The following is a 58853-nucleotide window of genomic DNA, read 5'->3' on the forward strand; positions in this document are numbered from 1 at the left end:
TTTCAGCTCAGGGGGTATTGAAGCAATAGTCTACCCAGCAGTCAGTTTAAACTGATTTACAAATGGAAGATCCCTGGGAAATTGTAGAAGTCTTAACATGCTCTTATATAGCACAATATTTGGCTTTTGAGATCCAGCCAAGAATGTCTCTGGCTTTAGAACAGCTAAATGTGTGTTGGAGAGCCATCACTAAGCCCTGAACCAGACCAACATATTTGAAATGAAAAGGGGTAAATAAGGTACAAACTAAATACAAACCTACAAGTTGTGACCTTTCAAAGGTGTGAACACGCATTGGAAGCCCAATCACGTAAGTTAGTTCACGCGTCGGCATACACTGCCACATGCGCGCATCTTCTACAAGCGGCTGTGCTCTCGCGAACTTTACTGTACAGTACGGTATAGTGTTCAGCAGTACAGTACCTTTATTTCAACCCCAGGATATCCAGAAGCATGTGTAGAAGCAGTGGTGATGTAGTTGGTGCTGCTAAGAGGAACCAGCTGTTATCCTGTGAAAGTGAAAGTCGCTCAGTCATGTCCAACTCTTTGTGACCCTATGGACTATATAGTCCATGGAATTCTCCAGGCCAGAATACTGGAGTGGGTAGCCTGTCCCTTTTCCAGGGGATCTTCCCAACACAGGGATTGAACCCAGGTCTCCCGCATTGCAGGCAGATTCTTTACCAGCTGAGCCACCAGGGAAGCCCAAGAATACTGCAGTGGGTACCCTATCCCTTCTCCAGTGGATCTTCCCAAGCCAGGAATTAAACCGGGGTCTCCTGCATTGCAGGCGGATTCTTTACCAACTGAACTATCAGGGACACCCGTTATACTCTATTACTGTACTTTTCAAGGTCCCGTACTGCAAGATTAAAAGTGTTTTCTTTATTTTTTGTGTTTGCTTTGTGTTTATTTGTTTTTTATAATACTTTTTGTGTGAAAATTATTATAAACGTATTACAGTGCTGGATAGCCAACTGTGTTAGTTGAGTACCTAGGTCAGCTTTGTCGGACTTACAAACAAATTGGATATATGAACGCACTTTTGAAATGGTACTTGTTTGTATGTAGGGGACTTACTGTAGTTTCAAACCACACGATACTCAAGTGGCTATGGACAAAATGCCCAGCTGTACTGTGTACCCCCAGACACCCTCTTTAATCTAAATTGGGGTCCAGTGTGAGAGCAAAGAGTGTGTGCCTACTAACAAAGCCCAAAGGTTATTCGTCTTAACTTGGCATCCTGTCGCATTCCTTATTTTCTCATTCAGAGTTAACCTTATTTTGGCATTGATTTTGGTGTCTAATTTCATTTTTCAAGAAAAATTTAAAGACTGTCATTTCCACACACTGGTGACAACTTCTTTTATTAAAGTTCCTCGTGACCGAACAATAGCGCTTCATTCATCTGAATTGAAAGACGAGGTTGTCAGAAAATCTGTAAGCTATTTCTACACAAATCCCGCAAGTGCTGTGAATAGAACCTCTGTGCAGCTCCCTCCACACATCTGGCATTGGCACAAAACTTGGCTCAGTGGGTTTCTTAAAACGAATCCTGAGCTGCCATCTGTGCCCGGTGGGTTTTGTGTTGACTCTGAAAATACCATATATTTACCTTGTATTTCATCTTTTCATGCAACACCCTCATTGCTTCAGTTTCCACATTCCTGAAATATTAGAAGTTTTGGGGGTGTTCAAGGTCCACTTTGAGACATTAAATTGGCTGCTTGCTTTTTTAAGTCCTGTACAAAACAATAAGAGCGCTTTCAGCATTCTTACTTTCCTAAGCCAAGAGAAAGCAGGAGGAGAAAAGGAAAACTTAATATTGGGCTGCAAAAGTCTCACGTTTTTCTCTTTTTGTTAATGGAGTTCTTGGGTAACTATGAAGAGAGTCTTTGAATTCTTGTTGAGTCTCAATGTCAATGGAAATCTTAGTCCCAGGAGAATTGCTAGGGATTTAAAACAGAAAATGGTTCCCATGACATGTGTAGCTGGCTTGAGCCTGAGAAGCCAGCTTATTAGGGAAGTTACTCTTTGAATTGGAGCATGAAAGGCTGCTCTCCTGGCTATAGACAGGCTCTTGACTCAGGGAAGGTAGAGCCAGTGCCTATGGTGATTCTCAGATTTTGCATTTGATATTTTTTTTTGCAATTAAATAAGAAGTCAGGAGCCTCTTGATTGTTCGAGTTTGCTTTTGGTACAGCTGCTCCAAGGAGAAGCGGGATCTTCGCCATCTGTGAATCGGCAGCGACTCCCAGCTTTACGTCGTAGCATATGTTAGCAGTTGTTTTCTGTTGCTCGGTGCACTTGATATGTTCCTTGAAACCCCACCTAAAACTCAATTCTCCTGTGCTTCCATGTATGTAAGCCCACCAGCTTGCTATTTGGTCACCATCGTGTGTCTCCATTTAATTTTCAGTTCAGTTCAGCTCAGTCGCTCAGTCGTGTCTGATCTTTGTGACCCCATGAACCGCAGCACACCAGGCCTCCCTGTCCATCACCAACTCCCAGAGTTTACCCAAATTCATGTCCATCGAGTCGGTGATGCCATCCAACCATCTCATCCTCTGTCCTCCCCTTCTCCTTCCACCTCCGATCTTTCCCAGCATCAGGGTCTTTTCGAATGAGTCAGCTCTTTACATCAGGTGGCCAAAGAATTGGAGTTTCAGCTTCAACATCAGTCCTTCCAATTAACACCCAGGACTGATTTCCTTTAGGATGGACTGGTTGGATCACCTTGCTGTCCAAGGGACTCTCAAGAGTCTTCTGCAACACCACAGTTCAAAAGCATCAGTTCTTCGGTACTCGGCTTTCTTCACAGTCCAACTCTCACATCCATACATGTCTACTGGAAAAACCATAGCCTGGACTAGATGGACCTTTGTTGGCAAAGTAATATCTCTACTTTTTAATATGCTGTCTAGGTTGGTCATAACTTTCCTTCCAAGGAGTGAACGTCTTTTAATTTCATGGGTGCAATCACCATCTGCAGTGATTTTGGAGCCCCCAAAAATAAAGTCAGCCACTGTTTCCACTGTTTCCCCATCTATTTGCCATGAAGTGATGGGACCAGATGCCATGATCTTAGTTTTCTCAATGTTGAGCTTTAAGCCAACTTTTTCACTCTCCTCTCTCACTTTCATCAAGAGGCTTTTTAGTTCTTCTTCACTTTCTGCCATAAGGGTGGTGTCATCTGCATATCTGAGGTTATTGATATTTCTCCCCACAATCTTGATTCCAGCTTGTGTTTCTTCCAGCCCAGCATTTCTCATGATGTACTCTGCATATAAGTTAAATAAGCAGGGTGACAACATACAGCCTTGACGTACTCCTTTCCCAGTTTGGAACCAGTCCATTGTTCCATGTCCGGTTCTAACTATTGCTTCCTGACCTGCATACAGATTTCTCAAGAGGCAGGTCAGGTGGTCTGGTATGCCCATCTCCTTCAGAATTTTCCACAGTTTGTTGTGATCCACACAGTCAAAGGCTTTGGCATAGTTAATAAAGCAGAAATAGATGTTTTTCTGGAACTCTCTTGCTTTTTTGATGATCCAGCGGATGTTGGCAATTTGATCTCTGGTTCCTCTGTCTTTTCTAAAACCAGCTTGAACATCTGGAAGTTCACGGTTCATGTATTGCTGAAGCCTGTCTTGGAGAATTTTGAGCATTGCTTTGCTAGAGTGTGAGATGAGTCCATTTAATTTAGCACCTACAGTATGCCTGTTCCTCTCCATATTCTCAACAACCTTTAAGGCTTCTTTTTATGTTATTGAAGTATAGTTGATTTATAATATTGTGTTAATTTCTGCTGTACAGCAAAGTGACTCAGTTAGACATACATATACACTCTTTTTTCATATTCTTTTCTATTATGGTTTATCACAGGATATTCAATATCAGACCTGTGGTGTATGTATATATATGTGTGTGTGTGTGTATATATATATATATATATAAATGGTGTATATTCCATATGGTATATATGTTCCTTAGTGATGCCCCAGGTGTGCCTGGAGCAGGAGAAGGCTTATGTACAATGAAAAGGCTCGGCCATGTGTGTATAAAAGTCACAAAGATGACGAGTGAGGCTCATAGATTCCTATATACTATGGTATATACATACATATACCACCATATATATCGTTGTTTGTCAATTTTATATATAACAGTTTGCATCTGCTAACCCCAATTTCCCCGTTCACCCTTCCCCCGCCTCTCCTCCGACTGGGAAGCCACAAGTCTCATCTCTATGCCTGTGATATAACAGTTTGCATCTGCTGACCCCAAATTCCCTGTCCATCCTTCCCCCCTGCCTCTGCTCCATCTGGGCAGCCACAAGTCTTGTCTCTACATCTGTGAGTCTGTTCCTGTTTCATAGATAAGTTCATTTGTGTCATATTTTAGATTCCACATGTAACTAATATCATATGGTGTTTATTTTTCTCTATCTGACTTACTTCGTTTAGTGTGATAATCTCTAGGTCCATCTATGTTGCTGCAAATTGGCATTATTTTATTTTTTATGACTGAGTAGTATTCCATTGTGTATATATGTACCATATCTTTTTTATTCATCTGTCGATAAATATCTACATTGTTTCAATGTCTTGGCTGTTGTGAACAGGGTATTGTGGACATAACGACGTGTGTATCTTTTTGAACTATATTTTTGTCCGAGTATATGCCCAAGAGTGGGATTGCTGGATCATATGGCAACTCTAGTTTTTTGAGGAACCTTCTTACTGTTTTCCATAGTTACTGCACCAACTTACATTCCTTCAGGGATAAGTTCTGATGTCCATGTTTTACAGATGAGCAAATGGAGATTCGGAGAGATCAAAAGTAACTCAGCCACAGTCACAAAGCTTGTCGGTGGGAGAACTGGGATTTGCCCTCCAAGTCTACCTGAGCACAGACCCTGGCCCAGCCATTCCCATGCTCTGACCCTTAGTGATGCCCCAGGCCCACCTGGAACAGGAGCCGGCCTGTGGACAATGAAGAGCCTCAGCCACGTGTGTATCAAAGTCACACAAAGGATACATAGGCTTATAGACTCAGTCAGTCTTCCAGATCATCTAGTTCAAACTTCTACCCCGATTAGCAATTCCCTCCACAGCAGTCCAGGTAAACAGTTTCTCAGCCTGTACTTGAGTTGTTTCTAAATGAAAAAGAAAAAAAAAGATGGTAAATGGCCATGGCGATAATCACATTTGCGTATAAATATTCATCCGGTGTTTGTGTTTCTGCAGCAACGTTCTATTTGGGAACAGTTGTGCAAACAGCCACGATCGGGCTGGATCAGTGTATTCCCACCAGCAGAGCCAGGCCCCCAGGAGAGACCTGGCAGTAAGATATAATCAGGAATCACAGCTCTTGTTGCTGTTTATGTGCCTTCCTGGGACTGACAGTCTCGAAAGTGGACCCCCAAAGGGCAGAACAGCGTCCTCTTGAAACTGCACAAACAGCATGAAAAACAGTACACAAATGCCAAAAACAGAGCAATGCCCTCACAGTCCCACCAGCCGAACTAATCATCTGGGTTCAGTCTCCTTGCTTCCTGCTCATCCTCGCCATATGTAAACATGATTTTTCGGGCTATAATGAGGTATACGTGCAATTTGCTATTCCGCTTTGCATGCTTAACATTATATCATAAGCATTTTCTGTTGCTACACAGTCTGCCTGATTCTAATTTGTAGTGACTGCATGATAATCCATCAAATTGACACAACGTAATTTACTTAACTACTCACTCTTCGGTTGTTGCTAGGTTTTCTTTATTATGAATTGCTCCACAATGATCATTTTCATTTTTATTGACTTTTTATTGACTTTTATTGAGTTTTCCTTCTTTTGGATTCTTTCCCTGGAGTCAAAAATCACTTAGGCTCTTTAAAAAATAAAGTCAATGCAAATGGATTCTGAGTTGACTCTTGTGACATATGACAGGTGAAAATCCTTAGTAGAATTCACATCAGGTGTGGTTGTTTGTCCACATATTACTTAGTATTAAGATGTCTAATCACTTTGTGTCATAAATGAATAAAATTCTGCTCATGATGAGCTTACTCTCTGCTGCTGCTGCTAAGTCGCTTCAGTTGTGTCCGACTCTGTGTGACCCCATAGACGGCAGCCCACCAGGCTCCCCTGTCCATGGGATTTTCCAGGCAAGAACACTGGAGTGGGTTGCCATTGCCTTCTCCGGCTTACTCTCTAAAGGAAATTAAAAGGGGAGTTTTTTTTTTTAAAGAGTAAAACAATTTTCAACTCTCCCCACCTCCAAAGAAAGGTTTTTAAAAATTCTGTTGTTTTTTTTTACTTCTGTCGCATATAGCTTTCAAGCACAGTTTTTTAAGCAGGAGGATGGGGTTATTGGATCTGTTATTCAGGCAGATCACTTTGTCCCCAGCATGAGAGGAGGCCCAGACAGGGTAAAGGAATAGCAGGGGTCCAGTTAGGAAGCCCCAGCAATAGTCCTGGGAGGGCAGAGTGAGGCTTTGAAGTGGGTATGACAGGTGTGATGGGGTGTTCAGGAGGCCAAGGCAGGAGACACTTAGAATGGTCAGGGCTTGAAGGTCAATCAGGTATGCAGGGTGGACAGGTGAACCAGTTGCCAGATTTTTGGAGGTTTTCATAAGGGTGCTCCTGCCTCGGCTTAGGTATAAGAAAGACATACACTTGCCACCTTGAAGTCCTTTAAGATATCCCCAAATCTGAGTTCACTGGCCAAAAATGCTGCCACAGGAGAGTCACTCATTTGAGCTGATACCCTCCTCATCAGCCTTCAGTTACGAGGCGACCTGCTCTTGGGTGAAATGACATATTATGACATTATCCACAATGCGAGTCTGGGAAAGGGGTGCTGGGCTAAGTGCGTGCGAGAGTGGAGTCCTGGTCCTCCCTATATGGTCACGGGCAGTCGCTGGCTCCTGCCAAGCCTCAGTTTATCTTTCTGTAAAATGGGGATAACAGTCACTGGGCTGCCTGTTTCACAAGTTGTTTTTGAACATCATGAGTGATCGCATGTGTGAACTCTCTCTGTAAGCTCTGATATCCAACACAGATGTTGGAGGGTGGGAGGGTGGGAAGGGGAGGCGGGAAGCTGACTGTCACCAGCTGATGCTGAAGGGTAGAAGCAGAGCCTTCATGAATGAGAGACAGGACAGGGAGATGCTGACGGGCGTGCCTGGAGGGTTGTCTGAAGAGTGTCTGTTGAGGCTGCCACAACCAAATACCACAGTCAGGGTGGCTTGGATAACACACATTTATTTCTCATCGTTCTGGAGGCTGGAAAGTCCAAAAGCAAGTTGCTGGCAGATTCCATTCCTGGAGACCCTCTTCCTGCCTTGCAGATGACCTTCTTGGCGTCCTCACAAGGTGGGGGGTGAGCTCTGCTGTCCCTTCCTCTTCTTACAGAGCCACTAATCCCACTGTGGGGCCCCACCCTCGTGACCTCATCCAGACCTAATTATTGGGTTATCCAAAAAGTTCATTCGGGTTTTTGTCATATGTCATGGGAAAACCCAAATGAACTTTTAACCAACCCAGCTGCTTTTGAATTGTGGTGCTGGAGAAGACTCTTGAGAGTCCCTTGGACTGCAAGGAGATCCAACCAGTCAATCCTAAGGGAAATCAGTCCTGAATATTCATTGGAAGGACTCATACTGAAGCTGAAGCTCCAATTCTTTGGCCACCTGATGAGAAGAACTGAATCCTTGGAAAAGAGCATGATGCTGGGAAAGATTGAAGGCAGGAGGAGAAGGGGACAACAGAGGATGAGATGGTTGGATGCATCACTGACTCAATGGACATGAGTTTGAGCAGGCTGCAGGAGGTGGTGAAGGACACAGAAGCCTGGGGTGCTGCAGTCCATGGGGTCACAGAATCAGAAACAACTTAGTGACTGAACAGCAACAACATACTTTCCAAAGACCCTGCTTCCAAATACCATCCCATGGGGACCAGAACTTCAACATATGAATTGGGCTAGGGGGAGCACACAATATTCAATTCACAGCAGAGCACTGGAGAAGGGAGCACTAAGAGAAGCAGAGCAAAACGGGAGGCTGATGGGTCTCTGGGCATCCGGAGCAAGGGGATGCCTGAGGACGGCATATGAGGCTGGGAATCCTGGCTCTGCCACTTTCTAAAGCTGGGCAACTTGGACAGGTCACTAACCTTGCCACGCCTCAGCTGCCTCCGCTAAAATGAGGACTCAACCGATCAGCCACCAGATTTTATTGAGCAGCTACTGTGTGCCAGGAACTATTGTAGGTGCCAAGGATTAAAAGGTAAACAGGAGAGGCCTGGGAAAGCATAACCCCCCAAGCGATGGTACCGGTGTCCCGTGGGGTTACTCTGAAGGGTCCTTGGTGTAATCGGCACAGCATGGTGATTTTGCAGAATAAGTGCACTAGAACTGTTAGCTGCTATTATCTCATCTGTTTCGCCATTTTCCCACAGATAGCTCCTGTTAAGACGCTGTATGAATGGTAACAGAACAAACGGATAGGAATCAGGGGCAGTAACCCAGAGGTCCATTCATGCGTCGCATCTGTTTGTATTTGCTGCCATGGATTGGACTTCCAGGGTCACCCCTACGCCGCTCATCTCCCTGGACAGCCAGTATCCAGGCCGTGTGACCATTCTCCGGGCTCCCTTCTCCAGCGAGTCCAGAGGGCATTGCTTATTTAGGAAGTGACATGTTCCCAGTTATTAATACATTCCAAATATTAAAATTTCAGTCGAAGCACTGGGAAAATCATGGCAGGCTCATCATTTAGGGAGGCCAGGTGGCTAATGAATGCTTGGTGCCCAGGAATATCTTAATTCCTCTGCCCCTCTCTCCCAATTAACAAAAGCGCTGATGATCTCAGGGCTGTCTCTGGCCATCTGGGATAAATCAGCCCGCTGGCAGCTGCCCAAATGATGTATTTTAAGGGCACAGGCCATGTGGCTCTCTATTGCAAAGCAATTGGGGTCACTGTGTTTGCATATGGATTAACTTGCTGTGCAGGAATCCTATCCTCTTACTGCGCCTGCTGTGAGCTGACCCGCAAGAGCTGTTCAGCAATGATAAAAAGGAGATAGACCTCACGACCCTTCAGGATGCCCCCATCTTCACTGCTCTCCATTCCTGTTTTTATTACTCTCCACAAAGAGACTTCAATCGGCTTTCCCTATTTTCACAGTCCTCGTTCTTAGAAGGAACTTCCCACAATTCATAGGAAGACGTATCTGGATGAGTATGGCAGGAGAACCATAAAAACCCATATGGATGGGACTTGAAAGTCACCAAGTTACTTATCAAAATCACTAAGGTCTATTTTCCTTAGTGATGCCAAGGCAAAGTGTGTTAAAGTCATTTTAAAGAAACTATTAATTGGATGAGCCGTTCTCTGGGGGGAAACCCAGGGTAAATCACGGTGAATGGGCTCAGGTGGTAATTGGTCTGTTGTGAAGAGTGTCTAGAAGTTCCTGAGTTTTCTGTCTCCATTGCCCTGAGCAATTATGTTCAACACAGAGATGACAGACTTATTCCCTATTCAACCATCATCAGTAAGCATTTACCAGTGACCCACCATGTTCGACACACAACACTGAACACTGGAAGGGTCCAGAGATGTACAAGACGTCCCCAGCAATAAGAGGTCGTACAACTTGGATGCCAATTGCTCCATGCTCCTTGTGATCCATGATCATAGGTCCTGGATTTTTTAGGCTAGTTTTAATTCCTCATTTTCTATATCATTATCCCCATAAATCACTGAAGCAGTCCAATAGTCAGCATCCAAACTACATTTCTTAGACTACCTCTCCTGCCGGGAGAGGTAGTATCTCAGAATACCTCTCAGACTACCTCGGTACCTCAGACTACCTTGCCTAGAGCAAGGTAAAAATTCTATAGAACCACAAGTTCTGATTTTCAGCTAAATATGATGTTCACTGAACACACAAGTGGCTCCTACCGTAAGGTCAGTGACCATTCATAATTCTACAAAGGCACTTAGCAAGGAGCATGAACCTTTCTAGCAAGATTTTCCAAGGTATGGCTGGCCCTTGCACGGCTTCTCCCTTCATTAATTAATTAGCTATGCATCTATGCAATGAACGACAGTGAGTAAGACACAGTCCTGACCTCTGAGAAGCTTACGTGACTGTCTGGTGGGGAAACCAGACAAATAACGAGACAAAGAGGCAACGGGAGAAATGGCCAGAACCTTGGATGTGTTTTGAGGAATGTTGGACTTGACTCTGGGCACTGAGACCGCTGTGGGTCTTGAGTAGGAGGAGCTGTGAGTTGCACTTTAGAAAAGCTGATGTAGCTACAGGGCAAAGAGCTTGAAGGGGGCAAGGATGGAGGGAGGCAGGCAGACATGGAGGACATTCTTACTCTATCCCAGCGCTTACTGCCACATAAAGCTCCACTGAGGGAGATTTCAGTTCTTGAGAGTGGAAAGGTGAGGTTGAGCCAACGAGCCAAGAAATAGGCACCTAAAGAGGTGGAGAGACAGACTACAGCTCCGATTACCTACACACGAGGCTCAGCGTGTCTTCTGTGCATGCCGGTATTAAACGAGGAGAAGGAGGCAGCTTAGGGATGAGTAGTTAAAAATCACTTGAAAATTAACTAATCTATGTGGACCGATGAAAATTCAAAAGACTCAACTAAACTAAAGGGAAGATCACCCTGCTTTGACGATCCTGAAAGGCAGATGATAAACCCACCCCTGGTATTTAGCATTGGAATGCCACTTTTTTTTTCCCCTCTGGAGTGTATCTGCCATCAATGCATTTTTTTTTTAAATTTTGTCAATATAAAAATATTCCCCACAGTAACTCCAGAATGGCTAGACAGCAGGAAGCAGGAGAGGCAAAGCAAACAGAACCCAGGAGCCAGTCCCTGAGCACAGGGAAGCAGGGGCTGGGACAACGCGCCACGAGTTAACTGCCTGTGACAACTGTGACCTCAGTCCCCTCAGTGGGCCTCAGTGTTGTCACTAGAAAGTTCTAGAGAGGTGCAAGCTGCCTGAATACGGAGTAACTGTGTTTTAATGACACCATGGAATTCCTTTTTTTCCCAGTTTTATTGAGAAATAATTTACACACATCAGTGTATGAGTTTAAGGCAAACAGCATGGTGATTTGTCTTCAGTACATTGTGCAACGATTGTCACAACAGGTTCAGCCAACATCCATCTTCTTGTATGGATTCAATAAAAAGAAAAGAAAAAAAGGAAAAGCATTTGCTCCTTGTGATGAGAATTCTTAGGCTATGCTCTATATTTGCTTTTGTTTGCTGTTGTTTAGTCTCTCAATCGTGTCTGTTTTGCAACCCCACGGACTGGAGCCCACCAGTCTCCTCTGTCCATGGCATTTCCCAGGGGAGAATAATGAAGTGAGTTTCCCTTTCCTACTCCCGGGGAATCTCCCAACCCAGGGATCTAACCCCCGTTTCCCGCAAGTCTCCTGCATTGCAGGCATATTCTTTAATGCTGAACTACCAAGGAAGCCCCCATTAATATTGGGTACACCAAAAAGTTCATTCAGGTTTTCCATGGGGTTGCAAAGAGTCAGAAACAACTTATTTATTGGCCACACAAAAATATTTATTGGCCACACCATGAGGCTTGTGGGATTTCAGTTTTCCAAATAGGGATTGAACAAGAACAACAAACACCATCATCTCTTGCTTGAACCACAAAATAGCCTCCTAAAATATCTACCTCTTTTATTCTTGCTCCCCCTCCAATTTAGACATTCTAGCCCACAGAGCGGAGAAGGCAATGGCACCCCACTACAGTACTCTTGCCTGGAAAATCCCACGGACAGAGGAGCCTGGTAGGCTGTAGTCCATGGGGTCGCCAAGAGTCAGACATGACTGAGCGACTTCACTTTCACTTTTCCTGTTCATGCACTGGAGAAGGAAATGGCAACCCACTCCAGTATTCTTGCCTGGAGAATCCCAGGGATGGCGGAGCATGGTGGGCTGCCGTCTATGGGGTCGCACAGAGTCGAACACGACTGAAGCGACTTAGCAGCAGCAGCAGTCCACAGAGATCAGCATGATGTTTCCATTACCTTTTACTTTTTATTTCTATGACTCTCTATACAGAAAAACATAGACTTATAGAAGGTCACCAAGCCAGGCTTCAACAATACTTGAACCGTGAACTTCCAGATGCTCAAGCTGGTTTTAGAAAAGGTGGAGGAACCAGAGATCAAATTGCCAACATCCGCTGGATCATCGAAAAAGCAAGAGAGTTCCAGAAAAACATCTATTTCTGCTTTATTGACTATGCCAAAGCCTTTGACTGTGTGGATCACAACAAACTGTGGAAAATTCTGAAAGAGATGGGCATACCAGACCACCTGACCTGCCTCTTGAGAAATCTGTATGCAGGTCAGGAAGCAACAGTTAGAACTGGACATGGAACAACAGACTGGTTCCAAATCAGGAAAGGAGTACATCAGGGCTGTATATTGTCACCCTGCTTATTTAATTTATATGCAGACTACATCATGAGAAATGCTGGACTGGATGAAGCACAAGCTGGAATCAAGAATGCCGGGAGAAGTATCAATAACCTCAGATATGCAGATGACATCACCCTTATGGCAGAAAGTGAAGAAGAACTAAAGAGCCTCTTGATGAAAGTGAAAGAGGAGAGTGAAAAAGTTGGCTTAAAGCTCAACATTGAGAAAACGAAGATCATGGCATCTGGTCCCATCACTTCATGGCAAATAGATGGGGAAACAGTGACAGACTTTATTTTTGGGGGCTCCAAAATCACTGCAGATGGTGACTGCAGCCATGAAATTAAAAGACACTTACTGCTTGGAAGGAAAGTTATGACCAATCTAAACAGCATATTAAAAAGCAGAGATATTACTTTGCCAACAAAGGTCCATCTAGTCAAGGCTATGGTTTTTCCAGTAGTCGTGTATGGGTGTGAGAGTTGGACTATAAAGAAAGCTGAGTGCCGAAGAATTGATGGTTTTGAACTGTGGTATTGGAGAAGACTTTTGAGAGTTCCTTGGACTGCAAGGAGATCCAACCAGTCCATCCTAAAGATCAGTCCTGAGTGTTCATTGGAAGGATTGATGTTGAAGCTGAAACTCCAATATTTTGGCCACCTGATGCGAAGAACTAACTGATTTGGAAAGACCTTGATGCTGGGAAAGATTGGGGGCAGAGGAGAAGGGGACGACAGAGGATCAGATGGTTGGATGGCATCACCGACGCAATGGATATGGATTTGGGTGAACTCCGGGAGCTGGTGATGGACAGGGAGGCCTGGCGTGCTGCGGTTCATGGGGTCGCAAAGAGTCGGACACGACTGAACTGAACTGAACTGATAGAAGATCACAGATTGAGAAGTTTTTCAGACTTGCCTTTCATCTTAAAGATGAGAAAAAAAGAGCACCAAAGAAGTGAAAAACCTTATTGGAGGTCACACAGCAAGCATATGGCAAGTCTAGGAAAGAAAAGAGGCTTTTGAATTTCAAGCGGAGCCCTATCCAACAGTCAGGTAAACTATTTTGCTACAGGTAGCCAAAGACCTAGGCTACCGGGAAAAGTGTCTGAAAACATACAAAATAACAGTAACAGAAAATATTCAGGTAAAAAAATGTATCATCCATTTGCGTGGGTTGTAATAAAAATGATGCTTTTAAAATGCAAACCTAATTACGCCATTCTGCTGTTTCAAACCCCTTGGGACCTCCCAATACAGAGGGGAAAAAAATCAAAACCATAACACGGTCTTGTCTGAGATGACTGCCTCTCCCTGTAGCCTCACCTTCTACCATTCTTTCCCTCACTCTCCAAAGTCCAGCCTCTCTCCTTATAAATGGCAAACTGTTCACCACCACAAGGCCTGCTAACTGTCTCTGCACACTTCCCACACCCTGCACCTGTCCCCACCTGGGGAATCGCTGCTCTTCCTTCAGGCTTCACCTTAAACACACCTTCCTCGAGGACCGCCCCCCACCCAGTGTGGAGCGGAGGTTACTTATCTCAGGGTACCTATGCTTTTTCCTTTCATTGTTTTATTTTTATTGGAGTATAGATTTATTTTCTATATCTATTTCTATATTTATGTATCCATATTGACTATCATGAATTCAGACTGATGTTTCTAATTACAATTCATTACTATGTGGTTTATTTTAGCCTTCCCTTTTTTTAATTTGTCTATAGACTTCCTCTATGTAGTCAAAATGCTGTTTTACAAAGGTTAGTTTTGTGGGGGTTTTTTTCTTTTTGCTGTTCTGATTGGATGAGTTCCATTATACTATCTTCCAGCTCACTTTTGTAATTCTGTATGAATTTTAAGGGCTTCCCAAGTAGCTCGGTGGTAAAGAAACAGCCTGCCAAGCAGGAGACTCAGGGTTTGATCCCTGGGTCAGGAAGAACCCCTGGAGAAGGAAATGGCAACCCACTCCAGTACTCTTGCCTGGAAAATCCCATGGATGGAGGAGCCTGGCGGGCTACAATCCCTAGGGTTACTAAAGAGCCAGACACGACTTAGCAACTAAACAACAGCAATGAATTTTCAGATTGTTTTATATCTGTGAAACATTTTATAGATATTAAATTGGAATTTTTATAGGGATTGCATTAAATCTGTAGAAGGAGTGCAGTTGATTTAAAATGTTGTGTTACTGTCTGCTGTAGAGCAAAGAGAATCAGTTATATATATATATATATATATATATATATATATATATACACACACACACACTCTTTTTTTAGATTCTTTCCCATACAGGTCATTACAGAGTATTGAAAAGAGTTTCCTGTGCTATACAATAAGTCCTTATTAGTTATCAATTTTATATATAGTAGCGTGTATATGTCAATTTCTATGTCCCAGTTTAACCCCTTACATTTCCCCCCAGTATCCATAAGTTTGTTTTCTATACCTGTGACTGTATCTCTGTTTTGTAAATAAGTTCATTTGCATTCTTTTTTTAGATTCTGTATATAAGTGATATCACATGATATCTTGTCTTTCTCTGACTTCACTAAGTATGACAATCTCTAAGTCCATCCATGTTGCTGCAAATGACATTATTTCATTCTTTTTTGTGGCTGAGTAATATTCCCTTGTATATATGTACCACATCTTTTTTATCCATTCCTCTGTCAATGGATATGTAGGTTACTTCCATGTCCTGGCTATTGTGAATAGTGCTGCAATGAATCCTCTTTACTGTTGATCAGAAATGTGGGGACACCATTATTTTGTGATTACTTGCTTTAAGACTGTCTTTTCCACTCCGCTATAAGCAGGATGACGTCTCACTTGCTCAGTGCCAAGTCCCCAGACCTGGCAGAGTGCCTCACACGAGGGCAGAGTTGGGTCCTGATGCCCAGGGAATGAGCCCAGGGATTAGAGGCAGGAGGCGGGTGGGCAGAAGGGAGCGAGCCTGTGAAACGGGGACCCCAACATCCCCTTCACCCCAGACCTTCTGCTAGGCTGCTGCTTCTACTGTGTCTTCATCACTCTGGACCATCATCGTACAAAGGTATAACCTAGCAACTGCTGGAAACGTGCCACTTTGGGAGAATGTGCTCAGAGAATGCAAGTGGTCTCCCTGCCCAGCCTTCCCCCCATCTTTTGAGCTCCGAGCAGCTACGTTTGGTGTTGCCCCTGGGACATCTGATGCCCCTGGCATCATCTGTTGTGTGAAGGAGGCACAGTTCTGCATGCCCACCCCACTTCCCACCCTCTCCTCAATGTCGCTCTCCTCAGACCATGAGTCCCCTGAGCACCCACATGGTCACTTACTCCCCCAACCCTCTCTCCTTCTCAGGGTTGACCTTCTTGCTTGTTTGGGGGTCCATCCCGTCCTTTCCAACCCCCTTCAGCTTTCAAATGTCTCTCCAGCCTGAGAGGGCTGGGGAGGATGTCCTTGACCCTCTAGCTCCCTTGGTCTAGCCTCCTTACTTTCTTCTCCCCCTTAAATCCAAAGTTCTTAAAAGAATTGTCTCCATTGGCAGCATTCACTCCTGCCTATTCATTGTTATTATTCTATTCACTCATCTTTTGAACTGTCAATCCATGTTCACAGTACAGAATCCAGAACATTCCAAAAGGTACAGAGTGGAGCCCCTTTCTCCCATGGGTGTCCCCAAGTCCTGTGTCTCTCCCCAGAGGCAACCCCTGCCGTCGGCCTCTTGTGTGTCTTCCCAGGGGACATACGCACTCACATATTCTTTTTTATTTATTTGTTTTGGCGGCACTGGGTTTTTGTTGCTGCGTGCGGGCTTTCTCTGGTTGCAATGAGCGGGGGCTACACTCTAGTTGTGATGCTCAAGATCCTCATTGCAGTGGCTTCTCTTGTTGTGGAGTGTAAGCTGTGGTACACCAGCTCAATTGCCCTGCAGCGTGTGGGATCTTCTCAGAGCAGGGATCAAACCCATGGCCCCTGCACTGGCAGGTGAATTCTTAACCACTGGACCACTATGCAAGTCCTGCATACATATATTATTGTTTATTTATTTATTTATTTATTGGCCACACCATGAGGCTTGTGGGATTTCAGTTTCCCAACTAGGGATTGAACCAGGGCCTTGGCAGTGAAAGTGCAGAGTCCTAACCACTGAGTCAGTTCAGTTGCCCCATGGACTGCAGCACGCCAGGCCTCCCTGTCCATCACCAACTCCTGCAGCTTACCCAAACTCATGTCCATCGAGTCGGTGATGCCATCCAACCATCTCATCTTCTGTCGTCCCCTTCTTCTCCTGCCTTCAATCTTTCCCAGCATCAGAGTTTTTCCAGTGAGTCAGTTTTTTGCATCAGGTGGCCAAAATATTGGAGCTTCAGCTTCAGCATCAGTCTTTCCAAGAACATTCAGGACTCATTTCCTTTAAGATGGACTGGTTGGATCTCCTTGCAGTCCAAGGGACTCTCAAGAGTCTTCTCTAACACCACAGTTCAAAAGCATCAGTTCTTCGGCACTCAGCTTTCTTTCTAGTTCAACTCTCACATCCATACATGACCACTGGAAAAACCATAGCCTTGACTAGACGGACCTTTGTTGGCAAAGTAATGTCTCTGCTTTTTAATATGCCACTGAACCACCAGAGAATTTCCCTGTTTGTATTTTTTTATACAAATGTGGCCACTTTGGCCACCTGATGCGAAGAGCTGACTCATTGGAAAAGACCTTGATGGTGGGAAAGATTGAAGGCAGAAGGAGAAGGGGACAACAGAGGATGAGATGGTTGGATGGCATCATCAACTTGATGGACATGAGTTTGAACAAGCTCCAGGAGTTGGAGATGGACAGGAAGCCTGGCGTGCTGCAGTCCATGGGGTCACAAAGAGTCAGACACAACTGAGCGACTGAACAACAAATACAGATGGAGGCATTTAGATACATTTTCTACCCTTTGCCTTTTTCACTTAAAATATCTTGGGTGTGTGTTCTTACATCAGCATATTCAAAGCTGCTTCATCCTCTCAAATTGTTGCCAAGATCCCTCTGTGAGGATGCGCCGTAAATTCTCTGCTGCGGACACTGAAACCGTTTCTAGGCCTTTGTTCTAACAGACACACTGCAAGGAGCATCCTTGCATATAGAGGATTTTTCCAGCCTTGTGAGTCCATCTGTGGGATAAATCCACAGAAATGAAATTACACTTTGCCTTTTGGAATCAAGTTTTCTCCATAAAATTTGCACCAATTCAGCCACCCACAGCAATGTAGGCCTCATTCCCCTCATGCTCTCCAATAGACTGTTCTAACAAGGTTGTTTATTTTCACCAGCCAGGTAGGTGAAAAGGAATAGTTTAAATGTGCATTTCTTTTTATAAGTGCTGTCAAACATTTTTCTTATGTTGAAGAGTCATTTGAATTTCCCCTTGTGTGGAACCTCTGTTCCCATCTTTTGCCCAGTTTTTCCCTCGGTGGTATTTTTAATGATTCCTAGGAGCTCTGTGTTCGAGAAAACGAGTTCCTCATCTGTGGTATGAGTTGCAAATAGCATGTGTTCTGTGCCCAATAAATGGAACAGATGGAACTGCTGTCTTATTGGCTCCTGTGCCCTCCTCACTGAGGAGTCCAAAGGCCTTTCTGTGTATTATTTCCTTCTCCCACGATGTCAGCATCTGATACTGCGGATCCATCCTTCCTGAACTCGCCTTTTCTTCCCACATTACTACTTCATCTTGGGTCCTCTCCCACTTCTCTGGCTGTGACTTCTCTTATTCCTTCCGAAACACCCATTACAAGTGCCCTGGGGCGAGGAGGTCTTGAACTCAGCAGCAGTGCCCCCCGGGGGCTGAGCCTCTGCAGGCTGCAAGGGGGTTTTTCAGCGCCTTCCTCCTCATGGGAGATGCAGCCAGTGGTGTCTTGTCTGAATCCAAGGCAGGCTCTGGATGGTCCCCGGGCTCTTCTTTACCAGCCCCCACATGATGTTTTCATACTGGTGCTGCATAAGACTCTTGAGAGTCCCTCGGACAGCAAGGAGAGCCAACCAATCCATCCTAAAGGAAATCACTCCTGAATATTCCTTGGAAGGACTGATGCTGAAGCTGAAGCATCCAGTAGTTTGGCCACCTGATTCGAAGAGCCAACTCATTAGAAAAGACCCTGATGCTGGGAAAGATTGCAGGCAGGAGGAGAAGAAGGCGACAGAGGATGAGATGTTTGGATGGCATCACCAACTCGATGGACATGAGTTTGAGCAAACTCCAGCCACGGTGAAGGACAGGGAAGCCTGGAGGGCTAGAGTCCATGGGGTTGCAAAGACACGACTGAGCGACTGAACATCAAGTTCAACAAGTCTGAAATTAGCCTGATCATATCAGTTCTCTCACACCTGCTCCTCCCAACATCCTCCTCTTTCTTGGGCTCCCAACCACTCTCCCTGTCCTCCTAGGCCTGAAGCCTCAACCGCCCCAGCCCAGCAGCAGCAGAGATACACGGACTCTGACACGCAAGTCATTTCCACCCCTCAGCCCCTTCCCAGCTCCGCTGTCATCACACCAGTCACCAGGGGTCCCCAGTGGCGCCTCCAGAGCCCACCCTTCCTCCTGCCGCAGTCCTGCCCAGCCCCCTCCCTCCGCTCCCGAGACCTCAGGCCCTCCCCTGCACCACCCCCTTCCTCCTCAGTAGCGGACTCTGCACAAAGCTAGAACCCAACACCGATTCATCAAGCCTGGATTCACATGAGGTCACACGGAGTCCTGGTGGGCTTCCCAGAGGGACCTAGTGTAAAGAACAGGAGACAGATTCGGATTGCATCCCTAAGTTGGGAAGACCCCCGGAGGAGGAAATGGCAACCCACTCCAGTATTCTTGCCTGGAGAATCCCATGGACAGAGGAGCCTGGCGGGCTACAGTCCATGGGGTCGCAAAGAGCTGGACACGACTGAAGGGACTTAGCATGCATGCACACATAGTCCTAGTACCGGCAGACAGCATTTCCAAAAGCGAAAAACTTCCTCCTGTTCTGCTTTTAAAATACATATTAATACTATATCTACATCTCTATATATAGTATAAAATGTATACTATAATATAAAATGTATACTATATATAGTATACTATATGTGTGTGTATACATATATATAAAATATATACTTGGCTCTTTCTTTGGACATAACAGTGTTTTTGATGGATGTATGTGGCCATTGTTGTTTTTGTCTCTTTGTTTAACTTATTTCATTAATCAGCCAGGACGTATTCTTATTCTTTCTCAGCTTGGCTTCCAGTTGCCCTACTGAGCCTCCTGCTAAGGCGCCCAGAGACGCCTGGCACGAGAGCCCAGGGCTGAGACCCCGATCCGCGCGCCTGTCCGGGGTCTGCCCAGCAGGGCCAGCCGGGCGTCAACTCCGCAGACTTTGGCCGGGGTCCCCGTCCACCCCACGACCCCGCTCTCCTCTGTGTCCTGTTCCGCGGCCCCCCCAGCACACACACAAGTTCATTGCAGGAAACGGGCCTCCAGCCAGGCGTCCCGGCAGAGCCTGAGACATCCCGAGAGACCCCGGACGGTGGAGAGTCCTGGCAATCCGGCATGTCTTGGGGTCAGAGGCTCAGCATCCTTGGTCTCCTCCCCCTCCCCCTCCCTGACACACTCAGACTCACGAGGGGCTTGGGGGAGGGGTGCGGAGAGCGCGGGAAGAGGGGGCTGTGGAAAGCCGGGCTCGTTCTCCGCCGCTCCGGGGCGGGAGAGGGAAGGCAGGGCAGAGGTGAGGCGCCAGGAGGGGAGGGGAGCTCTGGGCTGGCCCAGGCGGAGGGCACGGTGCGCGCACGCGTGCCCCGCGTTGAAATGCCCGGCACGTCGGGGCCGCAGGCCAGAGCCCAGGGCGCCCGCCGAGCCTCCCGGTGTCCTGCTCCGGCCGCCGCGGTCATGACGGAGAACTCGGACAAAGTGCCCATCGCCCTGGTGGGCCCCGACGACGTCGAGTTTTGCAGCCCGCCGGTGAGTACCGCTCGGGGGCCCCCAGACCTGCGAGGGGCCGGAACCCCCTCCGCCCCGTCCCGGGTCTGCGATTTTCGTGTCACCGAACTTGGGGGGGGCAAATTTAGGGGCCCAGATGTGGGCTTGGGGTGGCGCCCCACGCGCGTGAGGGTGCAGAGGCGGGGGCATCCCCAGATGCACGCGAAGGGGAAGGTGGACAGGGAGCGAGCAGGGAGCGTCGTGGAGGGGAGGCCGCCGAGACAGCAGACCCGCCGGGCGACGACCTTGAACCGCGAAGAGTTTGCTCAGCGCGCATCCAGGCCTGAGGACCAGGGACCCCGCGGCGAGGGGAGCGCGGAGAAACGGGGCCCCCGGCGGAGCCCGGGGCCGCTCTTCCACATTCCCACCCGCACCCCGATGCCGCGGTCGCTGCGCGCAGACTTGACGGGTCCTCTCCCGGCCGCCCGCAGGCGTACGCCGCCGTGACCGTGAAGCCCTCCAGCACCGCGCGGCTGCTCAAGGTCGGAGCCGTGGTCCTCATTTCGGGGGCGGTACTGCTGCTCCTGGGGGCCATCGGGGCCTTCTACTTCTGGAAGGGGAGCGACAATCACGTAAGTCCCGGGGCGCGCGGGGTGGCCGGGGCCCTTGGATCACTCGCGTGTCCCCTCGTCGGTGGCCCCAGCGGATGCTGTCCCCTCGGGGGCCTCCCGGCACCTCGTCCCTTCTTCCATCCAACTCCACGACGTGGCTTCCTACTGACAGGCAAGTTTGTAGAAAAGCCAGTCTGGGCTTCAAAAGCGGTGTGGCCGGGGGATGCAGTGGACGGTTGCAGGGAAGGCGCATCGCAGCCTGGTGCCTCCACTGAGCCGCTGAGGGACCACGGGTAAGGCACGGCCCCTCTGGCCTCGCCGTACTCACCCTTAGGAAGAAATGAAACTATGGCCTCTCCCAGCTGAGAAAAGCTGTGAATTGAAGAACCTGGGGGCAAAGGTGGCGGAGGAACATTCAGACCTAATAAGGGGATGAACCTGACCTCCCGCTAGCGCCCTCTCTTTTTCTCTCTCCCTCCCTCCCTCCTTTTCTCTCTCTCTCTCTCTCCTCTCTTCTCTCTCCTCTCTTCTCTCTCTCTCTCTCTTTCTTTCTCTCTCTCTCTTTTCTCTCTTCTCTCACTCCTCATCCTGTAACTTGCCCTTCTCTCTTGCTGTAAGGGAATAAAACCATCTAACTTCCTTAAAGATAGCCAATATCTTTAAAAATCATTTCTGGCCTGATCACATGTGATTTAATGGTAAATGTTTTGCTAACTCTCATCCTACTTTCTATGAACGCAACTATTTATGTTAAAGCTCCCTTGGCTCTCAAGGAATATAAAAAGTGCTTCTGACCCAAATGGGCAAGATTCCAGGGTGTTCACTAAATACTCTGAATTTTGTTCACCTATCTAAAGGAGGGGGAGCATTTTATCTTGATGACCATTGCCAGGCCTGGGGTAAGCTGATTTCAACTAATGGAAAAGAATTCCCTCTCCAGGGTGCACACAAAGGGCTGTTTCTTAATCACTCCCCTCAGAGAATCCAAGACTGCCGTTTTCCCCTTTCTCTCCCACCATGAAATTCAAAGCATGAACAAATTCCAGTACTTAGAGAAAATGGTGCTGAAAGCAATTCAACCATTTTACACATCACATCTTCTGCAGTCACTGCATAATTTGTATTTTTAACTCAAATGCCTAATGTAGATAAGCATGCCATTTAGCACCAAGTCTGTTTTAGAGACTATATCAAATTTACAAGCATCGATTTGTAGGATCAGAATTGCACAGTATTTTATGTGTATTTGAAAAGTGCCTTAATGTATTTGTGTATTTTAAATATAGAAGCTGGGCCAGATGCTCATATTCGAAAGCAGCATATCTGAACATGAGAACAATTTCTATATCTCCATCTCCATTAATAGCAGGGTTTAGACTGTCATCCCTTGGGAAATGTAAGTGCTATCTTTTAGATGACAAAACTTCCATGGTATGAGTCCTTTGGGGACAAAAATAGCTTTGCTTTTTTTTTTTTTTGTAAAGATTTGGGTCATGATATATATTTAAGTGGGTGCCATTTGGCACTTAATTATTCAAGGCAAACAGGGTTAACTGACAAGCTTCTAGAAAGAGAGATTGAAAGACCATCCTAAATGAGCAGGGCCTCCTTTTATCATAACTTTTACTTCACTGCAAGATGGTGGGTTGTCTGGTTCGAGAGAGTGGTATTAAATTCTAAAAATACAGAGGAAGAGTGAATCACATTTTATTGCCAACAATAGAAGTTACCGCTCTCTCCCATACAGGTAGGAGAATGAAGAAAATCGTGGTAGGGTTTGTTTTTTCTTTCCAACTCCCAGAATATTCCATGCTGATCCATATTACTTAAGTCTGAAAAACAAATCACAAAATACTAAATAGAGTAAATTTGGTACCATCTATGCATAGCATATGCACAGGTCTCCTTTCCCTGAATTCAAATCTAAATGGCCCAAACAGCATAATCAGAAAAGGTCAGTCTCTGTCAAACAGACAGAGACATCCACAGCCAATGCACTACCCGCTCTTCGGAGATTCCCCGTGCCTCTGTTCCTCTATATTGGTTTATAGAGGAGAAGCAGCAGTAATTCACCTCCTGTGCCTTTCATATGGATAAATCCCCTTAGGACAGGTTTACTGGAAATCAGCTAGAGGACTCTGAAGCATTGAAGTGTTAATAATGAGGGGACAAGCGACTGGGCTCAAATATTGAGGTCATGTTTCATCCACATTATTGTCAATGGAACAAGGCATTGAAATATGGGAAATTCCCACCAATGTGAGATAACTGACAACCCAAGCGCCTGGGATGAGGGGATGAGATCATTGCTTGGGGCCTTTATTCTCAGCCTGATTTTTTGAGATGTTGATCCCAAACATGATGTAATTATCTTATGAACCCAGGCTTTATTAGAAACTCATTAGCAAATCTCCTTGGCTGTAAAAGGCACCATATTGAGCAGGATTTTGGCACATAATAAACTTTCTTTGTGCTTGAATAGAAATAGCCTTAGGTGCTAACAGCTCCATCAGTTTAGAGCAGATATTGTGATTACTGCTTCACCAGCCCAGCCTTCTCCTGAGCTTGGGCTCAGTACACTGGAAATAACTTCCAACTTTTTACCACTCCCCAACCCCAGGCACTTCAGGAGGACACAGACCCCCTTCTGCTGCTCTGGGGCAAGTGAGTGCTGCAGCTCCATTAGAAGGATGCAATACCCAGGCCTGGTTAGGGTGTTTTGTTGAGGGGGAAGGTGGAGAAGGGTGATGATGGAAGAAAGTGAAGTTAGGTGCACAAGCCACTGTTCCAGTGTTATGATCTTGTCTCCTTAAGATTTTCTAAGAATTTGGAAATAGTTCATTTTTTAAATCCAGGATCACTTTAGTAGTAAAAAGCTATATGCAAGGCTTTAAAAAAAAAGAGCCTCTTGTCTCATGAGTGAAGGACTGACACTTGTGCCAGCAGAAACTCACACACGCGTTGTCCGCCACACACCCCTTAACAGCCAAAATTAACTCAGATGAATAGTGGCTGTTCAGAGAGTGCAGGGGCCAAACAGAGCCCGCTTTCTGAGTCTCAGCTGCAGGGAGCCCTGGCTCAGCCAAAGAAAACAGGTTTCCCCAAACGGGCTGACGGTGAGGACCGCCAAGGTGCAAAGTGAAAACAGATTGGTGGGCTCCGCTCCCACGCCCCTAAATCAGAACCCCTGGAAGTGGTCCTCATGATCAGGTGAGCTGGGGAGACAGTGTCCTGCAGGAAGCGGAGTTCATCAGAAGGAGGGGAGGACCTGTGCTCAGAGGTGGTGCATGCCAGGATTTTCTGTTCCACTGACGGAGGGCTGTTGCCTACAAGGGTACCAGCTACTGGGTCTACATCTCTGCTGATGAAACAGCGCTTTGTGGGTCTTGCAATAATGGGTTTTCTACAAGTAATGATCCAATAACAACAGATACTTTCGCCAGGGTTTGTCCATGGGGGCAGTTAGCTGTTTCTCATAATAAGGGAGAAAATCTGACTTGAATTGAATTTGAGCTCTTTGCAGTTCTGACCTACCAACCTGACACTAAGTAGCTGGTGTCCCTCATCAGTTCCCACTCCTTCCACTTTAAAGAGTGTATATCTTATACAACACATTAAGAGATACATTATGTATCATATATGGGCCTCCTTGGTGGCTGAGTCAGTAAATAATCTGCCTGCAATGCAGGAGACCTGGGTTCAATTTCTGGGTTGGGAAGATCCCCTGGAGAAAGACATGGCAACCCACTCCAGTATTCTTGCCTGGAAAATGCCATGGACAGAGGAGCCTGGCGGGCTACAGTTCATGTGGTTGCGAGAGTCAGACACGACTTAGCCACTAAACCACATATCATACATAAGATACAGTGTGTTAGTCACTGAGTCGTGTCCAACTCTTTGTGACCCCATGGGCTGTAGCCCACCAGGTTCCTCTGTCCATGGGATTCTCCAGGCAAGAATACTGGTGTGGGTTGCCATGTCCTTCTCCAGGATATACATAGACATGCTTCTAAGTCAGAAAACGGAAGAGAAGAGAAGAGAAAGACGCCCACTGACTGCCCCACAGCACAGAGAAGTTTCTTGCAGAGCAGCAGCACGCTGGTCAGGAGCAGCATGTAAATCACTTTTTAAACCAGTGTCCTAACCAGGTGTCTAAACTAAGAGGGCCCCGTTGGGGACTTCCCTGGCCGTCCAGTGGCTAAGACTCCATGGTCCCAACACAGGAGGCCCAGGTTTGATCCTGGTCAGGGAACTAAGTCCCACAAGCCTCAACGAACATCGAGGATCCTGAGTGTCACAACTTATTTGGCGCAACCAAATAAATAAATAAATATTTTTTTAAAAAGAGAGAGAACCCTTTGGATCCGGTAATTTAGTGGTACACTGTAAAAAGGGTTTTTTGAATGGCGGGATTTTAAACAAGATGTTACTCAGAAGTCCAACACATGAAACAGATCAGAAGCAGAGCTGCTCTGGTCAAACTGCAGATGGACCGCTGGTGGGGGTGACATGGGTAAAGGAACCTCCCAGTCCCACCTGCTCTGGGCCACCTCTGTGACACCCCGGAGCTCTGACGACATAAATGAAAACCCCCTCTGAGGTTCCCACTTCACCGTTTGATATTCAAGGCAACTCCCAAGATGCAGAGCTAAGTGGTGTGGCCAGCTGTTTTTCTGATCCCTGGCCCAGTGCTCCTGCACAATGCCAAAACTCTCTTCCTTCTCCCCACACATCTCGTAACAATGCCTTACAACACCTTATGTCTGTCCCATAGCATCATTAATAGAAGTCCCTCTTATTTTGAGCGGAAACAGATGTGCACGTCGACCTTGCTCTCTGGAATGTGGCTGTATCTCAGGCATATCCTAGTCCTGTCCGCAGTCCTTACTGTATACCACCCTCCCATGCCAAGTCTTGACTGAAGCATTTTTTAAAAATACCTTCAAATTGAGGTGCCACTACAGATTTGTTTGGTTACCAGCCCAGGGAACCCTCTGCCTCCTCAATGTCCGTTTATCCATCAACAGATCTCAACTCTGGCTGCAGAGTATAATTGACCTTTAGAAAAAGAAAGCTCTGTGCTCAAGCCGCATCCCCACAGATTGTGATTTGATCCATCCAGTGGAGGCAACCCAAGTGTGGTAGCTGAAGATGCTCCTTAGATGCGTCTATATGGCACCAGGATTGCAAACCACTAAGCTCTTCAGATTAGTATCAGAGACAATCAAAGCCTTTACTTTCAAGATATTATTTAAGAAATCATTGTATTAAGTGATTGGTTTCTGAATGAAGTCCTGCCAGATAAATATCTTACTATTAAGGATGATTCAGTGTATCTCTGAGACACAGGAATGCTAATTTATATAAAGATAAGCCCTGAATTGCTCTAAGAGGGAAGCATCACTAATTCTGGTGTTCACTTCCAGATTTACAATGTCCATTATACCATGAGTATCAATGGGAAATTACAAGATGGGTCAATGGAAATAGATGCTGGGAACAACCTGGAGACCTTTAAAATGGGAAGTGGAGCTGAAGAAGCGGTTGAAGTTAACGATTTCCAGAATGTAAGTATATTTCATGCATTTAGGAAGTTTAACTAGGCAAGCCTGGGAGATGCCTCATTCAGGGAGAAGGATTGCCCCTCACATACACCCAAATGGGAATTGCTCTTTATGGCAGTCATGGTGCCACCAACCTCCCTGAACCATGTTGCGTGTTCTCCCTGAGAAAGGACTACTCTCTGTCCTCGACATTTTCAAAATGAAAAAACAACACCTTAGCGCTGAAAAAAAAACAAGTTCTTGGAGCTATCCAAAGTCTTGGTAGAAAGACTTGCAGGAGCTATTTTTCTCCAAACAGCCTTCTTAACACGGTGAATAAAATGCCCAAGGCCTCCCAGAATGTGGCAAGATCTAAAACTGGCAGTTACCAAGAGGAGGGAAACTTTAATGACCTGATAATCTAATCAACAGCAGGTGGGATCTATTTACACACATGTCTCAGTGCTCCAGATTTCCTGTTTAATCCAGAAAATGAGCATGGAGAAATTCGCCAATTGTGTTTTGTTCTTAGAGGCCAATGGGGCCACAAATATTTTATAAACTGATCAATTCTCTTTGATAGCAGTGTATCATCTGCTGTCTGAACAGAGCCTATTACAGATGAAACATTCGAGTCTCCTTTGCAAAGGACACACATGTTTGTTTTCAAAAATTCAATTTACCGGCAACTGGAGACATCAAGCCATGCATGGATGCTTCATTGGACATCTGTGAACCCAAGTGTCTCTCCAGGCCTCCTCTCTGGCTGGCCACCATAAATATCTCATTCTCTTCCTTGCTCTAGGAAGAGAAAGAGGCATCACTGTTTGTACTCTCCTGTTAAATCTATAGATGGAGTAGGTGAGACCTCATGAAAAAAAGGCTCTTAAAAATAATGTTTCTTCTCATAGTTTATTGGCCTACAAACATCTCACCAACCCGTCTTCCTCTGATTGATGAGAAAAACTAGAGATGCTTTTCATTTGAATGAAAGAACTCCCCTTGTTGACACACAAACACACTTCACAAGCCCTTTTGAATATCAAACAGATGCTGACCTTAGCACTTGGCTGATATTAGACAGTATTTGATGATGACAAGGGCTGGCTGTGTTCGGTGTGGGCTCTGCCCGGTGTGGGCTCTGCCCTGGGGACAGGCTCTGCAGCCCTGTGTGTGCCCAGCTCCATTTCATTTGGTCATAGCTTTGCAAATGGTTCTGGTTGAGTCCTAGAGATAATTTCTCTAGATCTATTAAAGGCTTTTACTGCAAGACCCAGGACAAGGTAAAAGCCATTTTTTTCTTTGCACTGCTCAATATAAAATCATAAAATGTGACTTCCTCACATGCATCTTTCATTCAACCCAGAACAAAATTGAATATGCAGGATATGCCACAATATCAAGATATGCAAAGGTAGCTATGCAGATAAATAAGAAAAGATCCATCTCTCTCAATGTGTGTATGTATCAGGAATGTCCTTTTAAAATATTTAATCCCAAACCTATATTTCTGTTTTATAAACCTTTGGTTCTAATAATGGTATTGATTGTGTTTTGTTCTTAGAGGCCAATGGGGCCACAAATATTTTATAAACTGATCAATTCTCTTTGATAGCTTCCACATTTCTCTAAGTCAGAACTGGTGAGTAGAACATTTTTTTGATGGATAGAACCTGTTATGGGTTTAAATAAGCCTAGACTTCTGAAAACACATGAATCAGCCACTGTGGTACCTGAACTATTACTTTCTCCTGTATTATAAACCGTCAGTCAAATTCAGGAAGTGTTTATTGGAGCTGACTATATGCAAGGGCAGAGAAGGTGATGGCACCCCACTCCAGTACTCTTGCCTGGAAAATCCCATGGACGGAGGAGCCTGGTGGGCTGCAGTCCATGGGGTCGCAAAGAGTCAGACGCGACTGAGCGACTTCCCTTTCACTTTTCACTTTCATGCATTGGAGAAGGCAATGGCAACCCACTCCAGTGTTCTTGTCTGGAGAATCCCAGGGACAGCGGAGCCTGGTGGGCTGCCGTCTATGGGGTCGCACAGAGTCGGACACGACTGAAGCGACTGAGCAGCAGCAGCAGCAGCAGCATATGCATGGGATGGTGTGAAGCATAGAGTCTACAAAGACGACGGACACTTGTTCCCTCTCCCAAGGATATTAGGAGGTGGACGTCCACAGAGAAGTGGCTCTAGGTCAGTCTGGGAAACACGCTGCCACGGAGCTGTGAACAGAGCTGTGGAGTCCTTGTGGAGGAGACCATTGCTGCTAGTGAGGAGATGGAGCAGGTTTTGCGGAGGTGGCAATGAAGCCAAATGCAGCCTCTGAGCTCTGACACTGAATTAATATTCAGAGACAGAGTTCTGAGTGAAGTAGAAAAGGATAGCTTTCTCACTTTGCCAGGCAAAGGGAGCCACAGTGGACTAATGCCCTCAAAACTGTGTGTCCCAACTGGAGTGGGTAGTGAGAAGTTTCATGGTAACGGTTCAAAGAGGGTGTGATTGGCTCATGGACATTCTTTTGATTGGTTGGTGGTAAAGTAAGTGGGAGTCAGCATCATCAACCTCCTGGTTTCAACTGGTCTGGGGTCTCCGTACTTGTGGGCAGCATACAGTTAAGTTTTCCCAGCAGGAAGGGGTTTCAGTATATGCAAAACAACTCAAAGATATTACTATGTGTATCCCTTGATGGGGAACTAGGACCCTGCCCCAAGGCTGCACCATTGTTTCTCCCGACTGTCCCTCCCTGGTATCTGCATCCTCTCCCTTTTCTAATTAACAACTGTTTGAACCTGGCCACTGGAACTCAGGGAAGGTCATGGAGGCTGAATGAAGCCTATTTCCTGTAATCAAAGAAATGGGGGACACAAAAGCTTTTGTATGCGGGAGCCCTGCAGAGTCCTGCTGGCTATCAGCAACAGTTGAACCTGGTCTGGAAGAACAGTTAGAATTTCAGCTGCAGAGAGGGAAGAGGCAGGGCTCTCCAGGCCCACGGAAGGATATGCCATACCTGCGTTCAGGTCTGCTCCCAAGATCTAAGTAGGGAGCTTAGAAAGTGAGGAAGGGGAGAAGATGGAGATGCAAGCGGGCCCAGAGTAGCAAAGTTTCTGTACTGTGGGTGCACAGCTTCCCATGCTAACCCCACCAAGATTGTATGGAGCCAATGGGGGAAAAGAGCCCCCAAGAAGGACTTTGCACTGAACAAAGGGCTCCAGGCTCTACATCATTGGAGAAAACAGTTGTTCAGGTCCCTTGTTGCAGAAGCTAAGGCAGATTTCATTCAAGGGAGGCTACTACTGTGGGGGTTTGTAGTCAAGGAGAGAGAGAAGGCTCAACTCTGAATACAGTAAGGAAAACTGGGGTGTAATAGCCAAGGAGCAGGGTGGGGTGCTGGTGGATGGAAAATTGCTAAGAGGTAGAGTTGTTCTTCACTATACTGACAGGATTTTTGCTGCAGGCAGGTCAGGAGGATGAGACATCCAGTTTGATCAGGCTAAGGCTGACTCAGCAGGATTCTTGCTAAAATTAGAATAAACCGACCAAGACAGAGCCCAAGGTTGGGGCCTAGAGGACTCAGAGGTACCTGATTAGAGTTAGGTCAAGAATCTTTGTCAAAACCCTGAGGAACACAGAAGCTAGTTTTATTCATAATGTATGAAAGTTATACCCTCAAAAGTATCAATGCTGTTGGTTTAAGTCAACCCTCTCAACCCTAATGACCCATGGATATAACAGAAATCCTGGTGAGAAATTAAGATAGTTCTCCAAGAAAACAGAGGAGCAGGAGAAAATAGAGGCAGAGAAAATGGCCTTGAATTTTGGAAGATACAATATTTCAATAAATATTAAATAAATACTTCTAAAACTAAAAAAAATAAGGTAGAATGGTGGATATAAACAGATATTCACTATACAATTCTTGTGACCTCGTGTATATTTGAAATTTTTTAATTTAAAAAGCTGGAGGGAGGGACTTCGCTGGTGGTCTAGTGACTGGGACCCCATGCTCCCAAAGCAAGGGGTCTGGGTTTGATCACCAGCTGGGGAACTCACATGCCTCAACTAAGACCTGCTTCAGCCAAATAAATAAATTAACTTAAAAAAAACTGGAGGGGAAAAAATGGATAGCACAGCCTACCTGGTAGGTAAGTAGGTTATTAGTGTCAAGAATCCATATGGCACCTAACTAAACACAAAGAAAAAATAAAGTGAAAGTAATTTATAATACAGTTAGAACTTGAGCCTGATGTACTTGAAAACATCATGGTCACATGCTTGGGTCATTGTGCCACAGCCTAAAATGCACACTGAGCCAAGTGTGTGCTGAGAAATTACGTATCAGGTACTTTTCTCTAAACCGCTTCCCTGGTGGCTCAGTGGTAAAGAATCTCCCTGCCAATGCAGGAGACTCGAGTTTGATCCCTAGGTCGGAAAGACCCCTGGGTAAGGAAATGGGAACCCACTCCAGTATTCTTACCTGGGAAATCCCATGGACAAAGGAGCCTGGCAGACTACAGTCCATGGGGTCATGAACGACACAAAATCTTCTCAAATAGTAAACAAAAGTAACATTTTCTCTCCATTTTCATAATAATTCCATTCCTAGGAAATCCTTTGTACATTAAGACTGTGCCAAAAATCACTTTATATTTACATGTAAAACAGTGTTAAGTTCCAGGCTCAGGTGCTTACAATTCAGTTTTTCAGCCAAGATTCTGGGCAGTTGGTTCTTCAGAGTCCCCCAGGCTGGTCGGGACCCGGCATCCCTGGGCCATGCCCAACAAAGGGCCAGAGAGCCCCTAGTTTTTTGACAATAAAAAACTCCCTCAAAAGTTTCTGAATCATCCCCGTGGGGGAAGGCCCCCTTGCCCTCCTTGGGAACTTCTGGTTTAAGCCACAGAAATAAATGAGACCCCCTAGAAAGAAAAAACTGTGTGGCTAAAACGAGATGAGCTGACTTTGGATAAAACGATGTTAGATCATTGGGATCCTCACTCACTACCTTTGTTAGCAAACATCTTCATTATCACCAGCTTCTAAGGTCTTGTTTATTTGCAAAAACAGGAGATTTGCCTGCCTTTCTTGTGCTGTTCCCTTCCCTCTGTTCAATCTCTTAGCGTTTCTGGCTGCTTGATTTGGATTTGTAGCTAGATAGGGTGGTTAATACACATGAATTCCTTCCCACAGGACCCATTCCCACGGGGTTTCAGTTTTCTTGGCAGCCTGTAGACCGACTGTCAGAACTAACTCAATACTAGACACATTCAGTGCTGTGAATCCTTCCATAGTCAGTTCTCTCCCTGGGGATATGGTAATGGCTAGACGGTGCTTCCTCCGCGGCATCTCATCTCAGAAGCGACAATGGTTTGAAGTCAAGACAAGATATAACGTAGGCAGTGGGGGGTGGGTGGCTGGCCAAAATCTTGGCTTTCTCTACTCACCAAAGCCAAATAAAAAATATGGAGACGGAGTTTGGAGGAAATAGAAAGGTGACTGTAATTCCCAGCTGGTGGAGAGGGAACACAATAGGTTCGCGCCTCAAGAACTGTGCCCACCCTCACCCCAAGAGGAGTCTGTGGGCTTAAATAAGATAAGGACTCCCAATTAGGAGCCAGTGACAAGGAGCAAAGGTGTTAGCATCTCGATTGCTTCCTTTTTCATTGTTTTTTAAAGACAGTCATAGGCTGGCGTCATTAACCCAGCAATTGAGTCTGGCAGTTCAGTGGCTCTGTGGCCTTCTTTCTGATATGTAAAATGCTGAAGCTGAAGCTCCAATACTTTGGCCACCTGATGCGAAGAGCCAACTCTTTGGAAAAGACCCTGGGGCTGGGAAAGACTGAAGGCAAAAGGAGAAGGGGATGGCAGAGGATGAGATGGTTAGATAGCATCACCGACTCAATGGACATGAACTTGAGCAAACTCCAGGAGGTAGCAGAGGACAGAGGAGCCTGGCGTGCTGCAGTTCATGGGATTGCAGAGTTGGATATGGACACGACTGAGCGATCAGCAACAAGCAACAATAAGGGGAAGAGTGTTGGAAGGGTAAACACCAGATAACGGGATGTATTTAGCATAGAGTCAAAGGAAAATGGGTGTGAAGCGTAGTTCCTGCAGAGTTAGGGGCAGAAAGGCAAACTTTGTTGCAGACGGGCAGAGTTAGGAGCAGTTAAAGTAAAAAACTAGGAATGCTCAGGCCTGCTCACTGTTTTCTTTATCTTCTTTGTTTTTAGGAAACGGAAAGAAAAAAACTCATTCCTCTTTTTTTTCTTTTCACTGCAACAGAGGCAGTAATCCCCCTCCCCAAAGTTTTGTTTTTCAAACCATGTGCCATAGATTTACATGTAGAATAAGAACAACTGACCTTCGGAAGATAGCATGGTAGAGAACAATGGGTCCCAAAGTGTGTTCCTTAGGCCACCAGCAGCAGCGACACCTGAGAACTGGTTAGAAATGCACAGTTTAGCCCTCACTTCAGACTCCCGGATTCAGAAACTCTGGCGGGGGGGGGAACCAACACAGTATTTTATTTCATGAGTCCTCCAGGTGATTCAGTTGCAAGGAAAAGTTTGTGAGTCACTAGTACAGAGGGAACTTGGGTCCAGAGGCTGTGCCTTAGTACCCTGAGGCTGCTATAACAAATTACCATGGACTAGGTGACTTGAAACAACAGAAGTGTGTGTCTTATAGTTCTGGAGGCTGAAAAGTCCAAGGCTAACGTGCCAGCAGGTTGCCTGTCTAGTGATGGTCTTGCTTTCTAGCTCACAGAAGGCTGTCTTCTCACTGTGTCCTACTCACAAGGCAGAAGGGGAAGGAGCTCTCTGGGGAAAGGACGCTAATCCTATTCATGAGGGCTCCACCCTCATGACGTCACGCGTTCTAAGTTGCTTTGGTCATGTCCAACTCTTTGCAACCCTGTGGACTGTAGCCTGCCAGGTTCCTCTATCCATGGGATTTTCCAGGCAATAATACTGGAGTGGGTTGCCATTTCCTTCTCCAGGGGATCTTCCCGACTCAGGTCTCAAACCTGAGTCTCTTATGTCTCCTGCCTTGGCAGGTGGGTTCTTTACCACTAGCGCCACCTGGGAAGCCTCGTGATCTCACCCTTCCCAAAGACCCACTGCCAGGTACCATACCACCACATGGGGCTTTAGGTTTCAACATATGGATTTAGGTGGGGGTGGGAGAGACGCAAACATTCAATGCATAGCAGGCTATTTCAGTTACTCTAAATCTGTGGATTCGATCCACGGGTCAGGAAGACTCCTGGAGAAGGAAATGGCAACCCACTCCAGTATTCTTGAAAATCCCATGGAGAGAGAGGCCTGGCAGGCTACCGTCCAGGAGGTCCCAAAGAGTCAGACATGACTAAGTGACTGAGTGCGCACACACACACACACACACACACACACACCCTGAACGAGTTTCTGTCTCCCCAAACTGGTGGTCCTCAACCCCAGCTTACATCATAAATACACGGGGAGCTTTTAAGCATGCCAGTGTCTGGGCACAGCCACAAGCCAGTTAAATAGGAATCTCTTAGGAGAGGCCCGGGCATCTGTGTTTTTATAATCTCTCCATGGGATTTTGGTGCAGAATCGAGACCCTCTGCAGTAAGCCCGGAGTTCTTCCTCTGTCAAGGGTTGGGGATGGGGGCTCGTGCCTCCTCCTCCCTCTGGGTGAGAGGTGACGCTGGGAGGAATGAGATGCATTACACATGCACGTGGTCAATCAGGCCACACGAGAACCCACGAGGAGCTTCAAGAGGAAGGAGCCGTTCCTTCTGTCTGTCGCCCACCCGCGTTTGCCTGGCTCCAAGACTTCATGTGGTGTAACTTTCCATGAAGATCCTCTAGCGTGACTGACACGGGACTTCATTCTTCCTTTAAGAGGGCTGGATGCTGGGGCTCTTCTGCTGCTCCTGTGGTTAAGACTCTGAGCCTCCACTGCACAGGGCACAGGTTCAGTCTCTGATCAGGGAACTCAGATCCCACATGCTACATGGCGAGGCCAAAAGAAAAAAATATTAAAAAAGAAAAGGAAGGCTGAGTCCTGCCCCTAGATTTCTAAAGGCTTTGCTTCCTCCCACTCCCTGGTATAGATACATTAGAACAGGTTCTGTTTCTTCCTGACATTTGTCTCAACCCAATAGAAGACTGACCAGTTTAGAATTTCAGATTTGTGTTGCTGCCTACATTGTTATGGCATGTAATTTGTAGATCTTAATACTGGTTTTGGCCACTCACCAGTCATGGAATTAACCAGAAATGAAAGTAAACACTCTTGGGTCAGAACATAACGTTATGCCCGACGCACTCCATGGGCAGAATCAGTGGTGAGCTGTCAGCTAAGACTGGAGACTTGCAGCTGATATTTCCCTCGAGGCCAGTCCCCAGGCAGATGAGGAGGAGACATTGTTTATATTTCACGGGACAAAAACAAAACATCCAAGTCCTTGGATAAGTTCTGGGAGCAAACTTCAGCTCCCAGTGTGATAGAAAGCTACTGTTTCCTCTGGGTTCAACAACTTAAGAAGAATCTGAATTCACGGAATTCATTAATTGGACCAGCATCTTCTGAGAACTTCTGTGGACACCAAACAAAAACAAAAAAGGGGAGATTCAGGCTGAGCTCAGGCTTAGAGTTGAGTAGGGAGGCGACATTCACAAGACACAAGGACACTGAGAACTGGGCGCCAAATGAGGGGTGGGGATGGCAGGGCTTTCAGAACATCAGAGGAAAGGGAGCCCGCTTAGCCTGGGCTGGACAGAGAAACCTGTAGGGAAAAGATGGCATTTCACCTGAGCTGGCGGGATGCATGGAACAATTACCACACTGCATCGCAGCTCGAAGTCAGACCTTGACAGAAGCCTCCCCGTCGTACTGTCTGAAGCACCATTCCTAGGACTTTGTTGGCAGTCCAGTGGTTAAGACCCCATGCTGCCACGGCAGGGGGGATGTTGGTTCGATGCTTGGTTGGGTAACTAAGATCCTACATGCCTCACAGCATGGCCAAAAATAAAATAATGTCACTCCTATTTCCACACTCTGCTTTATTTTTCTCCATAGCACTTAACACCACCTGACTTTATCTCTGTGTTTTATCTTTGGTAAATAACACTGAAAGGTAAGTTCCATGAGGGCAGAGATGCCATCTGTTTTGTTCATCCCTGTACCTGGCAGCTGGAATAGTATGTGGCTCGCAGTAGACTCTTGATACACTGAATAAATGAACGGATGCATAGACGATGGATAAACTTTTGTTTCCTAGGGCATCACAGGAATCCGTTTTGCTGGAGGGGAGAGGTGCTACATCAAAGCGCAGGTGAAGGCTCACGTCCCGGAGGTGGGCACCATGACCAAGCAGACCATCTCCTCTGAACTGGTGGGTATCAGCCGGCTCCACACAGCAGGGACGCTGGGCACACACCGAAGGCACAACCCTTCTGTCTCTGGTTCCTGGATAGGTCTGTGACCAGAACATAAGCTCTCTTTCTTCCCTGACAAAGAACTTAATTACTGTGGTCCGACTCGTTGGTTCCACAGTACATGATGTTGTGTAATTGTGTAATTGAAGGCTCTGAAAAACCAGATTTTAAAGTACGTAAAGGGTAACGGTCATGACATGGCCCTTATTTGCTGATGCTAGGGGCTTCCTAGGTGGCACTAGTGGTAAAGAACCCACCTGCTGATGCAGGAGATGTAGGAGACTCGGGTTCAATCCCTGGGTGGAGAAGGAAATAGCAACCCACTCCAGTATTCTTGCCTGGAGAATCCCAGGGACAGAGGCGCCTGGAGGGCTACATAGGGTTGTAATCCATAGGGTTGCAAAGGGTCGGACACAACTGAAGTGACTTAGCACGCACGCAGGGAACTGATCAGTGATTAGGACAACTTAAAGGACTTCGGGTGTTAGGATCATTAAAGGGGCTCAAGAGCCTAAAGCCTCACTGCAGCCTCAGTGCCACTCAGCCAGGGGAGAAGTCCTGAAAATTCCCCATAGCCGATCACCCAGCCTCTGCTGGAAGCATTGACCAGGCTCTCCTTCCCTGTGTGTCAGGCAACTTCTTGGGAGGAAGTTCTAATTGCTTTGCCAACACTGAGCTGAATGGCTCCCTGTACAATTTCTTCCCACTGGTTCACATTCAGCCCAATGAGGCTATTCAACATATATAAAATCCCTTTCCTATGTGTCAGGCTTGTGAGGTTCTTTAAACATATTTCATCCATTTATTATTAATAGCTTGTCTTTGAGCTTGGTTTTATAAAAGCTTGCATTAAGAATTGCACACAGCATTCTAAAGACATCTTTAACAGTAATACCTTACACTGAGTTGGTGCTTTAGGGCTTACGAAGTAGCTGCTTTCATTGTCATCTTCCATTTGAGTTGTGGCAGGGTAGGGTGGAAGAAAAATGGACTTTGGAGAATGTGGGTTCAAATCCCTGCTCTGACACTTGCTGTGAATGTGGTGTCAAGTTTTTGAGCCTCAGTCTTGTCATCTGCAAACTAGGGTGCGCACTCTGTTCCCATGGCCCTGAACTCGCTAGATAATGATTAAATGGATGCTGCTTTGAGTCTTAATTTTATTACGGTCGCCTTTGATCCTTCCAGGATCCCCAAGAGGGAGGTGAGCCAGGCATCAGCTCCCGAAAGGCAGATGAAGAAAACTAAGAGTAAGCAGAGGTGCCTGGAAACTGCTCGATTGTTTGCTCTCCTAGGAGTAGGCCCGGGGGTCTCAACACACTGAGGTTTTCGAGCTGGCCAGCATGTCCTCGGTACCTCCTCCACTCCCCGCTTCCCCAGCCATTCATCCCTCCCATCACCCTCCTCTGATCACGAGCTCGTTTGTGGCCCATGAACCGCACCCTTCAGAACACAAGATTGGACCCGTGCATACAGAGTCTAGAAATGAGACCGAGACCGCCTATGTTCTGACCTTGAACATCTCTTATTGCATTACGTTTTCAATGGGCTTATCACTCAGCTTCTGTTATGAAACTTTTAATGAACTGTAATCCTCAAGGTCTCCCTCATGAGTAGACATAAAGAGCCAACTTCCCAACCAGATCTCAACTGACCAAGATCTTATCGTAAGTTTGCAGCAGTACAGGGAATTCCCTGGTGGTCCATTGGTTAAGACTCCACACTTCCAACGCAGGGGGCGTGGGTTCAGTTCCTGGTCAGGGGAACCAAGATCCCACATGTCCTGAGGTGCAGCATAAAAAACAGTTGGCAGGACATTTTCTGATTTTTTTTTAAAAAAACAAGGTTTTTATTTCTGATTTTTTAAAACAACACTTTGTCATTATAGAAATTTAGGAATACATGAAAGGAGAGAGTAGAAAGTCACCCAGGGTTACAAAATCCATTGATAACGTTAGTGTTTTAGTAAATTTTCTTCATGTACAATGTGTGTGATATGCTTTTTATAATTGAAGTTATACTGCTGTACATCCTTATTATTTTCACTTAACTTTAGGTCTCCCAAAATGTAGGTTATATGGGTTATTGTATGTTATCATATGATTATAATTTTTAATTGATATTAAGGCTTGCCTGGTGTTCCAGTAGCTAAGACTCCAAACTACCAATACAGGGGGCTATGGTTTGATCCCTGGCAGGGAACTAGATCCCACATACTGTGCTGGGTCTAAGACCCAGTGCAACCAAATAAATAAATATTTTTTTAAATTTATATGAATGAAAATTTAAATTATAATCACACAATTATAATTTTAAAAGCCTTTGCTCTTGAATATCGGTGTCTTCAAGCTTCCATTCTCTGGAAAATAATAATGTAAAATACTTTTTTTGGAATACAGATATAATTCACCTTGGTGAATAGCTTTGCACTTAAATCTTTGCCTCTGATTCTTTACTGAGGCCACAGAGGTGAATTCTGTTTCTCGTGTTTTAGTTGTTTATATGGTGCATGGTGGATTCTCTGGTGGACAAAACCAAATTCAGACAACATGTTTGTATGAATTAGGAGTGTGTTTGGCTGCCAGTAGCTTCCCTAGGTATTGCAGTGGTAAAGAATCTGCCTGCAATGCAGGAGATGTTGGTGGGATCCCCGAGTCGGGAAGATCCCCTGGAGAAGGGCATGGCAACCCACTCCAGTATTCTTGCCTGGAAAAGACCGAGGAGCTTGGTGGTCTGCGGTCCACGGGGTGGCAAAGAGCTGGACACGCCCGAGCTTGAACACACACACAGCAGAGCGTGAGGCTTAGAGTGACGTCAACAAATAAGGATTGTTTTTTTCTCCTTGGAAGTAGGTGACCCCAGGCATTGACTCCATGGCCAGCATCTCTTATTTCTGCAGCCTTTCACTTCCAGCTCTAAACATCAACCACGCAGTCAAGTAAGGAAGGCAGGAAGATGCTGAACAGCGCCAACCATGCTTTCTCTGGACTCAGGAAAAGCGGACGGCTTCACATTCCCTCCTTTAGCATGGATTGCATTGTCTAGAACTGGTCACACGGGCACCCTTAGCTGCCAGGGAGTCTGAGAAAGCAGGTGTCTCTCCTGGGGCCGCAAACAAAAGCAGGATTGTGTTGCAAGAGAAGGGAAGGAGGAAGGAGATGGAGTAGCAGCTGAAAGTATGTGCATGCACTTTTATTTAAGGTTCCTAGTTTGTAGGTTCCACGCATATGCATTCTCCCTATCACCCCACTCTGTCCCCATGCACTTCAGATTATGATGGGGTAGATTTATGCACTACTAGCTCTCATGCATTTTTCATCAGTTTTGCATAACTTTTAAAAGCTACTGTACCCAAAGAGCATTCATTTCCTGCATGGAGCCATTTAATTTCAGTTGAATAACTGGATTACCTGCGTGTTCGCGGCCTCCAATAACTTTAAGTAGTTTTAATGCAGCCAGAAGCCTGAAGGAGAAAGCATAAATGAAGTGTTGCTTTTAGCTAAAAAATCAGGAGAAAACATTTTAATTTCTCCAACCTATTGCAAACTAATAAATACATGAAAGGCACAACCTGGCAAAACAAATTTGTCTCCCGGGTTATCAAACCATTGTCAGCATCTTGCTGCAGAAGAAAATCCAGGGTTTAGCTTTGAAATCTCAGTGGTGCACTTGATGCGAAGAACATCTGAGATATGTTTTGTTATAGCTGGGAGATGCAGAGATGGTTTATGTTAAATACTACTTTGAACTGAAGACATTAAAGAACCAATCACTGGCTTTTTCCATTGTGGTTTGGAAGCAGCAAAACAAGGCCCCAGAGGACGTTGACTTCACACGAAGGACGCCTCTCTCCTCTACCGGATTCTAGAGTCCGTTCAATTGCTTTTCCTCCAAAGCATCTTTGATCAAAAATATCAGATTAACCAAAATCTCAAAGTTGGCATCAAGTAATTTTCACTTCGGCTCGAGATGCTCACATTCACACCTTCGAATTATCCAAAGGCCAGATGGCATTAGGGGTGTGGAATGTTGTGAAAAGAGCTACAAAGAGATGAGGACTTCAGAGTCTGTGTGTGTGCATGCCTTTGGATTCTCATTAAGTTTTCTTTTAAATTTTATTGAAGAATAGTTGATTTACAGAGTTGCATTAATTTCTGCTGTACAGCAAAGCGGCTCAGTTATACATATATCTGTTCTTTTTCCTAGTCTTTCCCACTGTGGTTTATCACCAGATATAGAACATAATTCCCTGTGCTCTATAGTAGGACCTTGTTGTTTACCCGTCCTGTATATACTAGTTTGCATCTGCTAATCCTAAACTCATTTTTATAGGGCAAAATAATCTTTTCAGTTCAGTTCAGTCGCTCAGTTGTGTCCGACTCTTTGCGACCCCATGAATCGCGGCACGCCAATTTTCATATGCAGCATGTTCCTCTGCCCTCTTTGATCCACGCATTTCCTTTTCACTTACAGGAAGGCAAGATCATGCCAGTTAAATACGAAGAAAATTCTCTCATCTGGGTGGCTGTAGACCAGCCCGTGAAGGACAACAGCTTCTTGAGTTCCAAAGTTTTAGAACTCTGCGGTGACCTTCCTATTTTCTGGCTTAAACCAACCTACCCAAAAGGTAACGTTTTAAATTCTCCGGAAACTGCTTGGACTGCTCCCAGCCGGCATGGGTTTCCTGCGAGCCCCTGCACAGGTGGGAGCATGTGACAGGAAGCTAAACCAGGTGCCCTGCACAGGGTCAGTAATCGGCACCAGAGACCAAAGGGGAGGGGAGGGCGGCCATGAATGTCACAGGCAGGGCCCCAGCAGCGGGCGACAGGAAGGAGGTGGGCCAGGACCCCTCGGCCTTACCTGCGGGCTTATTTATGACACTCCCACTGCTTCTGCTCTGCCCACCTCTCCGCTATTGCACTTTGCAGTTTTACATTTTTTTATTCCTAAAGCAGAGAATCGGGACTAAGAATCTATCCTACCACCAAATCTTTTTTTGGGGGGGTGTGTGTGTAAAAGATTGACTGATTGATTGATTTTTGGTTGAGGTGAGTCGTCATTTCTAAATGCGACTACTCTTCATGGCAGTGCTTGGGCTTCTCACTGTAGTGGCCTCTCTTGTTGAGGAGCACAGACTCTAGGCACACAGGCTTCCCGAGTTGTGGCACACGGGTTTAGTTGCCCCACAGCCTGTGGGATCCTCCTGGACCAGGGATCGAACCCATGTCCCCTGCCTTGGCAGGCAGATTCTTAAGCACTGCACCACCAGGGAAGCCCCTGCCAAATCTTTTTTATGCTCAAATCTTGAATCATGGGATAGGCACAAGCAGCTGTGGACACAGCTGAGATTCCTCAAGTTCAAAGCTCCTACATCTGCTTCCAAGTCCAAGAAAAATAACTGAAGGGCTCCTGGCTTCAGAGCAGGTTGGAGTACATCTGGGGCCATTTCCAGGGCAGGTGAACCCTGCAGCCAGGCTCTTCCCCAGGGTTCCGTCTGTCCCCAAGGCTTGCTGTTGTTTAGTCTCTCAATTGTGTCCGACTCTCTGCAACCCAAGGGACTGCAGCCCGCCAGGCTCCTCTGTCCATGGGGATTCTCCAGGCAAGAAGACTGGAGTGGGTTGCCATGTCCTCCTCCAGGGGATCTTCCCAACTCAGGGATCAAGCCCAGGTCTCCTGCACTGCAGGCGGATTCTTTACCAACTGAGCCACCAGGAATATCTACTCTCTTGATTTCCACCACAGTCACCCCACTGACCTCCCAAAGGCCAACTTTGTAGCTCCGGTTTATTGGTGGGGAAAAGGCCCCCTTCTTAGCACAGCTTAGATAGGCTACCTTCTCAGAAAGTTACATTGAATACCGAGAGAGAATAGCATGGAAATACAGAGAATTCAGGGATTAGAACCATCAGACTTAGGAGAGGGGGACAGACAGTGACTGTCTCATGTGTGCAGACTTCAGTTTTGCAAGATGAAAAAAGTTTGGGATATAAATGGTGATGATGGTTGTGGAGCAGTGTGAGTGTACTTAATGCCTGACTGTATACTTTAAAATGGTTAGGATGGTGAGTTTTATATATATTTTCCCACAATTAAAACACACACACATACACCAGGCTTAAAAAGTCCCAGCTTCTCATTCTGCCATGGCTAACTCATTCCTCCAGTTCACGAGTCTTATTCAGTTCCAAAGCCTGGATCAAGTGGTTACATTTTAGCCCAGGCAAAGCAAATAGGATGCAGTTTGTAAGCCACCGGCAGCAGCTGTCTGGCAGAGCAGGTTCAGAATCCTGAGGCCGTGTGCAGGCTCAGTGAGACAGAATCCTCTGCGTGGTGTCTGCCGCACCCTAGGGGACTAGGAAGGAGGACTGCCACAGGGACCATTGCTTTTGCTGTCCTGGGTCTGTCCCAAGGATGGAGGAGCCTGGCGGGCTACAGTCCATGGGGCTGCACAGAGTCAGACGTGACTGAAGCGACTTAGCACAGCTCTCAGCACAGCCCACCCTGGGTCTTGCTCCAGTGAGTGTTCACACCTCCATCCTCTGGCCACTTACAACTTCTGCCTTTTTATTCCCCACCTGTCTTCACATGGAATGGGCCGTCCATCACCCAGGAACTCCTTCTCCAATACCTTGTCACCTTTTCCAATCAAGGACAAAAGTCTTGGAGCTTCCCTGGTGGTCCAGTGGTTAAGACCTTGCCTTCCAAAACAGGGGTTGCAGGTTCAACCGCTGGTTGGGGAACTAAGATCCCACATGCCTTTTGGCCAAAAAAACAAAACATTAAACAGAAGCAGTATTGTAACAAACTCAATAAAGAGTGTAAAAATGGCCCATATCAAAAGTCTTTTTAAAGAAAAAAAAAAAAAACGGACAAAGTCTCCAACTCTGCCACCATGAAGAGCTCTCTCTAATCACTTTCTGTTTGAGGACATGCCTCTAACCCAGAGAGTTCATTCATTCATTCAACAGTGATTGGCACATCTATTATGTGGCATTTACTTGTTCTAGGCACCTGGAATGCACTGATGAACAGAAGAGACAAGAATCCATGCCCCCTAGGAATTTTGCATCGTAGCTAGGGGAGACACTGCATATATACCGAAATAAGAAAATTATTTGGTACAATCCAAGGTGCTATGGGGGGCTTCCCAGGTGGCGCTAGTGGTAAAGAACCTGCTTGCCAATGCAGGAGATAAAAGAGATGTGTGTTCAATCCCTGGGTTGGAAAGATCCTCTGGAGAAGGGAATGGCAACCCACTCCAGTATTCTTGCCTGGAGAATCCCATGGACAGAAGGGCCTAGTGGGCCACAGTCCATAGTGTTGCAAGAGTTGGACACAACTGAAGCACTTAACACATGCTGTATTCTAACAACTGTCCAGGTAACTAGTCATACTCCCTTTTTAGAGATGAAGAAACCAAGGTCAGCGATTGAATCGCTCTCCTGAGGTCATTGATTAAAAGAAGTACAACTGATTTAAAAAAAAAATTTTAATTAAAAAAAAAAAAAAAGAAAGTCTGAGATTTGAATCCAGGTCTCCCCAATGCCTCTCCAGCGCTGCCTGAGAAACCAAGAGGCTACCCATGGAAGCTATCCACAGCTGGGCACACAACCACACCCTCACAGATAACATGGTATCATACCATCATCACCTAACATTCGAGGGCTTATTCCATGCCAAACACTGTGGTAAAACCCTGGGACAACATTCTCATGACCTCTATCGCCACCCTGTGAGTTAGATACTATTATTATCCCCATTTTAGAGAAAAAGAAAACTGAGCCTTGGAGAGACACCAAAGCCACCCTTGCGGTCCTCTCTCCATTCTTCTTCCTCAGCGGCCATGGGACCCACGGGGCAGTGTGGAGAGCAGGGGCACTGAGCCGGAAGCCAGAGATGCTCATCTCTGCCACCTGCTCTGTGATCTCAGCTGAGTCACTTGGTCTTTTCAAGCCTAACAATTGCATCTGCTAATCGGATGCCTTTGTGTATAAAAGTATTTGCTTATTCTATCCCAGAATTTGTAAAATAATCAACTAAGGACTTCCCTGGTGGTCCAGTGGTTAAGAATTCGCCTGCCAATACAGGGGACATGGGTTCAATCCCTGGTCTGGGATGATCCCACATGCCGCGGACAACGACTGAGCCCATGAGGCTCAAGAGAAGCCGCTGTAATGAAGAGTAGCCCCCACTTGCTGCAACTGGAGAAAGCCCAAGAGCAGCCATGAAGACCGAGCACAGCCAAAAATAAATAAGTTTTTCAAAAAAGAATCAACCAAGATAATAATAAATCTCCTGAAAACTGTAATGCTTTATACATATATTGTAAATCCAGGAGGAATGCGTAGGGCTGCAAGTAACAGAATAGCTGATCAACAGTGATGTCAGCAAATACATACAGGTTGACTTTTTTCGTACAGCTAGAACTCTGGAGGTAGGTTTTGGGCACTGTCGTGACTCTCTTTCTAGCTTACTGTCTGCTACATGAGGATGCTGGATTGTCAACCTCTGTCACCTCTAGTCACATAACCCAGATATCATGTCTCCCTTCAAGGAAGGGAAACCAGACGGAGGAAGCTGTATCTGTCCCCTTCACCAGGAAAACAAAAACTTTCCTGGAAACTGCAATAGCATGTTCTGCTTAGGTCTCATATGGCCACTCCTAATTGCAAGGGAGGCTAGGGGGAAAAGTGCTATTTTACTTTCTCAGCCCTTTAGTAGAAGCAGGAGGTTCCCTGGTGGCTCAGTGGTAAAGAATCTGCCTGCCAATGCAGGAGACTCGGGTTCGATCCCTGGTCCAAGATCTCTTGGAGAAGGAAATGGCAACCCACTAGTATTCTTCCCAAGAGAACCCCACGGACAGAGGAGCCTGGGGGGCTATAGTCCATGGGGTCACAAAGAGTAGGACATGACTGAGCAACTGACCAACAAGCAGAAGCAGGCTGAGGAGGGGATTGCAAGTGGATTCTGTCAGTTGTCTCACACCACCTGCCTCAGTTGGCATCTGACGGTAAACCCAAGGCTCTGAAACATGCTTTAGTCTTGAGAAAATGTGTATAGTTAAATAGAATAGGAGCTACGCGTGTGTTTGTTTTTGTATCTTTCTCTTACTTTTTGCACCCTGATAAACACAGAATTTCCTCAATGAAATAAAGGAAGTAACTTACAGCAGTTTTATTGTTGTTGCTCGTTGTCGTACTTTTGTAGAAATCCAGAGAGAAAGAAGAGAATTGGTAAGAAAAGTCGTTACCACAACGACCACAAGAAGACTACACAGTAGCCCACGGGGCAACCCAGGCCCTGGAAGACCGAATAACGAAACCAGACCCGGCATCCAAGAGGACGCAGAGCCCTTCAACCCAGACAACCCTTACCACGTGAGTGCTGGCGTCCATTCCACAGGCTTGCCTGAGCGCAGAAAACCAGCAGGAAGCTGCGGTGGTTCTGCTGAGACTTCAAAGAAGCACTTAGTATTCAACTGAGACTTTTATTCAATTATTTCAAATACATCTTAATTTTCTTATTGCAGAGTTTATAAGTGAGGGTAACAACACTTCTGTAGTGTAAAATCCTGATCGGTTGTACTCCTTATTCAAAGTTGTTTTCTGGGCTCTGCTCGTTTGCTGCTGCTGCTGCTGCTGCTGCTAAGTCGCTTCAGTCGTGTCCGACTCTGTGCGACCCCATAGACGGCAGCCCACCAGGCTCTCCCGTCCCTGAGATTCTCCAGGCAAGAACACTGGAGTGGGTTGCCATTTCCTTCTCCAATGCACGAAAGGGAAAAGTGAAAGTGAAGTTGCTCAGTCATGTCCGACTCTTTGCGACCCCATGGACTGCAGCCTACCAGGCTCTTCTGTCCATGGGATTTTCCAGGCAAGAGTACTGGAGTGGGGTGCCATTGCCTTCTCCACTGCTCGTTTGAGTCACAGGCAAATTCACGAAGACAAATTCACATCAGGAATTTGATTATTTAAAAATATTTCCAAGCGTGTGCCCTGCAGGCAACACACAGATTGAAAGTATTCTCTTTCCCCGTGTCCACGATATTCACCCAGTCATCAGACATTTGCCGAGAACCTGCTCTTTTCCAGGCCCTGTGCACACGGGAGTAACTTCTGCCCTCGGGGGCACTCAGTCCATTCGGGAGACAGACTCACGTAGGGGATGAAACACTTTAGACGGAAACCCTGAGACCTGGTGTTTGTAAGGATGACACCAATATGCTAAAAACTTCTCAAATCTTCAACAAAGTGTAGTTTATCATTACTATACTTTGTAGGGAGTGAAAGCAGAAAAATAAGTACTTATGTGTAACTAGTGTTTTAACTAGTTAGAAAAAAATACATGCATTTACTTTTTTAAAACAGTATAAAAATGTATACAATGAAAAGTGAGTTTCCCTTCTACCACAGACACCCTCCTCCGAGCAGTCTGTTAACTATGGCTGTTTGCCCACCTCCTCTGCATACATGTACACACACACACACACATTTTTAACACAAAAGAGCACACACAACTTCCTTACTTTGCTGTCTCCCAGTTACAATACAGTATTCTAGGAATTCTACTGTATCTCCTATATGGATCCACTTCATTCATTTTAATGGTAACCTTGTATTCCATTGCGTGGATAAATATATAGAAATTGGAATAGTTCTGTTTTGGTGGGTGTGTAAATTATTTTCCTCCAAGACCATTAATAGGATATAGCTAGTACATCCTGCGCAGGCTATGGGAAAGAAGATGTGAGGTAATGCCGATGAAGCTGTCAGCACAGTGCTTGGCACGTAGTTAAGTACTAACTTGCGCCATGTTAGCTATTAGTCTTATCCATACTTCTTGTACATGAAGGGAGTATATCTTTAGTACAAATGGGACTTCCCTGGTGGTGTGCTGTGCTCAGTCGCTCAGTCATGTCCGACTCTTTGCGACTCCATGGACTGCAGCCTGCCAGGCTCCTCTGTCCATGGGGATTCTCCAGGCAAGAATACTGGAGTGGGTTGCCATTCCCTTCTCCAGGGGATCTTCCTAACCCAGGCATCAAACCCGGGTCTCCCGCACTGCAGGCGTATTCTTTACCATCTGAGCCACCAGAAAAGAAACTGCAAGTGCAGGGAGAGGCTTTCTCTGAACTCCCTTATCTGCCTAAAGACAGATCCTCCAGAAGGAATTCCATTGTCATAAATCCCCTCCCCAGGAGTTTCACTAATTCATTAACCAGGGAAGATGGACTCATCACAGGAGAGTGGAAGTCAGCACCACACTCAGACAAACTTCATCACCAACTATCATACCTCCAATGTGTTTTTCTAAGGCTCCACTCAGCTCTCCTAGAAGTCACTGACTCTGCCTTAAGAGATCTACATCCCTCCTACCCTTTCCTATTCAGATGATATTTAATCCTGAATTTTAAGCCGCCTGGGAGAGTTACTCATTTTTCCTGGGTATCTCTCATTCAGATGGTAAAGAATCTGCCTGCAATGCAGGAGACCTGGGTTCGATCCCTGGATTTGAAGTCCCCTGGAGAAGGGGATGGCAACCCACCCCAGTATTCTTGCCTGGAGAAACCCACGGACAGAGGAGCCTGGTGGGCTGCAGCGCATGGAGTCGCAAAGAGTCGAGCACGACTGAGTGACTAACTCTTTCGTACTGTCACTTTTTAGCACAAGTACTGACGCATGGGTTTACTGGGTCACAGTACATGGGAGTTTTACATTTTAATGGAGGACACTAAATTGCCTTCCAGGGAATTATAGCAGCTACAAGTCTTCAAATGGTAATGCAAGGCCTCATTTATTATCAAACTTTTTAAACAGTCTTGAGTGTAAAACTGTGTCTCCTGTCTTATCTTGCCAGTCTTTAATTATCTGTAAGGCTGAGCATCTTTTCATACACAGAGAAGTCATTTGCGCATTTTCTTTCCTATGTAGCCTACTCAGTCCTTTATTGTTTCATGTGTTGCAAATTATTTTCTGTCATTTTAGACTACTATTTATATTTTAAAAAGATGTAGAGCAAAAAGTATTTTTGAAGTAACCCAAGGCTTACTAGAAGATTCAGGACGCCACCGTACTTCATTTGCTAAAGCTCAAAGAATAAAGGGATAAAATGTGAATAGGGAAACAGAAAAGTTAGTTTCTTCTCCAGGCAGCTGGCCTCCCTGCAGCAGGGTCTAGGGGAGGGCTTCAGGCCCTTTACAGGAGGGGGGTAGGATGTGACTTTGCCCTGCTTCCAGACTTCAGGGATCCGTGTTCCTGAAAAACTCCCACATAGCAGTTTCTCCCTTTCTTAAGTGTTGAGCTGTAAGCAGGAACATCTTCCCTACGACTTCCGTCCTTCCCTTACCCTTTTAAGGAACTATCTCAGAAATATCTCAATAACCAGAGATTTCTGCCAACTTTTTAACCCTAACAAACTTTTGTCAACCCCTCGGGTGAGGAACTGCCTCAGCCAACAGGCTGGTTGACCCCTCCTGCCCTGTCTGTGCATGTGCTCAGCTGTATCTGACTCTTTGCAACCCCGTGGACTGTAGCCCACCAGGCTCCTCCGTCCATGGGATCTTTCAGGCAAGAATCCTGGAGTGGGTTGCTGTGTTCTTCTTCAGGAGATCTTCCCAACCCAGGGACCAAACCTGCATCTCCTGTGTCTCCTGCATTGGCAGGTGGATTCTTTACCACTGAGCCACCTGAGAAGCCCCTCAATTAATTAATCGAGTTTTTTTTATTTTTGCTGTCCCAGATGAACCTTTTTCAAGACATAAAGCAGGAGGAAGAAATGGAAAGTCTGAAGAAATTAAAAAAAAAAAAAAAACCTGCTGTTAGAGAGTAAGACAAATACTTTGATGACAAAATGTGAACATAAGCTTCACTGGATGGTGTTGAGGAATTGTTAGTTTTGTGAGGTGTGGTAACAGCAGCATGGTGCAGGAAAGTATCTTATTTTGGAGAAACATTCTAACATATTTATGGGTGAAATGTCACAATGCTCTCAAGTCTCTCTAAATTTACTTTAGAATTTTAAATAGTTTAAAAAAATCAAATTTGACAAAAGATTAGCAATTGTCAAATCTAGATGTTCAAGTACACAATTTTCTCCACTTTTCAGTTAGGTCTGAAATTTCTTATAACTGAATGCCCCCCACCCCTAAAATAGTTGAATAAAAAAGTATACCAGAAAAGGTGCTCGGGTTGCTTAAGCTCACTTGGCTCACTGAGGTCTAACCTATGCTGGTGCCGCGTCTCTGCCAAGTTGTTCCTCCAGGAAAGAGCTTTAAATTGAATCAAGTCTTTACATTAATGATACAGACTTTTTTCCCCACTGAAATGCAATGCCATATTAAAGAGAGTATAGAATCTATATCCCTAGAAATCCATGAAAAGGAAACCCAGATACACAATTTGGCAGGTGCCAAATTTCTTCCAGTTCTGTGATCTTTCCAGCAGTGAAAGTGGAGTTCTGTAGGTGACCTTGGGACTTCTCAAGTGGCTCAGCTGTAAAAGCATCTGCCTGCTAATGCAGGAGACAGAAGTTCGATCCCTGGGTCGGGAAGATCCCCTGGAGAAGGAAATGGGAACCCACTCCAGTATTCCTGCCTGGAGAATTCCATGGACAGAGGAGCCTGGCAGGATACATACAGTCCATGGGGTCACAGAAGTTGGACACCACTGAGCAGCTGAACAACAAGGTGACTTTTACCTTCAGTACAAGTTTGTAGTTATGTTAGCTATCATCACGGCACATACAAACTAGCAGCTAAAGTTTAAGGTCTTGAATATTTACACAGTAAGTGGTGCCCTTTCCTGAGGGTTACAGGCCCTTATGTTGACATGAAGGCAGAAACCAGACGACTTGATAAGTGTTCTCGGCCAGTACGAGTGGAATAGCAACCGGTTGTCAGCCTGGAGCAGTGAATTCCAAATATGCTCCCTAGAGCCCTGGAAACCATTACTACAAGATGCCAGGGGGCCTCAGCAGTGGCAGAAATGCTACTTTTGAATCAGGCTTCCTGTTTTCCTACTTGAGTCATTACTGAGCGGTCACTATGGCTCATTGAAGGCATAAAGAAACTTCATGTGAGCTAAGTCACTTCAGGCCTGACTCTGCAATCCCATGGACTGCAGTCCTCGGGGCTCCTCTGTCCATGGGATTCTCCAGGCAAAAAGACTGGAGTGGGGTGCCATGCCCTCCTCCAGATCTTCCTGACCCAGGGATGGAACCCCTGTGTCTCTTGTCTCCTGCATTGGCAGGTGGGTTCTTTACCACTGGTGCCACCTGGGAATGGAGAAACTTCACCAGAACATAGAAAGAAATATCTTCCTGTAAGTGACTGATTAGGCAGGGTGGAAGTTCCTTCATGTTAGAAGGGTTTCTGAATGGTAAAGTTTAAAGATTGAAAGCGCCTTACCAAAAATAGTGATGGCTGGTACCACTGAGACATTTATGACCTTATTTTAAAATAATGTGCATGCTATAAACGTCTCCTTATGAAGGAAACAGAAGTAATTCTCTTTTATTTCACAGCAGCAGGAAGGAGAAAGCATGACATTCGACACCAGACTGGATCATGAAGGAATCTGCTGTATAGAATGCAGGAGGAGCTACACCCACTGCCAGAAGATCTGTGAGCCCCTGGGGGGCTACTACCCGTGGCCTTATAACTACCAGGGCTGCCGTTCAGCCTGCAGAGTCATCATGCCTTGTAGCTGGTGGGTGGCCCGCATCCTGGGCATGGTGTGAAAGCACTTCAGCGAGCAGGTGCTGTGAAGAAGTCAAACTCCAGAGACAACCAAAGCTTGGGGCATCTTGAAGCTACAGGGGCCATAAAGTATTTTATGTTCCATCTGAGCAATGTTATTCGAGACACTGAACAGACACTTTTCAACTGCTTTACTGAACTTCGTTCAGAATTGCAAATGTACTGAGGGTAGTTTTAAGTCTAAAATATCATAATAATCCTTTTATTACTTGCTATTTTTTTGCTTTTCTTTGCCAGGAAGGTCTGCTTTTAAGCCTTCCTTACCAAGCTATTTTGAAATAATCATGAAAAATTACTTTCGTCCAAGATCTCAACTGTACACTTGAGTTCCTTGTAAATCATGTCACTGACTAAAACGATTGTCTTCTGTTGTTACTTGCTCAGAATTCCTCAGTTGTTCTTAATCTTTATTGTTCTTTCCTAGTCTTGCAAATGTGCCCCCAGAGTTCCCAGATAAAAATGAGACAAGAAAGGGAAAATGAGATATATGATGAAATCTACCTGAGAGTAAACGTGAACCTGAAGGTGGCAGCTCATGGGCACTTCAGGTGAGTAACAGGTGGCCGCCCTGTTAGGGGTCACACCCCAGAAGAGCACGCTGGGATAAAGAAGAAAAGTGCAGTCCGAGGGTAATCGGACTCGTGGGGAAGGACTTCCACTGACATGCTGAAAACCAGGTCTTCACAGCCTTTCAGTCTGCTTGCAGTTAAGTGGTCTTCGGGCTTGAAGCAGCATGATGATTTCTACCTTTGTAGGACAAGTTGGGCTGCTGACATAGTTCAGTTGCCAGTGAGTTCCTCTCCTAGTAATACGCTGGCAGCGCTGTCTGACAGACATGGCTGAGGAGGAATGGCTTATTTATAATGACAGAACGAATCTCAGGACCAAGGACTGTCTTTAAAAATTGAGATATTAGATCAGGAAGATGAACAGGTATTTCATAATTTTGACATTTTAGTTTTGACTCTCATAGTTTTAAGAGATTAAAAACCTTCCTGAAGAAAATAAGTTTTCCAAAACGCAAAGATTCAGAGAGATGAAAGGTGGTGATACCACGACAGTCCCATAGCCTAAAGACACCTGACTACTGTACCTCTCGTGTGGCCAATTTTAAATCTGTCGAGTCATACAGAATTCCTCACACTTGGTTATCAGACAAACACTCATATACCTACATTAAATGGGATGAACAGCAAGTTAGGTCTTTGGAGAAAAAAGGGATGAAGGAGACACACACTGAAATGTACGGTCACACTTCAGGCAACAGCAACTTCCTGCAGCTGCAAATTTTACATTTTCAAAATGGTTGTCCCTCCACTAAGCAAGTCAGTGCCAGTGGTTCTGCACTCCACCTCCCACCTCATCACCCAGCAACCTGTATGTACTTGCCTCTGCAAATAAAAGGGGAAAAAAGACGGAGTCAGTGATCCCACCCCAGAAGTGCCTGTGGTCTCATGAGGCAGATGACTGGGCTTCAGTACACCGAAGGCCTTGATGGACACGGGAGCACTGGGCTTCTGGGGAAGAGAAGGCCTCCAATGGGTCTTCGAGGATGAGCAGGAGTCGGCCAGGCAGTGACAGGAGGGGCATTCCGGGCAGAGGCAGCAGTTCGGGCGGAGGCGTGAGGCTGTGCGGTTAAGCAGGGAAACGAGTGTTCAGGCTGAGGCAGGCCTACCAGGATGGAAACGGGTGCAGAAGCTCCAAACAATATTGCACGTCAACTCTGAGTTTACTGGGGGAAACTGGGTGATGAGGTGGGAGGTGGAGTGCAGAACCATTGGCACTGACTTGCTTAGTAGAGGGACAACCATTTTGAAAATGTAAAATTTGTAGCTGCAGGAAGTTGCTGTTGCCTGAACAGTGTGACCATACATTTCAGTGTGTGTCTCCTTCATCCCTTTTTTCTCCAAAGACCTAACTTGCTGTTCATCCCATTTAATGTAGGTATATGAGTGTTCATCTGATAACCAAGTGTGAGAAATTCTGTATGACTCGACAGATTTAAAATTGGCCACAAGAGATGTACAGTAGTCAGAGGGAACAGGAGGACATGGCAACCCACCCCAGGACTCTTGCCGGGAAAATCCCATGGACAGAAGAGCCTGGAGGGCTACAGTCCAGAGTCACCAAGAGTCGGACACGACTGAGCTACTGCACACACACACACACACACACACACACACACACACACAGAAGGAAAAGGAAACCAATGAAAGGTTTTGGGCGAGGAGGGGGCTGGTCGCTTCCACTTTACATGGAGCCCCCTGGGAGCTTTCCATGTGAGAGCTGAAGGGTGCTAGACTTAGCGAGGAGGAGAGCGGGTCGTGAGGGAAGGAAGGCTGCCTCCTGAAAACGTGCTCCTTCTTCAAAGCACCACAAGTAAAGGAAATGTAGGTGGATAATTTACTTAATAGATAATGGGATTATGCTGTTATAAGTCACTCGACACCTAAGGAAGTCAACATAGCAGGGGAAAAAATGGATGTTTTAAGGACAAAAAAGAAAAGAAAGTGTAGTTGCTTGGTTGTGTCCAACTTAGTGACCCCATGGACTGTAGCCCGTCAGACTTCTCTGTCCATGGGGATTCTCCAGGCAAGAATACTGGAGTGGGTTGCCATGCCCTCCTCCAGGGGATCTTCCCAACCCAAGGATCAAGACCAGGTCTTCCACATTACAGGCAGATTCTTTACCATCTGAGCCAAAGCTTTGAGCTTTTTAAGGACAGAGGGGAAAGTCAAAGTTGGATTAAACACAGGAATGACAAAGAGACTCAAATTTTTCAATGAAAAAAACTAAAGGTCTACTTTGAAAGAGAAGAATCGAGTGTACAAAGAAGAATATTTGGTTAAGGGAGAGAGGACACTGCAGAATACAAACTTTTCACAAACTGCTCCTAATCCCTAAGGGACCTCTGACCTGGTCAGTCCAAAAGCTGCAAATGCTGCCCAGTTTGCAGTGCTGAATCTCGACTTGTCCTTTAGCTAATCCTCAGTGGTGAGGCAGACCAATCCTTATGGACACCACGGGTTCATTTTCAAGGTCCTCAAGTCCCACCTTGACTCAGTAGTCTCAGATGTGACAGGTGCTGCCGTGTCAGCAGAGAAAATGAAGAAACGGTTCTGCTGGGTCTCAGTAAGTGATCTACGTCACTTTAACGTATCTCACTGAACGAACTTCCTCTGCAACGTTAAAAACTTGCTTAACCTCATCCTTAAACCTCGTTCCCACCATCACCTCAAATAACTGTTGACACTAAAAAAGCAAATATATTCAGAATAATCACTTAACCCACTCAACAGCTGTTCTTATACCAGATTTTATTACAGTCCGAAATACAAGCTACATTTTTACAAAGTAGAAATTCCTTGTGTGAGTGGAATAATTTTTATTTCTGCATAAGCTGAATATGCTGATTGGTTTTATGTACATTTATTTTATAGAAATGTCACATTTTCTCTTAAGTTAACTGACTTATTGAGGGGAAGGAGGGAGTCAACAAAAATCTACATGCAGATGGCCCCAGTAGCATATGCAGACAGAAAGGTGCAAATTTGAGTCAACTATGCAAACTTTAGCAAAAATGTTTTACAAGCAGAGTGAGTTTTGCTGTTTATAAAAGAAAGCTGAATTCCTTTTAAGGGCTTTTGTACATATATGCATGCTCATATTTTATATGCATATACAGGTTTCACTTTGAAAAAGCCCAGTATGTTAGAATCAAATTTACAGAACTGGTTTAAGTTAGTGTTGACTGACTTTTAACAATAAAGGGACTCAACCACAGATTTTACTTAAAATGCTTACATTCAAACGTAATCAATTTACATACAATTTTTAGGTACTTACTGTGTAAAGGTAAGTACATCTATATATACATTTACGCATGTATTGGTATAAGCTAACCTAGCAAATAGCTAATGCTATTTTCTAAGGTGTTTTGGTTTACTGAACCTTTACCATGTCTTAATAGTTTTTAAATCAAACATACAAGAGTCAGTCTTTACTAGGATCTATGTTATCACCATAGATTGATAAAGATCAGTAACAAAGCTATAAATAAGTCCCTAGGTTAAACACTACATTACTAAACACCATTTGTTTTCAGAAGCATACCCACTGTAAGTTCCTTCTATGAGTCCACTAGTAACTTTACAGATGTTACACATCACAGTTCTGTTCTTTCTGCGCCTGCTCCTGGGCAAAAATTCTCTTCATGTCAAATTTCTGCAATTGAATCAATCTGCTTTTTCTCATCTGTAACACAACTGCAAAAATCTTAATAGCAATGAGATAGTCTGGAAGAAATACTCTCTATACACTTTTTCTTAAAACTAGCATTATATTTGCACATTTACTTGCAATTTTTTAAAAACATGATTTCCTTAGCTTCCTGTTCTTCAGCTTCCCAAGGTGTGGATTATTTACCAAAAATCTTCTTTCCAACCGCCTATTTATTTCATTAACGTAGACCATTATCCATCTTTTTTATAATGGATTTACTTTATACCGACATAGTCAAAGACCTGGAATTAACTTACCCAGCATAAACTTTCTCACAGCAGGAAATTATGCGTTTAAAGGCAAGTGGTTTCTTTTTAATTAAAACCATACTCCTGCCCAGAAGGTACTAAGGAAACTATACAACTACAAAGTGAAAAGGATCTCCACTCCAGAAAGCTCTCCCTTAACACACATTCTACTTGACTTAATCAACCAGCATTATAATTTTTAATTCATTTAGCACCTATGCATAATCATACAACATCTGAGAATATTCCAGTTGCTAAAGAAGTTGCCTTATTTAAATCAATACTATGATATTCCATATATACTCCATGAATACTGACTATTCTAGTATTCTCTGCTCAATTTTAATAATATCTCAGCAACGATAAATAGCATATTGTCCAAATGGTCTCAATTTGCTTCACTTGACTTAAAAAGATTTTCATCACGTGCAACACCACATGGTTATATGGATTCAATGACTTGTATCATAATGACCGTAAGGCTCTGTTGACAGAGGAACAGAAATAATCACTAAGCCCCTCTCCTCTGCCTCACATCTACGTTAGAGGGAAACAGATTCTTCAAAAGAACAAGATCTCAAGTAGCTTTTCACCTGTCTCTATAATTTTTCGGAAATAAGACATCAGAGATGATTAGCACTAATAACATCACTTTTTAATCTTTTACTCCATGAAATCACTTTTTTAAGGGTAAGGTCCAGGTCACATACTTCAAAGTCACCAGGTCACAATAAACAGATTTACTGATTTACTGGGCTCTACCCAAACCTACTGATTCAAATCTCAGGAGGAAAGCAGTGAAAGCCTACATTTTAAAAAACAAGCTTCCCAGGCAAAGGTCGTTCACCCTCAAGCTTATACAGAATACCTTCCCAATGCTGTTAATTTTTAGTTGCCTGGCATTTGGGACAAGTGTCAGAAGATCAGATCTTTAAACAGCTTAAGTTTTATGTAAGTTAAATTCTATCTGTGTAAGTGAAAGAACGCTTATGAAGAAAAAAGTATATGAGTGTGTCTGGGAAAAAATTCCTTTGTAAAACCAAAGATTTAGACTAGTCAGAGTTAAGATTCATCCTGGCTCTAAAATTCTGATTTTAGTTTTGTCTCATGTTGACAAGGAATGAAATGCAAATACACGTTTAAGGGAGTATAGGTACCAAAACTACTTCTAGTCTTGCCAGATGGCCCATAAAAGCATGCCTGCTGATATGACTTTGACAATTCTATTAAACATCTAGTCCTATACCACACTTATTAAGTTCCTGTTCATAATCAGTTGTTCTGATTAACCCAATTTCGCCTCAGTATCTAGTCTTCTATACTTAAGATTCCAGAACAGGAAACAGCTTTGCTAAACAAAGGTTAAACTAAAATGTAATATCACCTGTAATATGAAAAGAACAGAAATACATATTTCAATAAAATATTGAACCTAAGAATTTCACATATACCCATTAAGTCATAAACTGTAAGTCAAATTCATTCACATCATCAGGTGTTCAGAATAGAACTCCACTGCAATCCCTGTTAGATTCATAAACTACATTTGATTCAACTGCATGTACATTTAATAAAAATTGAAGACATAAACTGTGACAGCACCGAGAACAGGGTTTTACATTAAGCTGGGGCGAGCCCTGGCATTAGCTACCATGGCCTCACCAGAAGCACCCACAGGCCCTAGGTGATGGAGGCCCCCATCACCTCCACTCACTCAGTCTCCCCCTCATTCACTCCGCCCCAGCCCCACCACCTCCCCAGCACCCGCTGTTCCTTCTGCTGGCAGTGCTGGTTCTCAAGTATCTTCATGGCTCCCTCCACTTCCTTCAAGTCTGTATTTATGCTTCACCTGCTCACTGAGTTCTCAACTGGGCTCCTGCATCAAGTTTCAACCACCGACTGTCCTCGTTGCATATGCACTTTTCTCCCCTGGCATCTAGTTAACATCATTAACATACACTCTATTTCCCCCATGAGCTGGGCTCCATAAGTACAGAGAATTCATTCACCAGTGCATCACCCTGGTTTGGAAACAGTATCTGGCACATACCTGGCCTTCAAAGTTGATGAGAATGGGTACGGTGCCATGTACAAGAATTTTTCACTTATCTATATTACTCTATATATTATTCTATTACCTATATTAAAGTGAAAACCCACTCCGAGAAAAAAGGTATAGCTTTTGACAGAAAGACTGCAAAGGTATTGTTTACAAAAATAAAGTATGTAACTCTCACCAAAGAGGTTCATATAGTACTCAGGATCTCAGCATTTCTTTGGGGGTTTTCCAGAAAAAAATGTACTAGCAAGCAGTTCAAATTTTCACCTCCAGAAGTTGGTATGCTTATAAATGAAACTGCTTGATTCACTCTTGGTTTCCAGACCTGTGCATATCTCCACACAAATTCCTGGATTCGTAAAACTCTGGCCTCTTTTACTCTACTTAAGTTTCTTGGGCTCAAAATTTCTCCTCAAAGAATAACTAACCTAATAAGAAAGTAAATGTCAGTCCGTTCTTTTAGGAAATCCACATATTTTGGCTTTAAAAGAGAGGGGAGAATACAAGGAAACTAAAAATTAAAATTAAATTAATCACAAGAATACCTGACTATCACATGGTTTTTGATTACATAACTGCTATTCCCTTTAATGATGAAAATAACCGAAGAACAAATCAGATTTAGTTCTCATGACCAGAGGTTAATCATCTATTTTAAAAATCACTGTTTTATATGCACATGAATAAATAATATCAAGGTCACATATTAGAAACAAAGTACAATTTTTTAAAACTATTTAGTCTGGTGTAAAATAACAGTTCCAACACTTGGATATCTACTGCGTAAAAGGCATTATGCTCTGCATCAAAGATCCAAAAGTAAGTGAATAATAAAGTAGGAGACATAGGGTAGAACAGATACCACACAACTAACTCTAAAACCAGTGAAACTCTGGGAGGTGCCTTAAAAAGGCATTAACAAGAACCTCCACATCACAGCTGGAGTGGCAGTGAATGAGGGGGTGTGGAACACGTGACTTCACCCGAGTATTCTAACTGAGGACACTTATAGAATGAAGAGAAGAAAATAAGGACATTTCTCTCTACAGCATGCAACATGAAGACCATTTATCAAATTGTGAAGGCTTCCTCTCTATGCACCAGGGAAGTACTGTAGATACAAAGCTGGAAGCCAGCCCACGCCACCCTCTCCAAAGCAGCCCAGTCACATGAACAAAGAAATGAGTCAACTGTAGTGACTTGATAAAAGACAGATCAAACTCTCAAACATGTTCACATGATACTGTGATTCTGGTTTGATCTATCAATGGCTCTAACAGGTGCCTCAACCATAAGCAAATAACCCAATCCAACTGCTGCAAAGTCAGTGGTGGACAGAGTAGCCCAAGATTACAGAGCTTTCCTGGAGGCAGCATGAGAGCTCAGTTTTGACACAACAGTAGGAAACAGGCTTTCCAGGTTGGGTGAAGGGGTAAAAACACATGGGATATTGAGAGACAGCAGAAGTCTGCAAACTAAAAACAAGAAGAACATGCAGCAGTCTGTGGCACACAAAGTCTAAAATATTCACTACATG

General features: G+C 45.1%; 1 protein-coding gene across 2 annotated transcripts; it reads left to right on the forward strand.

Moving 5' to 3' along the window:
• The first annotated feature begins 19730 nt into the window (after positions 1 to 19730).
• Positions 19731 to 51084, forward strand: CNMD (chondromodulin). Of its 2 annotated transcripts, none has more exons than XM_081549867.1 (7): positions 19731 to 20438; positions 20888 to 21028; positions 26434 to 26574; positions 35823 to 35936; positions 40450 to 40603; positions 45184 to 45353; positions 50494 to 51084. In XM_081549867.1, the coding sequence occupies exons 1-7, from the start codon at positions 20031 to 20033 to the stop codon at positions 50707 to 50709; spliced, it is 1344 nt and encodes a 447-aa protein (XP_081405993.1). In that variant the 5' UTR covers positions 19731 to 20030; the 3' UTR covers positions 50710 to 51084. The 2 variants fall into 2 exon arrangements, with proteins under 2 accessions (XP_081405993.1, XP_081405994.1); XM_081549868.1 differs by having other exon boundaries at positions 20117 to 20438; positions 50497 to 51084.
• The last annotated feature ends 7769 nt before the right edge of the window (positions 51085 to 58853 follow it).

The sequence above is a fragment of the Giraffa tippelskirchi genome, chromosome 12, assembly GCF_054371585.1.
Source record: "Giraffa tippelskirchi isolate mGirTip1 chromosome 12, T2T-mGirTip1v1.2.pri, whole genome shotgun sequence".
NCBI lineage: Eukaryota > Metazoa > Chordata > Mammalia > Artiodactyla > Giraffidae > Giraffa > Giraffa tippelskirchi.

What these genes read in the sequence shown, in the direction of transcription:
- CNMD (XM_081549867.1), top strand. Translation starts at nt 20,031, where the DNA reads ATGTCTTGGGGTCAGAGGCTCAGCATCCTTGGTCTCCTCCCCCTCCCC. An exon ending in TCGAGTTTTGCAGCCCGCCG is followed by an intron (nt 20,439 to 20,887) that starts GTGAGTACCGCT and finishes GGCCGCCCGCAG; the next exon opens with GCGTACGCCGCCGTGACCGT. An exon ending in AGACCATCTCCTCTGAACTG is followed by an intron (nt 35,937 to 40,449) that starts GTGGGTATCAGC and finishes TTTCACTTACAG; the next exon opens with GAAGGCAAGATCATGCCAGT.